Here is a 72,089-nt window from a genome sequence, read left to right on the forward strand (position 1 = left end):
TTCTACAGTTTCAGGAAATTAAAAACTGGGAAATTTTAAGAGGATAGACTTTCCTCGGAGAATTAAAATAGACAAAATTATAGCTTTTTGTTAACGAGCGTTTATTCTTATACGACTATATTTCTAATGGGCGTGGTGTTGAAAAATAAAATTGAGAAAAAAAGTGTTTAGATACTTTTAGACAACAGTGTACCTTCAAAGTCGTGCGTTACACGCTTCTCTAGCATCTCTCATCGTAAAATCGACTTGATTTCAGCGCGGAAATAAATTCGACGCGATTATTCACCGATCGGTCGGAGATAATCATTCAATGAAATGCCAGGCTGCAACTGCGCCGTATCTCGCGAGCCTGATCGCGTAGGATTCCGCTCTCTTAATCCTTCTCGAACATCAGTTAAGCGTGAGCGATCCCATAAAAACGCGCATTAAGCGAAGATTAAACCGGTGGGGAAAAATCTTCCGCCTCTCGGATCGTCCTCCTTCCTTCATATCGATGGATCTTGTAATTTACATTCGACTAAACCAAGCCCGTTTCTTTTCCTTTTCGTTCGTGACGATCGGTGCATTAACGCGCGTTTACAGTTTCAGTATTTAATTCAATTTAAACGTATGATTTCCTCGATCGCATTAAAAGTCCTTGCTCCAAATAAAATCGCTTATTTTTGTAAAATTTCGGGGCAATTTTTCTTTTTTTTTTTTTTTTTTTTTTTTTTTTTAAGTGATGAAAATGAATTGGGAGCTTTTCACAGAAATTTTNTTTTTTTTTTTGTTTAGAATTTATGCTAGTACTTTTCAATCTTCATTTGCAGCTAATTTTTTCCAATGTCTGATTGCGAGACAAAATGTGAGATCAAAGATTTACTCATAAATGCTAATAAAAGATATTTCTCTCGCCGCTTCTTCCACCACCTACAGCGATCCCTGCGAGCTTTATTAAAATTGCCTTCATTGTCTCGAAAATTACGATAAGGTTCGCGACAAGGCTTTTCTTCTGAAATATTCAGCGGACGATAATCGAAGGATTAGCGTGGCCAATCTTCCGCAGAGATGAATGCAAGTAAATTTACATCCAGCCAGCGTTGCGTCGTTTTGTCTTTATGAACTCGTGCAGAATATCGCTGAAACGGCCAATATCTTCCAGCAGCAAACAAGCTACAGTTTAACTTTTTTCCAACTGTTCCATTTTACTGCAGGTACAATTATTCGATTTGAAAAAAAAAAAAAAAAAATATCCCATTGAAGAGGCAGAGAATTCGAGAACTATTTGCACAGACTTTCATTTCGCTGATGCTCGATCTTCCCCTCCTCTGTAGACGTAACACGCGAGAAACGTTGTTTCGACGAGCTGTCCGATCGAACGATTTGTTTTGTCCGTCTTGTTAATGGTTCTCATCATTTACGGGGTATAATCATTCGAGACGATCTGCAGCTAGACCGATGAAACACGTGACAAAATGTGTTTCGCGCCATCGATCACTCCCCTACCGGGCGAAAAAATGGCATCGCGCCGCGTTTCCTGGTCCCAATATGGACATTACGTTTTTACACGAACGGCATCGATCGGTATTTTAAAGGGTGAAAGATTGAAGAGCGCGAACATCGCGTGGAACACCAACGTCGATTAAAAAGGAATATATTGCTCGAGATATACATATATATTTTTTTTGCTGCAAACTTTTACCAACATTCTTTCACACCTCTGTCACTTTTGAAGTGTCGAATGGCTTTCGGACAAATAAAGAGCGTTACAGTATTTTCAAATTCTTTGTCTTTTCAACGTTTCGTCTTTAATTGCAATTCTTGCAATTAATAATCTCTCTTCCTTTATTTCCCATTTTATTCGTGTCCTCTTCCCGGAGCTTGCAATATTTTCCAATATAATTTTAAACATTCGTTTTATTAAACTTTCATGCTTTTAACTGCCTCTCTCTCTCTCTCTCTCTCTTTTTTTCTTCTTTTTTTTCTTCCTCAGAGACAAACGAAGAATATTTTCAAATATATCGTTGTTGAACTTTTTTACGTAAGCTCTTTTTTATCTGTAAACGATACGTCTATCTTTTTAACCATTTTTCCACTCCCACGTTTATTCTTGTCCTTCCCTTTTTTTTTTTTTCGGCTTTTTAGCACTCATCAATTTTACCATGACCAGCGAAGGTTTCTATCAGGCAACAGTTCAATGACTTCGAACGAACAGAAGAAGAATGTGTCTAGTCACTGTTGAGATATCAAATTCGTGCAAGAATAACGGGCATCTGATTCACGCTGTTTCATACCGCGTGGCGACGACGACGATATCAATTTTCACTTTGAATTTCAACCTATGAAATTCCCCCCCGTTAATACCACGATTTTTGCATTTCGCGGTGTTTTGCGCATATTGTCCGAAATCCGCGCCGTGTCGAAAATATTCGCGCGTGATTTGGTTGACCCGCCGATAAGCTTTTATCGCTGTTATCCTTTTCTTTTTTTTTTTTTTTTTTTGTTTTTTGTTTCGTTTCGTTTTTCAGAAATTTTATAATCCTTTAATCCGCCGGGATCGGATTGGACGTTTATTTTTTCGAATCTCGTCTATCGGGCACTGAAATTTAGCATTTTCTTAAATGTCAACAATTTTGAATACAAAAAACAGTTGAAACAAATAACAAAATTACACAAATTCGCCGATCTTCACTTGCACGAAAGTCAACAAACTTCGTCTTCAGATAGTTCGAATGAAAAAAAAAGTAATCTCCCGAACGATAACGCAGAGACATTTTCGTTCACCGCCGATCGATAGCTCGCCGACGAGAACAATGCGCGTCGCCTGAAAGCTCGTAACGACGCGGCGTTAGATGAAATACCGAACGATAATTAAACAACACTTGGACAGAGGCGCCTGGAAAGAGAAAAGAGAAAAAAAAAAGAATACAGGAGGGCGCCCCCAGGTTCCTTTTGTTTCAAAACAGCCGCCGATGCAACGGTGCGTGCACACACGGCGCTAATAAATCACACAGCCGAAGAGTGAAAACATTTATTCGGCCAGTCGCACGCGGCAAATCCGGGAGGGGAGGGGGGGGGGGGGAGGCGAAATCTTTTTATCGGGCTGGCGCTTTTGTCCGATAGTCGGTGGGCCGGAGACATACGCGCGTACACGCCAGCCCGGATTATTCGTGTAATCGCGAGTTCCGCGCGCGCGATAGCATCGTGCTCGCACCCTCGTCGCCACGATGATGAATGAGGGAGCATCTTGGCTACGTTCAATCGATGAACCTGCTAGGTTATTCCCTCATAACCCCCGTCTGTGCTCGTTCGTGCGCCAGATACCTTACCACGCGATATCTTACTATTATTGGAGGATTACAGATATTTATGGAATTTCATATTTTCACCAGGAATTCCAACGTACGTACGTTCGTTCGGCATACTAAACGTTCTGGCGGAGAGAAGGCACTAGCCCAGTAGATAAATAGATAAACTTGTCAGACTTATCCTCGCGTGCGAGTGGAAACGAGATTCGAAAGAACCGCGAGAATACCCGAGAGTCGTGTTTGATTCCCGTAGAAGCAGAATTTCGTACGAGCAGCAACACGACTGCAATTTCGATTCACGATTTAACGTTGCCTGGTGCGTTTCGAAGTTTCGAAACCTGCCCCTCCTCTGCGTTCGCGACAATTTCACTCGCGCGTAATTACTCGCGCGGGCCATTATAAATGCACACCGGCGAGGAAACATTCGCGTGCTAATCAGAAAGTAGGTCGAACCGAATCCCCAGGATAGCTGAACCGAGGCTCCCGCTGCTTATACATACGACGCGATTCGCCCGCGATATGAATAATTTATCGGCATCGGATATCGGATAATAGCCTTTCTAAAATTGACACAGCCTGGAAAGCAGGCATTTAGCGACTATTTGACGGCGATGGCTCGACGTCCCAACCCTTCTTATCGCTTCATCCCCGCCGCAACCGCTCCGCGCAGGTTACGACGCTGAAAATTTAAGGCGTGACCGACATTCACGGCTGACGAGCGATACCGACATTGGCCCAGTGCAACGATCGAATATTTCATAATTAATAACTGTGGGTGGGTGGGTGTGCGCGCGCTCGTGTGTTGACAGAGCGACTAATTTTTAATAAGCACTGTGAAATATGAAATACACATTAACCCTTTGAGTGTTTTATTGACACATTCATCCGAACTGTGGGAGAAGCGTGTAACAAGTCGAAAAGTTCATTCGCCTTTGTCCAACTTCCAACACGCAAGCAAGCTGATTATTTTCTGTATCGTTTCGAACGCTCAAAGGATTGGTGTAAACACGCTTTATTATATTATATTTTGCGCTTTAAAGTGATAATGATTCGCAGTTCTGATTATTACATACTCTCGAAGTTTCCATCGCGTTAATAACGCGTTCGGAAATGTTCGAATTGAAAGACTTAGGCAATAATGTCTGAGTGTAATGGCGAGTGATTAATGGGAGGGAATAATTTTTGTTCGCAGAGGCACGAGCCAGAATAAGCGGCCCGCCGGATATCTACGTGAAAACCGGCAGTCTCCTCACGCTCACTTGTCTCATGTCTCAAGGACCTCACGATTTAGGCACAGTGGCTTGGTTCCGTGGTAGTAAGCCGGTGGTGACGTCTCCACACTCGGAGAACGACGTAAACGGCGAACCACGCATCACCGTCGAAACCGAGTGGAGCGACGCCCTCACGTCAAGGTGCCATTTTTTTATTCACTGGTTTGCATCGATATATATTCGTTAGTGGCGAAAATTATGGGAATGAGGAAGAAGTATCTCCCTTCGTAATTGTTATTATTGTCAGAAGAAGGTACGACCAGTCCATTTTTATTGATTTTCAGCCCGCCAGGAAGAAATAATCGAAAAAAAAAAGAAAAGATTCAAACTCCATATCGGAAATTATACTCCGCAAGACCATCGATCATTATCAGAATATACTGCAGAAATTGAGGATGCAGCTAGTTTCAAAATTAAAACAACATCGATAGGAGAATCAATCCCAATCCCGCCCTCGGAACGGAACGACATTAGTTATTGGTCAACATATTACCTGGTTAAGCGCATAAACCAAGCATGGACAAGCTTTCAATCTCAAAACTAGAACAAAACAACCATACACGCTGCAACGGGCCGAATCCCCCTCGGTACATCTAAATATACTTATCGAAACTACAGACATTATTCAACACGTTACTACACGACACGAGCAAACTAAATCACTTACACCGAAACTTTCAAAAGCGAAACAAGTATATTCATCATGCGAGAGGCAACAACATCCACGTACAATAGCAACTCCGCCATTCTCTCGCGTTACTAACACATTTTCCCTCGTGTGTGTGTTTTTTTAATTGTTCCACGGTTTTTTTTTTTAGTATCTTTTAATTGTTTCGAGATTCGAAGTGTGAAAATCTGAATATCAATTGATATTTTGAGCTGTATATTTCGATCAACCGTAAAAAAACTTGATGAAACATTTCAATTTTCATTATATTCCCATTTAACGGAGATTTCAACACTTTCGTATATAAAGTAATCTTTTTAAGCGAAACTATTCTCACTCAATTGCCAATTTATTGCCATTTCCGAAAAACGAGCTCAACTGGATTTATCCAACAAATACCAATTTTTAATACCGCATCGTTCGCGTCAGAATTCGTAATTCAGATGTAATAGATTAGCTAGATTTCACGTAAACATTATCTTTATTTTTAACTTCGTTCTCCTTTAAAAGGGGCGGCAAAATATCTCACTCTCTTAACCTTTTCACTGCGGCGCACTTTCGGAGCGAACAATCAGCACAGACGGCGCGATATTCTACTGTTAAGTGTTGCGACTGATTGTCCACTGACTACTGACCAAAACAGTATCTGGAGATTTGATACTATTCTCAGAGGTTGAAAAAATACATAATTACAAATAAATTAAAAATATCCAGCATCTGATCTATTTTAAGTGGTTTTCTAAGCTATTTTTAATTTACTTAATTTGCACATTCCTTCAATAATAATTCGTGAACAAAAATGCAAAATTGATAATGAGGAACAAATTTATTTTGACAATTTTAACACAATGAGAACAAAAATAATATAAACGAATAAAGATAGTAGAGACAATTTAATAATTGATTTAATAATGTGTGATATATTCTGAAGCATGGATCAACGCATAAACCTACTTCGCATTCTTTGCATTAGATATCTAATTTCCCGTCAGATTTTATATTTAGTACATACCACACACTTTCGCGCTTGATTCTTTCTTTTCGCAGCCGGATTAAAATATTTAATTGGAAAATGCCTTTCAATAAGACGTAATGGATTATCACTATTCCTTTTCCCTTGATATATATTTGAAGTTTGTAGATACTTTCCAAATACTTGTTGGATCAATTTTAAATGAAATTCCGCGAAAGGTAATTCTTTACTTGATACATATTTATACAAAACATATGAGTTCTAAATACTTACATCTAATAAATGAGAAAAAAATTTTTTGTACCACTTGTAACTTTTTCTTATTGATTCAAGGGTACTAATATGGCGATATCAGTCTTATCGACAATTCCCATGAAACGATTATATTCTTGAACTCTTCACGTCGGTTTTTGTGTCGGTAATTTTGTTCGGTAATTAACCTTCTATGTGTGTCTACCATATCAGTGTAATGCAAGCTGGTCAACATCCAGATTTCTCTCTTATCCTGCCATTTGATGCATAGTATTCCGTGTAGACAATTCTGAACAACAATGAAAACTGCACAATGTGAAGACAACTGACTGAACAGTATTGAAAGAAATATCGGTGTACAGTTGCTATGTTACATAGGTCGATAAATTCCATGTTGAAGCAATTGGTAAAACAGTTACAGTGTTACAGTAAGAAAAACATGAAGGGCGTATATTTACGTATATTCGTATATATTGATAGACGTGTGAGGGCGTATATATACACCCTTTAGCAGTGAAAGGGTTAAGCGCTGTATTTCCACATCTACCGTCCCAAACTTTCGATTCTTTCGCCGAGAGATCTCGAAAACGTGCGGTCGAGAGTCGAACGAGAGCAGATATCCGCGCGATGCCGAGATTTGTCTCGAGAGACAAATCAAGTAAGTGGTAAGAGGGGTCGAGCACGCAACTAGGAAGAAGCCACTGGGGAATGAATTTCTCGTTCTTGAGAAATTAGGCTGCGAGAGGCCTCTGGGGAGGGGCGGGCGGTGGTGCTCGTAAATTTGTCGACGTGAAACGCCGGCCTGACAATCGTCAATCACGTCCAAAAACAGACGCAGCCCATTTGCAGGCTGCAATATTCCCGCGACATAGAAACGCCAGCCGAGGCTGACAAGGGCCAGCTAGAAATGCAGAGCATGCCCGATGCGTCTTCACGGTGCACGGGCTGCCTGACAAAGGAGTACCCTGTTTCCTATCCTATTCGAGGACCGGCTGAATATCATACAACGTGCCAAGGCACGGTCTGAATATGCGATCGGAGAAAAGGTTATGATTAGTGATGGCAGTCCGGGTTCGATATACACTTACACGGCGATACCTGTCGCGGAAATATTTCGTGCTCCTCCAATTTTATTTGACCCGCGTTTAACGCCACATCTGACCAATTTATTTATTTATTCACGGACGTAAGAAATTTCGACGATTTCTCGCACAAAAATTTTTCTCGCGCAAAGTTTTTCCCATTTTTTACCATTTTCTTTCATTACATTTTACTGTTGTATATACTTTACTTGCAAATATGTAAATATATTTACTTGCAAGTATGTTTTATTATTACATTTACTATTTTCCGTTATTATTCATTATTTTTTTACTATTTTATAAGATGGTGTAAAAATAGTATATATTTACTATTTTTTTTTTTTTTTTTTGCTATTTTCTTATCTGATCGTCGATATTTGTAGTGTTAAACGATCGACATTGTTTCTAAAATCCCTCTCTTACGGACAAAGTTTCAAAATTCTCAATGATGATGGTATATTTCCAAGTAAGTATATTAATTTAGTATAGTTGGCTTCTTATTGAAAAGAATTTGGGAATTTGCGTTACGTAAAAAGAATTAAAAAGTGAAATTTAACTTGGATGTCACTCGTATGATATTTGCGTAAATTCGTAAATTTAAGAAATGGTATTTTGAACCGTTTCACGTATAATCCGAGTATTTTTACAAGAACGAACATTATTTCGCGCTTGCCTCTTTAATTTTTCCCTCTTGAAAAGTTTACGGCAGTCGTAATCCCTTTACACCCCTCATTTTTTAAACGAGGGATCGTAATTTCCGCCTGGCCCTTGGTTGTTAAACTATTCCAAGCCGAAAGCTGCAATTTTAACGAACGCGTTAATGACTGAACAGTCGAGTGCCGTTTTTATTTTCGTAACACGTTCAAGCTAAATGTCACGAGCCAATTTTCAAGTTCAATCCTTCCACGCATCTTCAACGAGCACGAGCGCAGATAATTTCAAGATTCAATCTTCAATCTTAACATTTGTTTCCCTTTCTGCCCATTGTAATTAATCAATTACCACTTGTGCACGTTTCTAGAGCGATTTCTAGTATAAAGTCAACTGTTAACCAAATGCATATGTGTCAAAAATATCGAGGGAATAATATTGCGAAAGTGTTTCGACAAACAGATTTTACATACACGCACATAACGAGTAATAATAGATTAGATTATCTCTCGCCACGTAAGTTCGATCAAACTATCCAATAAACTTTTCACTGAAAACTTCCTCTTTTTCTCTTCCTCTCTTTTTCACTCTCTCGCTCTCTCTCTCTCCATTTCCCTATCTTTTACCGTACTCGATGCAGACATTTCTAGGCGACATTCCTAGGAGACACTCAGACACGTTTGCCCAAACCCCCCGATGGCCATGCGCTCTTCATTCACACCATGACTTCAGGCACTCTCATATCTGTAACACCCTGAACTACATATTTCTTTACTCGCACGTCCATCCAGCCTCGGACACGTTTCGCTCGTTTAACAAAAGTTCCATCAATTATCCGATATCGACCAATGAATCACACACGCGACACGGCGGCGCGCAAAGAAAATTTCCACACGCGGCAATGTTCAAAAAAGAAATCGTGAGAATTCGACGACGAAGTTTAATTTTTAATATTTAATTTTCGTTAAATTGTATAGAATTTTTTATTAATTTTATCATATATACATATTTAATACAAATATATAATAAATTATAAATAATAATATATTATTAATTATATTATATTAAATACATATATATTATTAAAAATATTATATAATAAATTATAAATAATAATATATGAAATATAATAATATATAACATATGTTATATATAATAATATATAAAATATTAATTTAATTAATTATTTAACCACAATTATATTCTATTTATATTATTAATGTTAATAATTCATTTAGAATCAAAATATAACATGCAAATATTACTTTTTTTATTTTATATGATATAATAAAATTGTATTATACGTATATATAATGTAATTAATACACGTTACATTTATAATTCGTTTCCATTACCCGGGAGGCGGCGGGGAGGCGGGAGGGAAGTTGATTAAGACTCGGGCACACACAGTCGAGAGCATTAAAATAATTATTTCTCAAGGCGTGTTCAGTCGTAGCAACGGCTGCAACTGGGACACTGTTACGTAAACTCTTAAACGATCGTTATTAGCCATCCGGGTGCGATACGTTCGTACGCTACGCTAACACGAAGCTAAGTAGTAAAATACAACTTACCGCGGGCAAATGATCAATCAATAATCTATTGGGAGCGAATTGCCGGAATTTCTTTGCCGAGTCCCACTGTCCTGCTACGACACTAGCCAGTGCATCTGACACGGAGTTATTTCCTGTCGTTTCCCGCTCCACCGATTCAGATTGTTCGGAAAAACGATCCTCGCTTTGTCGCAAACTCCATTAGATTACGTTTCGCAGCGCGAAAGTTTCGCCCTCAGATTTCAGGCTTGAGACAGACGTGTATTTTTGAATCGTAATTTGAAAAGAAATTTCATTTCGTTTGATGATTTTTTTGTTCTCACAAGTTTCGCGCGTTGATTTCACTTTCAAATATTATCGTTCCTAGGTATCGACTGATCGCTTAAATCACTCGTGTGATTTTAATATCATCGTTTTGATGAGATTCATTTGCGCGTGGAATTAATTATTCGCAAATTCGCGTTCAAATAATTGATCGACGTTCGTTTTAACTTCGGCAAATATTGGCTATAACAACACGCGTTGTTAAAATAACGATAATGAAGACAGAGGATAGAATGTCCGGGGGTAAATTTTTCTAGCGTGAATTATAGGAGATCCTCCGATATCCAACGAAAAATGAAATAAATTCTTGATCGAGTTCGACAGGTATTAATTAAATCACGATTCGTCAGACACGACACGTTGCTCTACCAGTTGCCTTGTTCGATCAAAGTTTGCAGATAATTTTTTTAACAAAACACTCACGCAGAGTTAGCTTTTATCAACTCGACGACTAATAAATTATTCTGAACAATTTCACGACGTTTGTCGTCGGTCAAATGTTACCAACAGTTGATAACACTTTCCGACCTATCCGCGACGGAAGTTATCAATGGCTATTAGCCGCAGCTAGATACAAAAATACGAAAGTACACTTTCCGTGACTGAGCTACAATATTCCTCCCAAAAGGACGATTTATTTTACTTAGAACCGGCGCGCAGCTCCCTTAACGTCAATGTGTACCAGGCATTATGTTGCGTCCTAGGAGGGAAGTATTTGGCGGCCATTATTACGGGGCTGAGAAGAATGATGTACAACGCTGCCACCGGGATAATACGCTTTAGGCGAACAGGATCGTTGGATTTATTTTACGGCGTTTGTCTATGACACGTGACACATCCGCTGTGTCTGACAACGATGTATCCGACGATGTTTATTTTTATTGTTGCCTGCTCGCGCCAAATCCAAACTTCGTACCTAGTCAGCTGAATCCTCTTGCTGCCATTCGTTTATTGTCTCGCGTTTACATTCGTACCTCGATCGGAGAAAAAAATTCACAAAGAATCGTTCAAATGCAGCCGTGTAAGTCTGAAAACTTGCGACATATCGCGACGTACAACATTTCCACGGACAAGTCAAATAAATTCGTTATTTCGAACTCTCGAAAAATTTAGAAAAAGAACAAGAAAGAAAGAAAACGATCAAAGTGTTCGAAATTATTCACAATAGAAGTCAGAAGCGCCGAGGTTTCTTTTATCATTTAGAAGCAGGAAGGCGCCTGTATTTTATTCAGGATTTATTCGTGGCTCGGCCGGAAACCCGGTACTCAGCCTGTGGCTTTTAACAGTAATTACGGCAGTCGGTATTAATGAATTAAACCGTGAAGTAATTAAAGTTTCAAATGATGAACGGCCGATGGAACTGAATCGCGAAACGCGTGTATTTTTCGTATCGAAGGGAGAGGGGGGGGGGGCGCTCGATCAGAAGTGGGCGGGGGAGATTTCATCGTACCGCAAGCGCTATTAATCGGCAATTAATAGCCGTTAGATCATCGATGCTTCATTGTTAATTTCGTCATGAATTATTTCATGCATTCGCCGGAACCGCGTACCGATAACCACTCGCGAAATTAAAGCCATTTCTATCATTCATATGCGATTGCTCCGTGAAATTTATGCGTCTGACATGTTTTTGCGTGTTAGGGGGGCGTGTGATCGGATTGGACGCGAGTGACAGTCAGATCAAGCGACTGTGCTAATTCACTAATTCGATCTGAATGTGCTTTCAACAGAAATGTTTGCAGAAGTATTTTTCGTTTTCATTTATTCAACGTTTGCAGTTACCAACAGGATTGGCAGATCGGGACCGTCGGGAATAGTACTTTGAAATTAAATGCTTAACTATAATGTTAATTTCATCACTCGATCTGAATGTACCTTTCAACAGAAATGTTGCAGGATATTTTTCGTTCACATTTGTTCAACGTTTATTTTATCTGCGAAAAATTTGAAATTTGAAATTTTCCACTGTTTCCTGCTGCGAAGAAAAAAAATCTGTTGCTACATTGTGACGTATGTATGCGTTGATTGTACAAAAAACGTATATATATATATATATATATATATTTCACTCGCGCGTGGCGAAAGTAACGTGTATCAAGATGAAAACTCGCAACGCGCGAGTCGAAGGAGGAAGCAAAGAGTTTCTGGCAATTAATTTCACAGTGTATCGCACGATTGTAATAAATTAATCCGCAATACGGAGAAGTCGGATAACAAGTAGCAATATTTTGTCTAATGCGAGCGTTCTTTCGTTCTGATCGCAGATTGAGGATCACCCATGCAAAGCTAGGCGACTCTGGGAATTACAGTTGCGTGCCCACTGTAGCGGAGAGGGCCAGTGTCAACGTGCATGTTATTAACGGTGAGTTTCACATATAAATTGCACGGCATGCTGCCCTTTGTGTCGTATATTTTAACAGTTGATACAATTGCAAATGAATCGAAACGCCGGCATTCCGATACACACAATTTGCACTCGTTTAATATTCTCGTCTGTGAGTCTTCATTAAATTGCGATCGTAACTTTTAAATATTTCACCATACGCGTCCGAAAATGGAATTTCTAACGATTTTGGGAAAAGTTGTATTACGTATTGATTGGACGCTCCGTCAATGAAATATAAATAAGAACAAAATGAAAATTCAAATTTAGAAGATAGAGGGAAGAGGGGGACTCTTGATTTTCACTGAAGCTTCGTTCGCTCGAATTTCACGAGCAGCGGTAATGGGTAATTCAAATAAAAAGAATCGATTAGACAGGTTCGTCTAATCCGGTACGAATTCAATCCTGAAATTGAACAGCTCGTAACAGAAACTCAGTTGGATATTTTTATTTTTTTATTTTTTTTTTGTCGGGGAGTATATTCTAAAGGTTCTTCGTACAATCTGTCAATGTTTCAAATAAAAATGGGAAACTCTAACAGCGGCGTCCGACCGTATTCTGTGTGCGTGTATGTATTTATATAATAAAATTTCGAAGCCCGAAATATAATTAAAATCTTTAATCTCGTTACTTTCATACAGCCCGCGGAAATTCGTTTTATCGCCTGTCAATAATAGATTTCATTCATATTTTAATTGGTATTTGTAGAGAGACGGAATGAAATTGAAATTTCATTATTTAAATATTCGATAAATTTTATTATAATTAAATAATGTGATTAAAAATATTATAAACGTGCATAAACGTCGGAACGATTTACGATAAATTACGTGATGATAAACCAACGGATGTGAAATCATGATGTGGAATATTTTTAATAACGAATTCGAACCACCAACCTCGATACTTTTAATTATGATTAAAATGCTCTTAATTACACACTTCGTGCTTCCATTAAAATATTCTCTCTCTCTCTCTCTCTCTCTCTCTCTCTCTCTCTCTCTCTCTCTCTCTCTCTCTCTCTTTTGCATTTTATTTCCACTTTCCGATGTTCATCGGTTATTTCTCGAAACAAAAAAAAAAAACAAAAGAAAAGAAAGTTTCCCTGTAATGTTTCACGCTCGCAGCGCGATCGAGAACTTTCCAACTTCGATCGTGTCTTATTCTTCGAGATTTCACGAGCCAAGAATCGCGCTCACCGCGGAACAAAAGAGTTCGATCGGACGCGAAACGAATTTTCAAAAGATCCCGCTCCAATTCCCGTGTCTGCCGAACAATCGGAACGAAGACTCTCGCCGTCCAATTAGAAATTTTCGATTAACGTAATTACGGTAACGAGACAGTATTAATTAAATCAAGTTGCAAGCGCGGATGAAAATCTACAAAGGCAGCTGCGTTCGAAATGTTAAGAGATCCGCGAGAAAGTTAAAACTTGGAGGAGAGTGTCGGGCAATTTCGTACGATTTCGTCAACGATTTTTCGAAACGTCGCACGGAAAATAACCGATGAAACGATGAATATTAATCGGCCCCATGAATCTGATTCTGCCGGTGCGGGGCGGCACCGTTAAAAGCGTCCCCGCTACGAAAATCGAGGCAACCCTTGTTAACACAGAGTAAATATGGGCATGAACGTTTAATTACTTTATATAAAATTCAAATTCGCGAGGAGTGATTCATCGATTTCCGGGGCCGTCTGCGCCTTGCCGAGTATCAAAGGCGAGGATCTGCAAGCTGATTTGCTCATCAAGACGGTTTCACGCTAGGAAACCTCGTAAATAAATGGAATTAGGTATGAGAGCGAGACGGTGCAACTGCAGAGATTGCAAAGACCCGGAGATATGACGGTGCTTTTAAGCCTCTTGGGAATATTTCCGAATATGAAACGTTCCGAGAGTGCTTTTAATATCTTCCTGAGGGGGGAATGTGTTAGAAAAAAAAAATGGTCCACGCTAATTGCAGTTAGACTAGGAAAAAACGAACATTCTATATTTCATCTCTACGGTGTTAAATCTTTTCTTTCTTTTTTTTTTTTCTTTTTTGCGATCGTGACGAAAGCGCAACTTACAACAGGCGATAAGTGATTTTATTTCTGAATATTTTCGAGTGACGATTTATGAATTAACAATAAACGACAATTAACAAGTTGTAACACCAAGGATTATAACTCACCCACCGGTAATCTCCTCGATAAAGATGATCCTTCAATTTGTGATTCGTGCAAAATCCGATTGACGATGGAATATATTATTGCCCAGTGCAGGAAACATGAACGTGAGTTCATTCCTCTCTGAATGACGACCTAAAGGACAAAGAATCGGTCTTAAAACTAACTGTATCTTCAAAGGACTAAACTTATCAAGAACCTCAGAAAATATAAATTTTTCTTACCTCTGAAAGTCAACTACTAGTTGCTAAATCGAATATCCCGGTCTGCTACTGCGTCCACACGTTTTTCCTTGAAGACTGTAGCCTTAATATGTAAAGTTTATATTCTTTATATTTTCTCTATTTATATTCTTTATATTATATTCTTTCTATTTATATTCTTTATATTATATTTTCTCTATTTCTATTCTTTATATTTTGCACTGATGTAGCTGTAACTAAATGAAGTTTCCAAAGCTTAAATAAAACGAAAAGAAAAAAAACTAACTATATAATCTTGTATAACCTAACTATATAACCTAGACCTACTATACTATACTATATAATCTAACTATATAACCTAGACTTTTATAATAAACTCTAAGATTGATAATAAATCTTTATGGTAAACTGTACGATTTAGTTCCAAGTCGCCAATAATCCAAGTGGTTGATGCGACTTCAAATAATGAAGGAAAAAAGGGAGAAAGATTTATGAATTAAATTTTTTTGCGAGTCGGAATTGCGTACAGTTTTGGTTTCTTGCCATCGCTTTCGAATTACCTATCGAAGGTGTCCGCACGATTCGCGAACGAAGAAACGTTTTTACTGCTTCTCAGGGTTTTTAGTGGCCTGTGAGGGAACCGTGGAACCGTGGAACCGTTTTCCGGAACGATCTTGTAAAATTTGAACGTCTCGTTTCGATGAGCTCGCGTAAAAAAAACACTGAAGCGCTCGGAAAGAAACGACGGACGCTAGTTCAATTCCGAAGAGTTTCCAATTTTTAGCTGAGAAACGCTCGAGCTGATACTTTCCGCGAACAGCATTGCAAAAGCTTCCTCGTACGTGCAAAGAATACACAATCACAGAATTATACACTTGTACAATTCGACGTTTATTCAAAAGCGCTGCAGTTTGTCCGATAGTTCGCAGAATCCACTTGATCTCCGTCTTTACTTTTGACAAATGAGCGTCATTTATGGTCTTCAGGTAGCAGGGATTACAGTTCTCTGGAAGATCCGAGAATCCTTTGCGTTTCATGTTTCCACTTCAATGTGAATTAAATTTACTACTTTCTTTACTACACAGAATAAGACAAGTGGTTAGAAAAAAATTCCTCCCGTCTGCTTATGTGCTCGCTGTTTGCAGAAGCACACAAAATTGCGATGATGCGCGAATGAATGATGAATAAAACATTCATTTTACGAGTAAGTCATTTGTTGGGGTATTGAAACTCCCGAAAGACACGATAGAAAAGAAAGAAGAGAAAAACGAGCAAAATTCAGAAAAATGGTCGAGGGAAAATGCTTAACCGCAGGTCTTGCGCTGGAATGGATGCCACGCACGTCGAGAATCTTCTGTTCCAAAACTTGCAATATTCTCTCAATTTTAATCATACATTTAAACAAATAATACATTTATTGCTTCTCGATCGTTTCTATCCAGCGATACCGTACCGACGGTAGTTCAATGAGAAAGCGACGAATTATTGTATACGATTTTGGTCACTCGTTACGGTCCGCAATCAGTTAACGGCGCCAAGAAGATCGTAAAAGATGAAAGAAGAACGCCTCGCAGATCGACGAGGCAAATTGTATCGTCGTGGTCGGCAACGGGAGGCGCGTTAATTCCGAAAATTGTCAGAGAACGGCGAGAATGGAAAATGATCGTGCTCCGTCGGGCGATTATCTCGTAATTCAACCGCAGCCAATCGTCCGCACCCTCCCGTTTCGTTAATAACCGGCGTTTTCATCCGAATAACAATTTCGCGTCCGTGGGAAGTCTCGCTGGTGGAAATTCGAGCGTGCGTTTTCGAAAACGCGGGAGCTCGCCGACAAAGGCGAGGTTTCGAGAGATCGAGAGCAACAGGCACGCGTCCGGTCGATCGCGCGTATCGATCCGCCGATGCGGCCCACCGCGCTCAACGTCCACACGCCGTTGTCTCGAATTTCGCGGGCCGTTTGTAATTGAAAGGTTCCGCCTGTTGGAACAACGCGAGATTAACAAGCTGCCGAGTTAATTAACTTGGAGCAGGAGCACGTTCTGCCGGTGATCACATTGGATCCATAACCCGGCCCGGAGAAATCCGAGAATTACCTCCCGAATTTTCCTCCGCGTATTTTTCTCTCCCTTTTCCGCTTTCGTTTCATTTTCTCACCGAGCTTCTCTCTCTCGCCGCGCTGAGTATTATTTTCAGATTGAATTGCCGTCAACTTCGAATTAAGACTTACGGGTAATTATATTCTGATGTCTTCTCGAAGACGAATATATAAAGGAAAATTGTATCTCGTCGAGCGAACGAAAGGTAAAACCATTTTATTTTCTTTTTTTTTTAAGTAACAGCTTTGATATGTAACCCAACTGTGACATGATCATGCGATCACTTGAGAATTGTTTCAGAAACGATCAACATCGTAGTGTTCCGTATACAGGATATAGTTAACAATTGCTTCTCGAAGAGTTTCAATATTTCGTGATTTAAATGATTGTTTTCCCAATGTTTTCACATTTGGGAATCTATTCGGATAAATACTATCTGTAATACTTGTAGAGTGTTTTCTAATAACATCTATAGTCTTTGCAGAGTATTATAAATATTCAATGTTTGGTAAACGAATGCATTTGGAGCAGAGCCGAGTATCACTTCGAAGATCTCGTCCAGTGAACGATGACTACTCGTTGAAAATTTTTTTCTCAGCGTTATACAATAACGTTGTAAAAGTTGTAGTTGAATTCTGACTCGCAAGTACAGCCAAACGTCAAAGCATTTTATCGTTTACGTAGCGTTTATCGATGCTTGCCGAAAGTCCCGTGAATCTATCAACGAAAAACGAATCTGTCGTTCGAAACGTACATACATTGGGAAGCCTGTCTCCTCGAAATACGAAAGATACAAAAGATAGATAATCACAGACGAACCCGTTAATTTTCACGAACGAATCCTTTCAGCCCGGTTAAAGACGTATTGTTAAACCGGTCGTAGAATTGTCAAACTATCTCAGTTATCTTTGCTCGCCTTGGACGCCTATACGTCCTGTATACGTAACTTGCACCTTGTCTCGCGGAGACAACGATGTAAACTGCGTTCATATCGCCTCGCGTATATTGTATATACATTTTACCACACGCCAGTTGAATGTCGATGATAAGCGAGTGTATAAACTGCCAAGTCGCGAGATGTAAACACGTGAAACTTTGCCGGGCGAGCGAGTCAGCCCGAGAGGAGGAATATTGCAAATATGTCGAGAAACGATATTCTAAAATTGTAGAAAATATATTCCTTTTCTCTCCAACGGATTCACAAATAATTTTTTACTAATTATTCGACAGATACAATTTTCAGACTTCTGTAGGACAACACTACACACCGGAATTACCGAAACGATCAAAAATTGTTGATTCTGTGTACGAAAAGTAGAAATTTTACATTCGCAACGACGCACTTTTGGAGATTTAAGTAATTTCTTGTAAAATGGTATTGCAAAGTTCTCTTAGTGTTGAGCGAGTGTTTAATTACGCGAGCATGAATACGCGAGATGTTAACGCATTAAACTTTGCAAAAATGGGTGAAAAAGCGCTGCGAAAATGTCAAGTAAACGTGTAGAAACAATATTGATGCCTTAAAGTTACAAATATATTTCTTTTCTCTCCAACAGATTCACAAACAACTTTTTACTAAATATTCGACAGATACAATTTTGAGACTTCTGTATGCCAACACAAGAATTACCGAAATGATGGAAATTGTTAATTTTGTACATTCGCACTTTTGGAGATTTAAGTAATTTCTCGTAAAATTGTATTATAAACTTTCTCCTAGTGTCGAGCGAGCGTTTAATCACGCGAGATGTTAACGCATTAAACTTTGCAAAAATGAGCGAAAAAGCGCTATGAAAATGTCAAGTAAACGTGTAGAAACAATATTGATGCCTTAAAGTTACAAATATATTTCTTTTCTCTCCAACAGATTCACAAACAACTTTTTACTAAATATTCGACAGATACAATTTTGAAATTTCTGTAGGATAAAACTAGACACCAGAATTACCGAAATGATCGAAAATTGTTAATTTTGTATATGGAAAGTAGAAATTTTGTACATTCGCACTTTTGGAGATTTAAGTAATTTCTCGTAAAATTGTATTATAAACTTTCTCCTGTCGAGCGAGCGTTTAATCACGCGAGATGTTAACGCATTAAACTTTGCAAAAATGAGCAAAAAAAGCGCTATGAAAATGTCAAGTAAACGTGTAGAAACAATCTTGATGCCCTAAAGTTACGAATATATTCCATTTTTCTTCAGTTAGAGTCACAAATAATTTCTTACTCGTTATTTAACAGAGACTTCTGTAGGACAACGCTAGACACCAGAATTACCGAAATGATCGAAATTGTTAATTTTGTGCACGAAAATAGAAATACTGCACATTCGCAACGACACGTTTTTGAAGATTTATGTGATTTCTCGTGAAAATTCCACTGTAAACTTTAACTTCGCTGTTTCAAGTTTTACATTTCGTTCGCCAATAGTTTCATGGAAAGGTTCATTGTTAAATCAACAATATTATCAATTGATCGGTTCGTTCGTTCGTAGAAACGTCGTAGAAGCGTGGCATTAAACTCAGCTAACGTGTTTTTCTCAGATCGATTTTAGTACGCTTCGCGTCACGTGTCTTTTGGGCAAACGGCTATGCAAATTCGAATTAACGTCGGGAACCACATGGAAATTAAACCGGGAGGGGACTAATGGGATTTACTCTTCCAGGGAAACGGATTCTACGCGATTCGTCGTGGATCTCGGCGCGGATGAAGATTAGAACATCGATTTTAATCGCAATATCTCTGGCAGACTTTGCCGACGTTGATTAAAAACACGATATCGCTGCAAAACTTAATATTCAATTGCATTACACGATAATTAACTTGAAATTATTAGGTAGTGCCATGAGTAATGTTTTATTTTTCAAAATTTAATAAACATTTATTTAATATTTTGCTTCTAGATCACCCTCATTTTATAAAAAGGGAGTAGAAAGTTTGTTCCTAGAGGAGATTGTCAATAACGATGGAGATTATACTACAGATTAAACCAGTATTAGCTCTTGAATAAAATAAAATTTGTATACAGTCTGTCTTCTCAATAATTTTCTCAACACACACGCCACACTCTAATTTTAGTTTGCAATTCCTCAACTCTGCTCTGTTTCGTCTTTTCCTTTTTTAAGAAAAATTATTAATTAACGAGAGAGAAAAATTCACCGGTTCAATTTTATGACGATTCGATCGTGCGATAACAGGCTCGGGATGTAGAACGAATCTCGCGACAATCGAAGCAGCCGTAATTTATATCAGTCGAGGGGGCATGAAACGATGCACGGTGTCGCCTATTTATTTAACGAACACTCGCCGAGTGGATTGCGTATCGATCAAATATTCACCAATGTTTCGCGCGCGGGCAGCATTTTATTGAGAAATGGACGCGAATTATACAGTTTCTTTTCCCCATTATAACGAAACATAATGGATTCCATTCAAACGTCGTCCAATGAGGATTTTCAGTCACTCGTGACACGTAAACTCGAATCGTTTTAGTATCAGTCCTTAAATAGCGCTATTCACAGCGACAGATTTCTCGCTTTTGCACGACACACCGGCGACATTCTGAAGGATTTTAATTAACACTATGCAAATAGAACTACGTTAAAAATATTCCATTATCATAGGATGGGAAATGAAGATTTAATTGTTGATTCAACGAACGGGCAGTTAATCAACATTATATTACCAACTGAGTTCGTTTTGTCATAAATAATTTTATTCGAGGCGCACGCGCGTATATCGTTATTTACATTCGATTTCGTACTAAAAATAAATTACTTTCAATGTTGCTTTTACTTGTCGATATTCGGACGAAAATTCGGACGTGCCTATGTTCGCGATATTTGCTTCATAATATTTCATGTCTGAAAAACATATATATTAAAAAAAAAAAAAAAGAGTCAGACAGGTAGCAACAAACGTGATTTTGTGGAAACAGTTTGAAAAATTTTACAACTAAGATAAAGAAGAAAGTTACTCTTATTTATTTTACGAAATTGTAAATAAATATTTTGAACAAATTTTTAAGAAATATTGACTTTCCCTAAATAGCGAGGATAAAGAATAAATAAAAACCTGGTTTCAAAATTGCAATTCTGCTAGAGAGACAATCGCCGCTTATATTTATGTGAAATTCTTCAAAGAAAATAACAGTATCATGGAACATAAAAGTATCCTTCCGTAAAATTAACTTCAAATGATCCGAATCTTCATTCTCCGGCAATCTCCTCTTCAAGTCATTTTTATCTGAATTAATTGAATGATTTAGTTACGTTGAAACAAAGTAATTAAATCGACGTAAAATTCAAACGCTGTGAGAAGATCAATCGATCTGGAGCTTGATACTTGTATAAAATATTCGGAAATCGATCGTTTAATTGATGTAATGACTAGAAATTGCTGCGTGTTCTTTTTTTGTTTTTTTTTTTATCTTTTCATTTCGATCAAAATTTCCGCGAAATTAAGCGTCGCGGTACAAAATACTCTGTAAAAACTGTTTACTTCTCATTTCCCTCGAATTTGCGCTGTGCCGAGAGCTTCGTCATGTATAATGCACGCGGTTCTCATCGGATCACTTAAGTTAAGCTGCGTTGGGCACAGTTGGTGCTTAAGTGAATGTCGATCTAGGAACCGTGTGACGGTGGCATCGATGATTCAGAGATTACCTCGAAGTTCGTCTACGCTTGATAGGCGTGTGGTAGTACTCGGAAAGTAATTAATATAAAGCAGGAAACTAGAAACTAGAACTTTGAGTGATCCAGAAGATCGGCAGGATCTTGGAAGTACGGCAGGATCAGGCGATTTTCAGCGATTGTAAAGTTTCGATCTTCGAAGGAATGGCACTTTTCCATAAAAAAAATGGCCGCCTTTTCTCCAACAGAGAAATTCACAGAGTTCGTCCATCTTCCAAAGACTAACGAAACTTGCCTCCGACGAAAATTAACATGATACATCAGGCCAACGCTAGAACTAGCTCGAACTAACCGACTCGTAGTTTCCCGTAGAAATTTATAAACGATGCACTTTTCACAGACTCGTAAAGTGTAGAGATCATACTCTGCAGTTTTACACCTTAATTTCAATTAATTTTATTGTCAAAGCGAGAGAGAAGCACGATTTTCGTCGATTTCCATTGCTTTTAAACAAGCAAAGGAAAAACAAGCAAAGGAAAAACGCGAATATTGTCAAAAAAAAAGAAAAAAAAAAGAAAATCGTTTCTCGACAGAACGAGACATGTTTTCTTTGGGTATTTTCCTGCCTGGCCTTGGAAACGTCTCGACGCCATCGATGGTACGTTACCGCGGAGATTTGACAAGCTCTTTGACGTTTCTACGATCCCCGAGGTCCGATACGATCGGCTGTGTTTGACAGATTAATTAGACTACAAGCATTTTAGAATGACGTGAGTACAGGACGTTGAGATTCCGATGGAAAAAAGGAAAAGATCGCAAGGAATCGAGCGTTTCTCCCCCCCCCCCCCTCCTCTCTCTCTTTCTTCTTTTTCCTGTTTTTATTCCCTTTATATTAGCTTTACATCATAGCGTTTTATAATCCTCTTTCGACCTGTTTCGCTCGATTTCAAGATAGGCCGTAAGATTCGTTTGTTTTTACGCGATGATCGACCGAGCGTGGCTCATCATGAATAGCTGATGGATTTCTGATTGAAGGCTGCCACGTTGCGTTCCCTCGATTGCAGTTCCTTGCTTGCTTTTTCTCTCTTTCTCTCTTTTTTTTTTCTCTTTTTCCAGCTCTAGTGTACCGCGAGACTTTCATACAGATTGATCATGAATGGTACTTCGCGTCTCATCGAGGCACTCTCGTTGACGTTTATTAATAAAGTTCTTGTAAAGGAGTTGGTTAGAATTTCGTTAAACGAAAAGTCAAGCGACCGAGGCAATTGTCTGGCAAAACTCTCGAGAGAATTACGAAAAATTTTTGACTGCCCCGTTGCAAACGAAGTTGCTATTACGCCACTATTAGGAAAGAGATCTCTCCTGGCAGCGATGAAAACTTTCCTTCGATTGAAAAATTTCTCCGCTTCTACTCGAGAGAACGAAAAATTTCAGTTGATCGTCTGAAACCACCCCTCATCTTTCTTCTCGAATGATCGTAAAGATTTTTCACGCGATCGTAAACTGGTAATGTCGCGGAGGACTTGGAAAATACTCCGGATAATCGCACAGTCGCGGGATCAGATTCGGAACGAAGCAAACGATCAAGAGAATAAAGACGAACGCGTACGTCGAATCGACTGAGCAGCCAATCGGACCAAAGGGAAATTATCGTGGCGGTAATTCGACGAGTTGGCTGGCTGGCTGGCTGGCTGGTTCGATGAGTGAGTGGAAAACAAGAGGAGAGGCGAGGAAATGTGAACGGCCTGAAGGGTTAACAAGATTAGCAACGATCGCTATGGTTGCTACCTTGCTCGTCATTCACACATCCGGCTGGTAGCCTTTAACGCTCTCTCTGCTATCAGCTAAAACCGCCGCCACTTCCTTGCCGCCATCCTCTCTTCACTCGCAAGCCACTTCCGGTGACGTTCGAGCTGATTTCGCGAGCAGCATCCGTCTACTTGTGCCTCACACACACACACACACACACACACACACATGCGCGCGCGCGTGATTAAACCTACCCGGGGATGATCTTCATCTTCATCTTTGATCTCCACCGCGCCGATCTTATAACGTCGTTGCTGGTTTGAAAGAATTTCTCAATTGAAAAATGAGTCGAGCAACTTTGTAGATACGAGAAATATCCTGAACTTTCTTTCAAGATTTCAAGATTGATTACGCTATCTCGAAGTTTGAATTGAATTGAATTTCGATCGAATTTGAATCGCTCCCAGTAGATGAAAATGATGGGATAAAACTTTATCTACGTGGAAAGAAATTTGTGTCTTTATATTGGATATTCTTGGATAACGTGATATAGGGATAATTTTATTGTACGAAATTTTGGAATATTCTTGAAGAATTGAATTGAATTAATTAATAAATCTGAAAATATTCTTGAAGAACAAAAATATAAATATAAGAATAGAAGAGTAGAATAAAAATAAAGAATAAATATAAATATAAGAATAGAAGAATAGAATAAAAATAAAGAATAAATATAAATATAAGAATAGAAGAATAGAATAAAAATAAAGAATAAATATAAATATAAGAATAGAAGAATAGAATAAAAATAAAGAATAAATATAAATATAAGAATAGAAGAATAGAATAAAAATAAAGAATAAATATAAATATAAGAATAGAAGAATAGAATAAAAATAAAGAATAAATATAAATATAAGAATAAAAATTAAATATTCACAATATTTAATATTAAATATAAACAATAAATTCTTAAAATATTCTTACAAGAACTGGAATTGACACACATTGATCGTGTGTTACATGTTGTAATGAAAAACATAATACTGAAGTCAAACGAAAATAGTCTTTTGACCAAGAAATTGCTCGTACAAAGTAAGAAATTTACGACATTCATTGTTAATAAAAATTTACTTCTTTGCTTTGAACTAATGCAATGGACTATGTAACTGAATAATAATCGTGCCGTGGCAGCTTTCGCGAAATCAACGATCGAGAAAAGATCCTTTTCAATCCTACCTGGGTAGGTTGGTCGGCGGGACGCAGGAAACAAACGAAATAATAAATGTAAATTTATTCAGCGGGCATTATGCGCGATTCAGGTGCGTTTCTAAAGGATGCACACGTTGGCGTTGGATGCACGCGATTTTCAAGCGCGTATTTCTATGGTAATCGAAGAGGGCACAGTCGACGGTACTTTCTGAGAAGCCTTCGAAAATACTTGGCAATTCGATACGTTGCGTATGTATGAAAGTTGCAAGTATCCAGTATCATACGGTGTGTGTGGTACCGATACCTGAGACGTGCCGCAGCTTTTGCATTCATGGAAACTATCAGCATAACTTCAAACAGCACCTCCAGAATTGAAACTGTACGGTTCGTTGCGCGGAAGGGGAACAGCCAATGATGTTAATGGAGAAATAATGAAAGTTATGGCAACGCGCGGCAACGGGGGGGAGGAGGGATTTTGCTAGCTTTGAGAACATTTCAAAGACAGGACACAGGTACGGTAGAAATTTTCGTCAATTCCTCGATTATGCGAGCTCTGACTTCAACTTGAATTTCGAACGAAAAATTACTGCATACTAAAGAATCGGTTCTTGTTACACGACTGTTTAATTAATAATTTTTTCAATTTGTTTGTTATTGTAGGATCAGATTGTCGGGTTTTTCAATCTGACGAAAGAGATTGTCAAAATTAAAATATTCAGGCACCGTATTTTAATTAATTTTGCCTGCGTCGCTTTGATTTTTATATCCTGCGCGTGAATACATTAGTTGTGCATCGATTCTCTTCTGTTTCATTTTTCCGTATACTTCTCAGATCTGAAATGTCCTTTTATCTCGGAAAATTATTCTTCCCACTCGCACAAATTGAAATTTCTTTTATTTTTATATCGTGCTTGATTTCGTAGATTAAACTGATCGATCACCCTACATTACCTTCCCATTTGCAATAATTGGAAAAATCAGGTTCGACGTCTCAACCCAGGTTTCCATACCGTGGAAAATTTAAAGTCAGTAACAACCAGGCGCGGTAATCTGTAATTGAATCTCTCAGAAAGAAATATCCATTTCCCTCGCTCTCTGCCTGCATTTTTCATAATGAAATCGTGAATTTTATTGCGTTGTCGGACACGACATTATCAGGGACGTTTCAATCGTTTCGTTTCAATCGTTCGCTCGGTAGAAATCGGCTCGATTCGTTCGTGGAATATTAAAATAACGGCCGGCGTTGCGAGAGTTTCTCGCTGGTTACAACCAGCTGGACAGTGTGTAAAACAAGATGGATGGTGGGTATTTTATTGCACGGCAGTAAAACGCAACGGATTACTGTCACGAAGTGACCTATCAAAACTGACACAAAACGGTGAACGCCGACACCGTAACGATTCCGTATCCATCAAAGTCCTGGAACCTCCGCCGGAAGTTTGACTCAGACTGATATATTCCTTACTTCTCCGAGTCTCCACACCTCGAGCCAATAATTTTCAAAATTGAGAACACGTCGAGATTTCACTTTATCACGTTTCGCGACTTTGTATCGCTCGTGAAACATCAATCACGGAACAATATAGAAAATTTTATTGGCACGATATTGTTTGAGAAGTTGGTTCGCGAATTTCTTTTCCATTTCGTTTCGTTTCGTTGTTCAGAATCGCGCCGAAGAAATTAATAAAAAAAAAAAAAAAAAAAAGAGGACTGACAAAGGAGGAGACATTTGCGCGTTACTACGATCTGTAAACTCTGTAATGGAATTCGTGCGTGTGTCAGAATACCCCTCGAGTATTTCTCGTGATTGATCCCATAGATTGAAATGACACCCCCGCGGGAAATCGGCGAAACGTTCGTCGAAGTGAAATAAATAACTCGAAATATCTCAGACGAAATGAAAGCGAAATTAATGTACACTGGCGCCAACAAATGGAACGATCAACTTTTTTCGCGGGAAAATGTCTCCTGCAGAGACGTTCGAAACACAAGTGACGCGGTTAAATATTTTAAATGTGTCGTCGCTCTCCGATATTGTAACAATTTCCGAAATTGGAACAGAAATGCGTAGTAGTAATTGGCGAATAATATTCCAATCGTTTGCCAGCAATATATATCGCCCCGTGATGTTAAACGAGATGCCGATCATTTTTGAAAACAGCCGTGTCACGCTGAATATTCGTTCGATTAAAAAACATTCCATTGTTTATTTCGGACGCGAGTGAAAAAACAATTCCGATGGTATTCTACGTTACACGCCGGTAATAGTGGTTTAACTGCCGTAATTGTCGCCCAACGTGTCTGCGGTAATGTGATTCAGTAGTACAGCTCAATGGAAACGCAGCCAACTGATACGGCAGTATCGAAACGACGCAACCGTGTAACGCGTTTAATATTGGAGCTTGATCATTCAATTTCCACACTTCTGACTCGCTCGGAATTGGCTGAATTTGTATTATTAAAAAAGATGGATAAAATAAAAATGAATATGAAATATACGTTTCAAATATATGAAATTCTAATTGAACCGTTTCACTCACAAAGGTATCCTCGACAGTTGACAAACTGCACGAGCAAAGCTGCACGAATATGTGAGAAACTAATATCACAGGCTGCTTAGAAGAGAAGAGAAGAGAGAGATTCCGATATTCGATCAGGCGATTCCGCCGAGACACGCAGAGGGCGCAAAGAAAGCTTTCGTAATTCGAAGACCAGCCGGGGGGGGGGTGGGGAACTTCTCCCCATGGCTGATTCACCGCGGCGAGGAAACACGCTGGATTCCCGCGGGAACGCGGCTGGATATCGAAATCAAATCAGGACCAAGTAGACAAGCAACAAGCCGAGCACGTAGCTGCCGGCGAGTAACGTAAAACGCGTGCCGCCTCGCACTTCCGTGGCTACGGTACGTACAGTCCGACTCGTTGCCCTCGAATTTCGATCGCATTAAGCCAAGAAAGAGAGAGAGAGAGAGAGAGAGATTCCCGAGCGAGTGAATCCTCGGCTTCCTTTCATCAATCGGCAGTATCAGCTCCTTTTCTACCGGCTTGTTAGAAATTTCCTTCGGTCGCGACTAGAGAGGAGATTCCGATGTGGCCGGATGTTTCTACTTCTTCACTGCCTCTCTCCAGTTGTTCCAGCTTCCTCTGTTTCTTTTGTTTTCCTTTTTTTCGTCTCTACTTCGTCGATTACGCAGCCGGGTAACGCGGCTCTGTTTGGCTCGTGGGATGCCCGGCTGGCTTTATTTGCCTCTCATTGAATTCGATACGGAGAACTGATTACTTGCTCGAGGCTTGTTTCAGCTTTTTTTCTCGCGGACGGAGTTTTGGATTGATTTGCTTGACGAATGGATGTGACTGCTGTATTCTTGGAACTCGTGGAATTTCTAAGATTTCGAAATTCATCATCACTCTGCGAATTTCACGTTGATAACGTCACTCCAGTTGCGCGTGCAGAATATTTTTCCATTGGCCAGTTTCAGACATTCCTCTTCATATTCGACAACCATACAGTTACGCGGTGTGAAAAATTTTGTTTCACCAAGTCCCAAAGTTACATCGACTACAGAATTCCTTCGAATTAATTTCCAAAACGTTGCACCTGCAATTATAACACATTTCATTTACCTTCTCGTAACTAACGCGACACAGCGCGACGTAAAGGAGAACCGAAGGGAAATCGGAGGTTGAAGGAGAGGCACGGGTAAAAATTGACATAACCGCAAAATGGGTGGAAAGAAGAATATGCGAGGGGAGGGAAAGCGAAGTGGGAGAAAATTGCACAAAGCTGCAGCTAAGAGATTATACGTGTGCAGTGGCACGGCGGAAAGCTCCTCTTTCTGTTGTGTTCTTACCACTTGGCTTTTAAAAGTTCCTCAGTCGACGGTAGGTGGGGATGGAGGCGAGTTAAGGGTAACTATGTACGTTGCCGCGATAATGAACGATCGATTCTTTGCGAAGAAACACGTATGTTCGTTTACAGAGAGAACGGAGCTTTTCAGGTAATTGAGAATTTCATTTAACGAGGGAACGTTGCGAAAAGAACTTGCAGCGCCGTTAATTGGAGAAGTAAATGGAGCTAAAAGAGGAAAAAAATTATATAAATATATATTATAAATGTGATAAATGAACGAGTTATAGCACTACAATACGACGTGGCGTTTGCTTCGACAACATTTTAATCAGAATTTTAATCAGCCTTCAAAAGAGAGAAAGAAACGATTTAAACGTATCGTGGAAAACGACGCGAGCCTTTGTTAACAGCGGCGCTGCTAACGTGCGCGTCGAACCGAAGAATTCAATTCTGATCCGTCCCCGTATGTATCGAGAATTCTTTCTCGAAAGCGAAACCTACCCAAGAATATAATTACACTCTCGAGAGAAGATTGCTCGCCTGCTGGATTAATTTAAAAAAAAAAGAAACTTTATAAAAATATAAAATTAAAAATATTTTAATTAAAGAAAAGAGTGAAGAAAAAGAAAGAATGAAAGGGATAAAGCTTACGTGACGTGAATATTAAGCGCGATCGCAAAATTTCGCAGAATCGCGCGGCGAGTTGCCGAGGGTGTCGTGAAACGCATAATTAACCGAAGACGTGTTAATTGGACGAGCGAGCAGAAAGCAAGGGACATTGAAATATCGCGGAAGCGTCGATACGAGATTAATTGGCGAAAAAGTGAGAGGAGAGAATGGCCGTTGCAGCATGTGCGCGCACGCACGCGAACGACCGTCGGCATTAATTAAAAAGCTGCGAGGACCGTTCTATTTCAATTTCAAATACGACGGATCGCTCTAGCTCTAGGACCTGCGATCGTGAAACGATCATTCTCTCTCTCTCTCTCTCTCTCTCTTTCTTCTCACTTGGTTACCGCGACCGATCGTACGCATTTGCATAATTCGTTGGCCAACTTAATTTCCGGCGTACCTCAAGACGTTGCAGAGACATTGTCTTCGCCTCGTTCGACGAGAGCCTCCGATAGCTGCAACATGACGATTTTATCGAGCTACATTTCGCGGAAGCAATGGAGTTTGATTAACAAATCGACGTTCTTTTCTAAGCGTATAAAGTATACGTTTCGAAACGTGATAAATTTCTGCCTCGAACGCAACTTAATTCGACAATTACACAGCGAAGAAGACGGTACTGAAATCCATTGGACGTTCCAGCGAGAGTGAGACGAGAACTGTGATTTCCAAGGTTTCAACTTGTGAAAGTTTCGAATCTTGCGAACATCAGAAGCTGTTTTAGAATTCAGAAGCAGCTTCTACGAAACAAATACATACTACGTCGCAAGTGTACTACTCGCCATTGAAACATTTTTGCTTTCGAGTGGCATTCGAGAGCTTAAAAATCGAAACTTAAAATGTACGTATGTCGAATGTTTGTCTACTTGTGGACGTTTGAGAAGTAAAGATGCGTAGAAAATATAATCTGTGACATTTTATAGAAAATAACAGTAAAATAACAATAAATGGAGAATAAATATATAAAATACCAATCTTAGTTCCACGATAAAGAATTTTTTTTTTCCAGCCTCTGTTCTCTGTTCGTGTAATTCTCACTTGACTTTGCCATTCTTTTCGCAACTTTGATTCCACCACGCTTGCACGATTCTCCGCGAAGCACGTTCTTTTTGTTTCGTTCACTCTGCAGACATTCACCGAGAACGTTCAGTCACGTCCATACAAAACCTTCGATACATTCCCACACTCTTTCTTCCTACTGCAACCTCAGGCAAAATCCTCTTTAAACTGTCGATATTTCAAAAGCTCGCGAGTGGGTTAGTTTCCCTCGTAGAAAGGAAGTTCGAAGCTGTCTAACTTCCAAAAATCATTCTTCGCAGTCCAGCGAAACAAGCGTTACATCTCGCTCGAGCAAAGATTCCTTCTTGAGTCGTTTCTTGATTTTCAGTTGAACAATCGAACCTTTGAAAATTGAAGCTCGAGAGATGATTCAGTCTCGAGGTACATGCTTCCTTCGTCCAGGCGCATACGAGAGTGAAAAGTACCAATTTGTCAAAAATTCTGAAACAAGCCACATCGTGTACTTGCTCGTGAAACGTACGCCTGGTAAGTAAACGATCCATCGAGGCTGAAAGTTGAGAATCTAGCGTTCGTCGTCGATCGAAATAACGTACGAGCAGATTTTGCAAGAAACTCCAGGAAGAAGAAGAAGAAGAAGAATAAGAAGAAGAAGAATAAGAAGAAGAAGAAGAAGAACCATTACGTTGAAGATGGCGAGAGTCTCGAGTTCGAACGACGCTTGCCAAGGTGTCCGAATCGATACGGTGTCTCCGATTTCTCTCGGTCTTCCACCATTGCCAAAGCGGCGTTTAACCAGCCGAGCTAAATCCATAAATTACAGTGCTGTTGCCGGTGCGCCGCTTCTGCCGACAGGCCGATTTTCTATAAACGCGTCGTCGCGTATTTATACGAGCGCGTTTGTGCCGGTGCAGTTGGTATTTCCGCGGGTTAATTCGGTCATAAATATACGGCGACATCTTTACAACGATAATCGTGGCCACGGATACGTGTGTACAGGGTGTCGCGTGGCGAACGGAGAAATATCGCGGCTAGAAGCTCGGTCTCTCCGTTTCTTTCGTTTTCGTCTCAGAGCCAACACGAAAAACGTCTCTCGCGAGTTAATAGCGAAATGATACTGACGAGAAATAATAACTTGTAACTATAAAATTAACTTTCAATATTGTAATATTCAATATTTATATATATATATAATATAATATTCAATATTTATATATATAATATAATATTCAATATTTATATATATTATGTTTTTGAAGTAATTTAATATTATTTATTTTTCTGTTTTTTTTTTTTTTTTATTTAATTTAATTTAACTTTTTCTTGAATTTAGTATTCTCTATATCTTGGAATTTTTACGTGTCAAGATGTATCGAAGACATCCGCTCCTCCTCCTCCTCCAAAAAAAAAAAGAAAATAAATCGTCTTCTTGACTGAAGAAGAATGACAAAGAAATTAATTCGAGCAAAAACATCTCATTTCACAAAGATTGTGCTCAAGATACGGAACAAAATGAAGTTTCCGCGAGTTTTAGCCGTTTGATTTTGTACAAATCAGATTTTCAACAAACGTCACGTTCGTAGACTTTAATTACATTTATTATTCCGTGGGCGATTGCTCGATCGTACGATTGGCAGTCGCGTCGCGTTTCAATTAATTGTCAGCTTCTATCTGGCTCGTGCGAAAAGGGGACACTCGAGGAAAGACGAGGATCGATCGTTGAACTTTGTTTACAAGTTTCTGAATTCTGAATCTCCCCGTGGAGACATTATTAGCCTGCCTCTCGGATGTAACGCAATTCCGATTTAATCCGGCAGTTCAGCATTCGGAATGGCAAATGAAAAAGTTAATCTTGCCGACCGGCGCGTCGTCGAAAGCCACGAGATGTGAAATAATACAATTTTCTCGGTTATTTCGCGGCAATTAAATTTTACGCCGCCGTTTTGCAAAGTTTAATACCGTTGGACGTTAAAAACGCGATTGCCACGGTTTGGAACGTCCTGGCCAATTATTCCGGGGCAGCAACAACACCGCCGCAACAGCGTACAATTTTTTTTTTTAACGCTAAAATACACGCGTCTCGACATATTTTACACAGCCGAGAGCTGAAACCAGTTATTTTCTTAGTTTTCGCCCGCGAAAAACTGCGACACGTGCAATGATTCAATTTGTAACATAGATATCTTTCGTGTGTCACTGCGTTATTTAAAAATGTCTACGAAACGATAAAAACACGACAATTAATGTGATTTCCTATTAATTTATCTTATCATATCCCAACGCTTATAAATTGACTGATACCAGCAGAATAACTGCAAAAATGTTTATCACGTTTAATTAAATCAATTATCGATGCTTTCTTGACGTCATACTACTAGACAACAATGACACGTAGAGTCTGATAGAAAAGACAATAATAAAAGAAATGACAAGGAAAATTAATTTTCTCCAATTTCAACGAGTTACAGTAAAAAAAAAAGGGGGGGGGAAAGAAATCTGAGAAGTACGCGACTCTCAGCCACCACGAATTCTTCCTAGCCTCCATTACTCTCTCGACGATCCATCCTTCGGGGGATCTATCAAACTTCCGAACTTTTCCCACGATAGCGTACGTTTGACGGACACCGAGTGCGTGGCAGGGAAATCGGGCCGGAAACGCGTATGATACCCCGACGATAGCGAGCAGAGATCCATCACGCGTGTCCACGTACGTACGTACAGGTGACCTACACGAATTCTAATCCCGCGTATTACCATTTTGAAATGAAACGAAAATTGCTGCGGCAACCGGCGGCACGCGTTTGCCCCCGATTGAACCCGCGGTTTCGATGAATCAAATCGCGATTACGCCACGTCCCTAAGTAGCAACATTGTCCCGTTGATTGCCGTGATAACCTATTAAGCCGCCTAAACAGAACTATTGGCCCCAGTCCGGGTTCTGCAAAAGAACGGGGCGGGGGGAGGTAGTGGGTTGTTCGTGCTGGCGAGAGATTGCCAAACTGGGAAGAAATGGGCGACAGTGATTGATGCGTCGGATGAATTAGGTAATTTGACGCAGTTACTATCAGAGTTCAGGCGCTGTTGTCACGCCCCCAACTTCCACGGGCACAATATTAGCTGAATTTCAACCGAGATTAGCCATTTGCCAATCCGTGTTGCACGAGTGTCTTCTTCTGTAACGCGGCGAGCACAGCGGAAGCTTTCGTTGAGATTTTATTATGCAAATAGGAGAGTGTACATGTACGGTACACGTTCGAAATTTCGCTAAACTTGGATCACTTTACACCGTAGATACATCGTCTCGAGAGAGAGAGAGAGAGATTTATAGATTAGGCTCCTATATTTTCGCATCGCGACAATGCACGGCGTTCGAAACGAAAATTTCATCCGAGGTTTAAAATTCGATTTACAGCCGCAAATTTGATATTAACGTGGCCTCGATTAAATCTGTGTGAAACTGAACGTTTGAAATTTCTCGACGACTGTTCTCGATATCGAGAATCGATCACGCAAATCCCCGCCACATACGTGCATACGTACATCGTCCGGTGTACCGTACAATCAATTCTTATCACGCAGTCTTTGCAAATGATTCTTTCGAACGAATATTTCCCTCCTCGATCAATTTCCTCGCGATTCGTTGCATCCGGCTGGACGGTTTGCTTCCTCCGGGTGAACAGGGCCTGTCTCACCAGCCATCGATGCAAGAAACTCGCGCGAGACGATGACTGGAAAATAGATCGAAGAGCAAACGGTCGAGAAACGTCGTTAACGAGACAACACGAAGAAGAGGGAAGAGCTAATTCAGGCGGCTGTTCCTCAACGAAGAAACTAATATCCAGCATTATCGAGCGCGTTTATTTATTATTTCACCTCGCCCTGGGAAACTGATTACTTTTCCGATATTTATTTCAGCTGTCGTCGATTAATCGCGAGCAAAGAGAGAGAGAGAGAGAGAGACTTCCTTCTCCTGCTGTTCCGCAGGATTTTCATTGCATCGATAAACGAATCTCGTTTCCGACGTGTGAATATACTTTCGAACGGCATCGATATCGAGCAGATCTGAAATACATGATCTATAATAAGGCTTGGAAGATGCGGCTTGCTCCTCGTTGCTGGGAGGGGATCTATTTATAATTTTGTAGCTCAATGATTTGAAAAAAATCATGGAAATTCCCTTGGAATTATTTCTTCTTGAAGTAATTTGAATCGGACCTGGCGAATTGTTGCTTGTTTTATTACTAAAATTTATCAGAATAATTAATCTTTTATCAATTTTTATTAATTGCAATAGTAAAAAGACAGCTGGCAGGAAAATTCTTGGCTCTGAATACAACTTAGAGAACATGGAAGAAAAATAATAGTATAATATTCTGAAATGAATAAATAACTTATAAAGCTAAAACGCTCGGTAAAAAAATCAAATATAATAATATATTTGCTTCCAGCGATATAAAAATAAAAATATACCATTAAATGAAAAATCTGAGCTAGCCAGATAATTTAAATCAAATGTATTTATATATTCATATAATCTGATTCATTTTTATGAATAGTGACAAGTAAGTGGGAAAAATCTGAATCGCTAATTTTCAACCTAGGGGTGATTCGAACAAGGAAGGTGAATAAATAATTTATAAGGTTAAAATGCTCGGTAGAAAAAATTTAATTACATTACGTTATAGTAAGAATATATTTGCTACGTAAAAAAGGAAAATATAAAGCTACTATTGTACAAAATGTAAAGCTACGTAAAAGGAAAATAAATAAGGAAAATATACTATTAAATCAAAACTCTGATCTAACCAGATAATTTAAATCAAACGTATTATTGCTTCTTTTATAATTCTAATTCATCAGAACAAATAATAGATTGGAATAATCAACCTTCTACCCTCTGATTGATTTTTATTAATAGTGACAAGTAAGTGGGAAAAATCTGAATCGCTAATTTTCAATCTAGGGGTGATTCGAACAAGGAAGGTGAATAAATAATTTATAAGGTTAAAATGCTCGGTAGAAAAAATTTAATTACATTACGTTATAGTAAGAATATATTTGCTACGTAAAAATGGAAAATATAAAGCTACTATTATACAAAATATAATGAAGCTACTATTGTACAAAATATAAAGCCACGTAAAAGGAAAATATACTATTAAATCAAAACTCTGACCTAGCCAGTCTGCATGCGAGTATAAAATTATCCCCCGTGAAGAGTTGACATGTACCGAAAGATAAATACATATATATATACACTAACTGAAAGATACTCAACTCTTTTCACAGTAAAATATTTTGTTTCTCGTTTGTTTCGATTCCTCTTTCCTGTTGAGCTACAGATTCGTTTTTATTTGACTTAGATGGCAATGGCGTAGAGATCGAGTTCGTTATTTCTTCCGTCTGTTCCTTTGTTTCCGTATCACGGGCCGGGTGCATTGCAGTTTTCATAAATTATGTGGACCCAGTTGTTGAAATTGAACGTGCTGATTGAATACGCTCGGGCGCTTCTTTTGTGCTCTCTACGTTCCATTTCATCGTTCTTTCTCTCTTTCTATTTCTTCGTTTTCGTTTTTTTTTTTCTCTCTCCCTTTTCTTTCCTTTTTTCGTTTCCTGGTATCTCGAACGGAATTGAACGTAGTTCGTTCGATGAATCTTTCACTTCACTGAGGATCTTCCTTTTCTAGTTTAAGTGCGAGAAATGAATTCCAATTTATTTTGTGCTTTTCGCCTTGCCTCGCGAAGCTTATTCGCTTGGCAAATAACGTCTGTTTCTACTTTTTGAACGATGATTCGGTCGTTTAGTTTTCGAAACAATCCGATTTGAAGAAGATCGTTCGTTTCTATATGATTCAACTAACTAAAGGACAAATCTTTCTCTTCTATTTTACATACATTTATATACATATATAACATTTACATACATATATATACATTTGAAACTATTCAAGAAAGCAGACGTAAGACCTCTCTCAAGAATTCAGATTTCAAATAAAAATGGTCGTCAAATTTCGCCAAATCTTCTCTACCACCCTGGCGCCACTCCGCTTCAGTTTTCTCAATTCTCAGAGCTATATAAGTTTCTAATCTACTTTCCCCGCGTTCAATCGCTTACGAATTCGTCAATTCGATTTAGCGAAGTGAATCCCTACTTGATTGAGAACTCGAAATCCAACTATCGCCGAGATGAAACTTTGAGGAACCTGCGAAAAATTCCAAGTAAGACCGACTTGTCACTCTCTCTCTCTCTCTCTCTCTCTCTCTCTCTCTCTCTCTCTCTCTCTCTCTCTCTCTCTCTCTCTCTCTCTCCCGCTGTCCGGAAACAAATTACGAGGACAAACGAGCGAGATTTTTCTTAAAGATTTTTTCATTAAAGATCAATCAGCGTGCAACATTACACAGCGACAGCTGACAATTTGAAAATTGCGTTTCACAATTTTCTAGCAGAAGCGCTAAAAGCGATTTGTTCGTTAAACGGAGAGGCAAGCGTTCGAGCGAAACGACAAAGAACGGCCTGATTAAACGCGCGTTCCGTGCCTGCTGCTCATCTTCGTCGTCGGAATATTTGTCGCGCCTATTCGTTTCGCGGGCTGTTTGCTTGTTCAGCCGTCGGTAGTTCGGCGCGAATGAAACAATTTTCATAAGGCATTGTTGATTCGAGCGAATCGCGTAGGCGCGAACCCGATGCACACACGTTCGCCCAATATTTGCGAAAAGTGTGCCGACGCGAGTGTGCAAACAGCAACCGGAACGTGTTCGCCGCCTATGGAAGCGTTATAATATTTAATTCGTTGTTTCGGAGTTTGTGCTTCGACGTTCGATTGATCACAAACTCGTACTCGTCCGGGGAGAAAGAAAATTTCTTTAGAGACAGAGAAAGAGAGAGAAATCCTCTGTCCGATGACTCCTTCACGAAGAAGTCAGTATGTTGGCAATAAAGTTACAGGTTCTCATTCCAAATTGAGCCTCTTACAGATCGCGTTCACCCTTTTTGCACTGTAAATTAATTCCTTTTCAGATCGTATTCGTTTTGCTAATCAGATACATCAAAAGTGAAGTAATTTACACTTTTTTTATTATTATTTATTATTGCTTTTTATTATTTCTAACAACCGTTAGCGCACTTTATTATTATTATTATTTCTAATAACTTGATTATTTCTACCACTGTACTCTCCATTTTCAAAAATAAATAAATCCTCCACGAGAAATATTTTGGCTGATTGGCTTCAAAAATTAAACATTTCTTCATCGGACGCACAATTTAAAAGTTATTTCAAGTGTGCAGGGTACATGATGAATTACAGATGAATCTACATACGTGTATATAAATACTTTTAGTATTTATTATTACTATTATTATTATTATTATTATTAATATTATTAGTATTATATTATGTTACATTAATTTATATCATTTCATGTCACTTTCTGTTCACATACGTGCAATAAAACTTCTGTTCTGGATTAATAAATTTACATCGCAGTAACAACATTTACATAATAACTTTACAGAGAAACTTGATTTGCAAAACTATGTGAATATGATCTGCAAAGGAAAGTTAATATAAAGTGCAAAATCTGCAGTTCTTGACAGTATTTTTTTTCTTTTTCTTTTTTTTTTTTTTTTGTTTCTTCCAATATTATTTGAGTAGTGATTCGAAAGTAGTAACAATTTCAAGCAAGAATTTTCACCATTTCCCTCTGCCTTGTTTTTGATTTTTGACTCGAGACACTGGCCGTTATCTCAAGGAAACTTTTCGACCGTAAGAAAATGACAAAGGGACTGCTTCGCTACAGCTTCTTCTCCAGGAAACGCGTTACGCGCACGGAACGAGTTGGAAAGATAAGAGACGAGGGAAAGGGGGAAAAGTTTCGGTTTCGCGTCATTTCGCGAAAGTTGCCTGGCGATGGACACAAACAGTTGTACAAACAGTTTCGTTGATTAAAAAAGCTAGAGATTTATCATTCGCCTCCTCTCGGAGACTGTTAGATGCAGGAGATAGAAAAAAATATTCGAGTATACTCGTCTATCTGAAACTTAGGGCCGCTTGTTATTCAACACCTGTCACGTTGACAACGATAGTCAGCCTCATCATTTCTCGAGCGATCGCAAAGAATCTGTTCCTATAAATGCTTCTATTTTTCACGTTTTTGTGATGGTTTCTTTTTAGCATCGATTCCAGAAACCGTTTGACCCTTTGCACTTGACTGTCCCTTTTGACAAAATGTCGTATTTGATTCTAGCCAACAGTTTCTCTTTTTATAATTTGCTGACAACTATAACGAACGTATACATTTGGTGTTCTACACAGTATAATACCTGAACCTATGACGCCTAGAGTGAAAGCTATAATACAACGACGTTAGAAGAAGAAAAGAATTTCAGAAAGAGAAATTTCTGAAGACAGGCCTGACAATGAGTCAATCGACTCTCAATAATTCACATAAACTAGACTTCTTGTTGCTTCTCGCGAAAGCAAAGTTGAAGAGAATGGTGGAGGATATTATTTTTCCAGAGATTGGAACCACGTGTCCTAACTCTTGTATGTTATACTTGTTTTATCGACGCACGTTAACGATTACTTTGTCAATTTAAACAATGTTACAGGTTAGGAAGATACGATCGACAAAATTTCGTGTCAAATCGCCATTTGAATGATTATTTCCAAATTATTTTATTTGAAGTGACGACGCTTGGTGAATAAATTTGCTGACGTGAGGTAGATGATACAAAAGAAAGTTTGGCAAGGGCAAAAGGTTGATAATAGAAGAAATGTTCTCGCTGCGTTTAATTAGAAAAATTGTTGTCTCAGATACGTGCAAACCGCGGTTTCCGTCTTGAAGTCGAGTGAAAATGCAACAGCGCTCGAAAAAAAAAGGTTGAACAGCCATACCTTGGCCCAGTTACAAAGGACGCCCTGGCAACGAGGCAAATTAAAAAGCTCGCGCACTCCCGAAGAAGATCACAATGGAGTGTTTCGCTCATCCGACATCAAAAGAAACCGTCGGTCGGCGTCCATCAGCAGAATCTGAAGCCACGCGAAACCGCCAAAGACGCGGAGCCCTGGAAATGCATGGTTCTCGTCCGTTTGTTTAACGAAATTAGCCTCTCGACCGTGAAATGTCCGACAAAAGTTGCGCTGCCGCGCAGAGAAGAAAGCTTTCGCGCGAAACCTTGTGAACGTTGGCCTGGCTGGTCTGAAGCAACGTAGCGAGGCCAGCTTTTCGCTCGAATGAAAAGTGAGAGAATGGGAAAAACGTCCGCGCCCGTCAGCTCGTCTCCACTCGCTTTTGCCGATCTCGCGAGGATAGCAAACGTCCTCGTAAAATATGCAAAGGACACCGGTACACCTTTCCCTTTGATTGTCGCCGTGACAGGACGATGCGACCGGCGAGGAATAAAAATGAAGACAATAACGGAGGGGGGCTTAAGAAATCTCGTCTCTCAAAGGAAATCACGCCGGCCTCTCCAGCCAACACTGGCTTTCTTTCAGCCGCGTGTCGCCGAGGCCGTGCGCTGACCGCCTGCTTCCCTCCTCTTTCCATTCTTCATATCCTCCCTCGTCCCGTTTTTCTTCCAAGGATATTAAAGTCCGGGGAATTAAACGAAGCTGATTTCTGATGGAAAGCGGAGTGGCCTGGCGGTTTTCGAATTTTTTCTCAGACAAAGTTTAGCGAGCGTCCAGGCGGGATTTTCAGTAAGTGGCTTTCGTTTTCCTCGATTTTTCGGTCTTGTTTGAAAAGAAAAAGGAAAGAGGCGAAGCCAATGTCCCGAGATAATTCATTTTCATAATCGAAAGCTGAAAGGAGGCGATCGACTTCAATTTCAAACGGTCGAAAAAACGAGGAACGAGAGAGACAGAGAGAGAGAGAGAGAGAGAGAGAGAGAGAGAGGTGAAACACACCGACGAGGAGAACAAATTTATCCTCGCGATGAAGTATATTTTTCTTGCATTAACGTGATTAAGTTAAGTTCATTTTAAAAGCGGCTACGCGGTGTTTGCGCTCGATGGCGATGCATTTTGTCGGCAATTGAAACGATTAAAGTGGAAGCGTAGAGGGAGGCGGGGAGGGGAGTTGATTTAAAATGATCGATTTGCGTTTAAAACGCGAGAGGTAATTTAATTTCGGCGAGAATGTTTAACACAATAAATCGAGGGAAAAGAGAGGGGATTCGTTGCTAAATTAAACGTATCGAATAAAATTCCCACGTTTCGGATCTCGTCCGAAATTAAACTGTAAACCGACGAACGAACAAAAATACTCCAAGAGGGGAGAAAATGGTACCTTTTATTCTTATTCTTATCAACATGCCTCGCCGTTTGTTAACTTTCTTACGTTTCAACGCAGCGTTATCTCTTTAGTTTTTAAATTGAAAAGATTAAATAATCTTTTGAAGAAAAGAAGTTAATTAAAGTCTGACTGAATATTTCAATTTACTAAAAATATATCCACAATTCATGATCGAAAATGTATTTAACATCTATCTTTATAGCTAAATCTGTCTAACTACAATACGCGCCATAGTTGAATGCTACGCATTTACACGAGCATTCAAGACAAATACCGTACAATTTCTCCGAGCGTACGTAATATTTTGACCGCGCAATTTAAGCTTCCCGGCTTTCAATTCAAATTTCCGAGAGCACATTAATTTACTCTCCCAAGTTCCCCCAAGGGCTATTAAAGATAACACTCGACGTGTGTTTCAATACGAAACTAACACGGTGCATCAGCGAAGTTTTCAGACTGATAAACAATGGAATTCACGATCGAATTACTTAAATTCAGGTTTCCCATCGTGATTAAATTTTGCGAAAGCTCAGAAATTAAATTCTCCACGCTGACGTATCACAACAGTTCTCTCTCCATCTCTCTCTCTCTCTCTCCCTCTCTCTCTTTCCTTCTGTTAATTAAAACAATTACAAGTAACCTTGTGTATTTATAAAATTCCGCAACAACGAACAATTAAATTAAATTAACTAAATTAACGAACGTTCGTAATTATTTCAACTTCGATGAGTTACACTTTGCCTCGTTCGGCCGGTCAAATTTCGATTTGCAGACGAAACGTACATACGCCTGGAGGTGCTGGTTATTGTATCAAAAGCGTGTATTGTATCTAAACCCCCGGTATAGCCAGGAGGCGTAGGTTTGCAAACAGAAACGACTCGGCGAATTCGCGGATTTCAATTCGCCGGCTGCTCCTAAAATGTTGAACCTCACGGTAGCGAACTTGCTGGCTCGCGTGCACCGCGCGGTAATTGCGCGCCGTTCCGCGCGGAGTTTCGCCTTCTTACAAACCGTTTAAGCGTCGTTCCGTTCGCAACTGGGAAACTTTCGGGGAAAAGGGCCGCCGTCACGACGTTTTGCCCCGCCAGAATTATCAACCAAACTGTACCTCTCAGCGTAGCCACCCTTCGCCGAACTGCCGAGAAAATGATCGCGCGTTTTACGACTCGACCTTCGAGGGTTTTCGTCCCGACACCGCGCATTATTTAAACACGAAGAAAAGGATCTAAAGTGCTCAATTGTCTCGATTAAGAGGGTATTCTAGTGTAAAGTACGTGTTTTCTTTAACTCTGTTAGGAAATTTTTTTGCAAAGAAACTATTATACTTTTTGCAGTCAAATTGACAAGGTTTATTTGTACGTATTTCAATCTTTTGGGACAAAAAAAGTTGAAATTAGTTGGCATATTCTTAAACATAGTCGCCTTTTAAAAAAGCTCGTCTCACGGTGTCCATGATTCCGGCCATTCTGCTTGTCGGAAATGAAAAAACGTAAATGTTTCTTAATTAGTATGAGTTTGGCTACCAGCAGGTACCAAAACAAAAGAAAAAAGTCGGTAATTAAAAAAGTGGCGATACTTTGAAGTTCGATTATCGATTTTTGCATGTTTTTGTTAAACTTTGGAAGCCTAAAAAAATATAAAAAGTAAAATTTTGGCTGATTCTGGCTATAGTCACACGTGTACTAAACTTCGAGTCAATTGGTCAAGTAGATTTTGAGATATCATGGACACCGTTCTGAAAAACATAGTTTCCAGAAAAATGCATTTAAAGTTTAGCTGGTCGTTGCGTCCTTCAAACAACCATAACTTCGTTAATTTTAGGAGTTCGCATGTAAGGTTACAGAGATTTATTTTCGAAACTATGTCTTTTAAGAATGTGCAAAAAAAAAAAATGGATTGTTTTCAAAAGTTCACACTAGAATACCTCCTTAAAGCTAAATGCGCTGACAACTGATTGCGGACCATAACGAGTGACCGAACCGTATACAATAATTTGTCACTTTCTTTTTCTTTTGAACTTTGTCGGTATGATGTCACAGGATAGAAATTACTAAGAGGTAATAAACTTATCATTTGTTTTGCCTGGGTTACATTTAAATACACTTAAAACTGAGGAAATGTTGCAGTTTGGTAGAAAAAATTCTCGACGTTAATGGATAGTAGTTGTTTTCCAAATTTTTCTGCGTAGAGTTTTCTCGGCTCTTCGTAACCACTGTCGATGGCAAAAGTTCTTCTCGATTATTGGCAACAATCTAGTATCGATTACCGGCGAAAAATTTTTTTTTGGTGATTATTAAATGTCAATAATTTTAATGGAAATTAATGAAATTATATTGTTCCAACATTAGTAGCAAATTTCTTCTTCCATAGTGGAAGATATCTGACGCAACTTCTAGGATATATGGTACTTGCCGAAACATGAGAAAAGGTCCTAATAAACATGGGTCGTGAAATTAATAAATCGTTTGAAAGTTACAAACGATTGTTTGTTTCGGTTGAGAAGTTGGAACACGTCCGAGAATCTCTGAAACAGTACGTAATCCTTTAATACAAAGATATGGAGCATAGAAACGGAGGGAGAACACGTAATCAAAAAAAAAAAAAAGGAAAAAATTATAAGATAACAAAGATACGATAGCTTCAATTCGAAACAACAAATGGCTCGAGAACTTTGAAACTATCAAGCTTCTGGCTCGTGTTTATTATTTCGGCGAGAAGTTACGAATCCTTTTTTCCATCCATCCTGTAGAATATCCTGGTTGAATCGAAAATTCAAAAAGATAGAAAACATTTCACATGCACAAACTTGCAATATAACTGCTCGAAATACTCGAGTCTCGGTACAGTCGACTAAAAAGACCGGCGTTAAGACACCGCGAAACAGTTGCGCGAGGGATATCATTTACCAACCTACTATACCCGCAACGAGCGAAAATTCCCATCAACGCTCATTAACAACTTGCCGTAGTGCAAGAAATGCCGTCTCGAGACAGTGGTCGGTAATTACACTTGCAAATGTCATTTGCCGGCTGTAAACTGTCGTTAAATCGTGAATCGTGAATCGCGCGAACTGGGAAACAGGATCTCTCGCGAGCCAAATGTTCCCGAAACGACGAGTTTTTCTTCCCGAGTCAGCAACCGAGCCGAGGTGGCTCGTTCCGGGAAGGCTCGTTCACTCGAGATGGGGAGGGGAGGGAACCGCGGGAATTCAGGAACGTTCCGAAATTCCCGAAAGTTCGTTCGAAACGCCGGCGAAACGCTGTATCGAAGAGCTGCGTGTAATCTTGCGATGCGCCGCTGTAATTAACGTGGCTCGATCGACCGAAAAACAGCCGGATTATCCGGCTTGTTGCTTGCCAGCCGAGATCGACGAGAAATTCAGCCATCGGCGATGCGTTTCAGCGGCGATGTTCAGCTATTGCTTCCGATTGATTGATTTATGAAGATAAAATGCCCGCTACACGCCGGCCAGTGATACTGCGCAACTTCCTGTGTAATTCCGGCAATAGCCGGTTTCGTTTTAATCACCCAGGGAAACTTCCTTCCCTTCTCGGAAAGGGGAAATTTTCCCAGCTTGCTGGATAGAGTTCTGTCGATATTCTGGCTCGAAGCTTGCGGTATATTAGTTTCTCGGAATTTATCGATTTATTGATTAATTAGCACGTGCTCGACTTCGTACCACGAATACTTTACGAACGTCAAATTTAAATTAACGCGCGACGATCATATTAATATACAGCAGAGAGGATGGAACGCTCCTTGTTAATCAACACTCGCTGAATTATTCAATTTTTAACACGCTACACGGAGGGCTGTTTAAACATGTAAATTTCTCGTCAAGGGCCATTTTTACCCGCCGTTATCGTTAATGTAATCAGCGATCTGTAATTCATCGCGAGCGATTCAAAACACAGAATTATCCACGTCCCTCTATCCATCACTCTCGAATTAATCACGCTTGATCAGCAGCGTGTATAATACAAGGTAGAATTACATTAAAACAATCTGTAATTGCCACGAGATGATCTCGGAGAGACTGTGCCGGGTGAAAATTTACGCAATTATTGCTGCAGAGGCGTTTCTCTAATGAAATTAGCTTCGTAGAATGCAGAGAAGCCTCCCCTTTCGAACATTTCTCGTCGTCTCAAGGCAAGAACTAATTTTTTTATATTTTACTATTTTTTTTTCTTAAGTCATAGTTTCTCCCTCTTTCTCAATTACTAACCTACTCGCAACGTCTATCGACGTTCTTCTACCACTCCTGCTAAATGGTCTGTGTTTTTAAAAATTTATGAAAACGTAGGTCCAATATCTGCGATTTGCAACAAGCACTCTCTTCCATCTTTCCAACATGTTGTTCCCAAAAAATGATTGCAACTGCGCAAACAACGCACAGCGTGATGGTATGTGTAATCGTTACAGACTGTTATGTATATTTTTTTTTTTTTTTTATTATTTTCGAAATGTGGAATTTCGAGAGTTCGACGCGCCCGTGTAATTTCGGAATATTACGTTTCGACTGTTGCACTCCAAGAATTAATTCTGCGTAAATCTACGATCAAATACGATGTTAAATTGATTTCAAATTGTTATTTTAATAGGGAAATTTAGCGATGCGCGTAACGTGCAAAATATACAAAATCTAGTGTTCAATTTCGCACCAAATTCACAAATCACGCGTGCGAATATTCGCATAGTCTACTTATTAATTTACCACGGTACAGTGTTCCCGAATAACCTCGTACTCTTCTTACCCTCGGAACGAAAATTCATAACAATTTCCGATTTCGAAATTGCTACGAGGGGGGGGGGGGGAAGAATGAAAGAAACGATCAAAAATGGATCATTCTCTCAAACGAAAAATTCTTTACGAACGAGAAAAGTCAGCGACGCGTGTGATTGTCCAAAATTCTGAGCGAAACGTTAATTCATCTTAATCGGTAATTCATTCGATATCCTAAGCGAAACGTGTACAAACGTTCCACGTTGGAGCTAGCAATGGAAATCGTCCGATCAGCAGTTCCCAGCGATTTTCACGAGTCAGCAACTTTTTGAAAAGTCAGCCTGTCATACATCCGTGAGGGGCGAGAGGGTGGATGGGAGGTTGGCCCTTTTAGAACAGTCCTATTGAGTCGTAGGAGCAACCCCGGCGGTTCTTTGACCCGACATTGATTTCGTAGCAGCCGATCAAAGGCGCAAAGGTCCCTTCCCCCCGCGAAAAAGGGGAGCACAGGCTTTGGGTTTATCGCGCGTCGTTGAATCCCGAAAAAAGCCTGCCGATTTCCACCGTCTCGCCGGGTGCCTTCCAACTATCAGCCAACCGGCGCGAATTTGCCCACGTCGCTCTTTCATTTCCATCTCTTCTCTTTCCCCTCGTGATACCAAATCCACGCGTGATTATCGAGTCGAATCACGGAGCAATTTTACGAATGTCGGTATATACTTGAATATCGAGTTGAATATTTTAATTCTACCATCTATGTACAATCTGATGTGACTTTTCGCTCTTGCGGAGTGACGTGTCACGCACGTTGAAAATACTCGGATTGCCCAAGATTACAATGTCTCCTCAGTTTTAAGCAAGTTTTGTATTGAAACATAACCCAGGCGAAACAAATAATAAATTTGTTACTTCTTAGTCATTTCTGTCCAGTGACATGCCGATGAATTGAAAAAGAAGACGAATTATTGCATATTGCATTTGGTCACTCGTTATGGTCCGTGGATCAGTTACTAGCGCAAGACGTTCAATTAAAATTGTAGAAATACAGTGTCTCCATAGAAATTTTCTGCAATCATAGAATACATATTTTCTATTACTCCGGTATTTACTTTACTTTTTTCTGTTACCTTGGTACTTGGAAATTTGTTTAACAATAAACATTTAAAAAGTGGAATAAGCGAGTTAGAACCATCAAAGTGATGAAAATATGACAAATTTGTAATTTCATCTATAAAAGCAGCATGCCCTTCGAGATTTAAACAATTTTTCGCAAAAATGCGTGAATGAAAACTTCTACACTTGTGTTGTTTCCAAGTATCGAATAACTTCAAAAATTATATCGTCTTCGAAGCGACCGATCCGATCGGAAGTGCTTTGTTTCTGGTTTCTGGTTTCCCTCCTGGTGCCCGGGCGACTGACCTTGGACAGGAAGCTTGCCTGATCTTGCTAGAATTAATTTAGTCGTGGAACGTGACGGCTTTGATGCATCCGCGGAAATAATACAGCCAGTCACCGGCTTCAAAGGCTCCGTGGCTCGTACGCGCCGCGTGTAATTAATGAAGACGAATCGGTTCGTGGCTCTCTTCTCCGTTTCGAGGCGAAAGATTCGTCCTCCTACAAACTGTGCATGCTTCCTGATGAATCACGCTTAATTAAGGTGAATAACGAGCCCCGGGATCGCCGCTCCTCTGTGTATCCTCACTTCGTGGGAATCCTTCCTCCATGTTTCTTTTTTACTTCTTATGAATTTCTCCTCTCTCGCTCGGTTGCGTCATTAGCAATTCAACAAATATTCCCCCAGATGTTCTAAAGGGTTCTCTCTTTTTCAAATCTCGTAGTCGATCCGTCTTTTGTCACCGGGCTTGTTGCTTGTTACATGCAACTTGACTCGCCGTGTCAATAGCAATTAGTTTACGTCAGAGATCCATCAAGAGCTGCACTCTGTTGCAACTCGGCAGCAAGAAACTGCCACTGAAATCTATCTTGTTGTTACAATACGACTATGTATACACCCTGTCTTTTCAGATCCAGCGCGCATGATGGATATCCATATTAATCATGTTACATTCATGTTCGTTTATAACGTTATTCCAACGTGCGAGAGTTCGCTGAGAGAGCTCTCCGATTTCAAGGAAATATCACGCCGCGATTCAGTTTGAGCGTGATACGCGTAAAATTATCAACTTCGGCAATCTCGCCCGCTGCCGAAGTTAGCCAGAGTAGAGCAATTTTACAAGTTTTGAGAATTTTACAAGTAAGAAAAATACGATCAAACGATCAAATCGTACTTTCAGCGCGTTTTAATTTTAACTCGCTTGATTTTAACCCGCGAAAAGAAGTATGTCAAATCGAATGGAAAGGAAAGATCGAAGCTACAAACGATGAAGCAGATTCTACCAGTTACACGTCGGGCAACTATTAATCAGCTTTTAAGCAGAGCAACGGATATAAAGGGATACCACCGTAAGTCATGGACAATTTTCTTTCCCATAAGTGGCTTTCCCTTATCGCTTGTTACTCCCTATATATCATCCGCTCTCGTTCTTTTGTTCTCTCATTCTGTCTACGTACCTGCAGCTTATCAGTGTACTTGACTCTCTCTCTCTCTCTCTCTCTCTCTCTCTTTCTCTCCGCTCGGCGGCCGACTATTTTTCTCGGCCCTCGACCCTTTATCTTTTGGCCTTTTTCCGCTCGAAAACGCGGCTAGAAAAGTGGCCAGAGGGCAGAGAAAGAGAGATAATTATCTTCGGCGAATTGCTGGTAATTGTACTTGTTAAAGGGGTATTTGAATTCATTTAATTCGAGCCATTAGCGAGAGAAAAATTAGAGAGAGCCGGTAATTAGAGAGAATTAGGTTTCACAGATACGGCTTGCAGATAAAGTCACGCAATCGCGCGACATTTCGTAAATAAAACGCTCGTCGCCGGTCCAGGTGAAATTTTTCGAATTTGCTCGGCTATTGAGAATTTTATTCATTTTATACATAGGGTGTCCTATGTGAAGACAATCGTGCAATTTTCTCTTAAACTATTCGCTATAGAGAGAAAAGGTTTGTGACCTTGCAACACAAACGTTTATGTAGGTATCTCTGAATTCGTCTTGACTACAAGGACTCAAAAATATACAGTTGTATTGATTTTATTTAAAGAAAAGAAAAAGATGAACAACAAAGTGAGTTTTGTTTGAAAGATTGTTCTCTGTAGCAAATAGTTCAAAAGGACTATTGATCGGGTCACTCTGTGTATAAAAATTCGGATTGTTATTAGAATTAGCATCGCAATATTATCGTGAAAAACGTTCAGTCTCTCCCCCGAAGCATTCTTCTTTGCGAATACCAATACTGGCAATTTCCATTGGTTTCAAATTTCACCAATTAGCAGTCACATGCTAATGAAGTTTGAAAATGTTTTACGCAACGCAAGTTTAACGTGCGTGCAAATACTGCTCTCTCGTGGCTCAACGTACGTACGTAAGTTATTCTAACGACGTCTGACAAGACGCGAGACAAGAAAACAAAGGATTGATTTACATCGGAAATGGAAGCTAATATGCAAACTCCGCAAAGACGGATCAGCCGCGATCTTTCACCATCAAAAGCCGCGTTTCTTGCCACTTGAGTCCGGCGCAAACGAGCTGCGGAGTTCGTTTCGAACCGCAATTACCTCGAGCAAAGTGCACGAATTCGTCTCTCGTCCCGTGGTTGATGAACCGCGTTCGCCGCGGCGGCAAGATAAATATCCCAATTTACATGTTTCCCCTTCGAATTTTCACCCGTTCGTTGATCGACACCGGCGACGATTCGTAAAAAAGTTAATTGTTTGCCGAGAGAGGGAAATGAAAGCAGCGGTGAAAATAGCTGCGACGGCGAGCGTGGAATGGAAACGAGGGAGTCTTGCCATATGCCGATGAAACTTTTGTTCCTGATTTCAGAAATAGTTGGGCGAAATTCTCGGCGAGTAATGAGATGTAAATTGGATAGAAGAACAACCGCGTGCAATATCTGGCGCGGTGTGGAGATAATAAGGTGAACCGTAGCGCGAAAAAAATTTCGACGTTCACGAAATTTGGAATATTTTCGATCGGTGGTCCTTCTCCAGTGCAGAATTGAGACACGATTCATCAATAAATGAAATCTACGTCAAACAGCGACAGCTGTTTGTACTTGGTAATGTCGTCTTTTTTTTTTCATGCTGTGCAAAATTTTATTTCATTTAAGAGTTAGTATAATGCAACTTTAATCTATAATATATAATCTCCATCGTTGACAATCTTCGTTCATCTCTCTGACAAACTTTCTATTCTATTTCTGTAAAATGAGGGTGACTTTAAAGTAGAAACAAACAGTCTTTCAGATTTGATTGAAAAGAAACAGTTCGCAAATTTTTGAAACCAACGCTGACACGTTCTCATAGCCAAGGCGTGATTATGCTTTCAAAGCTCACGAAGCATCAAATGTCTAATATGAAATTTATCCAAACTTTGCTCTCCCATTCTTATAGGATTCGCTCGAAATTTAACAAGAACACTACATTTCCATATATATGTTTAACTAGAGTACAGGTTATGCTAATAAGTTAAATCATCGCCACTAGATGGCAATGTACATTAAATTTGAGAAAGAAAAACGTCATTACTTTTGGCTGCCCCGTAAGTCTCAAACTCTCAAAAAAGAACCTCGCCAACTTGAAACGCCAACTTCTCCACTCTCATTTTTTTCAGAGAGAAATAGATGATTTTCTCGACAAAAATTTCGAAAAAATCTCTCATGATTTCTTTCCAAGCGTTGCTTCAATCTGTTATTTAACAAGGGTTCGTGATTTATTTTTTTATGAGGAGGCGCTTCATTTTTTCCGGCGCTCCTCCTCCACGGTTCCACGTGTCGCGCAGAAATAAAATTGCCATGTATTTTCGGCGCAGAGCCAGGGGGGACTTGCTTTCGCTACTAATTTCAACCCGTCATACACCTTACTTGTAGTTGCACATCACGCGCAATACGATTTACGTGACGTGGCCAGCCTCGTGACGAGCTTCCCCAGTGTTCCGTAACAAGCTGCATCCCCTTACCTGGTAATTTCCAGCGAAAATATCGCGCCACCGACACTACTACTTATATTCGACTCTACACTTATATTCGAATAGTCGCGCGAATTGAAATCAAAATAAATAAATAAATAAATAAATAAACAAAATGTATCGACGTATCGCGGCGATATAATTTACTTGTAAATAGAAACGCATCGATACGTTTCGCATCGTACGAAATACAGTTGGATACTGTGTCGTTCGCAGGCAGAGTTCACACTGTCGCAGTTTTAAATAGACCTCTCGATCTAACGGCGGATTTTCACGTTATGACGGTGCATACGAATATATATATATATATATATGTGTGTCAATGTCATCTCGTAAATCGTGTTTTTTCGTTTTGTCAAAGTAATCGGAAAATACCTTATCGCTAGTTTTAAAGTTCTTTTTCTTCCATTCCAAGGTTATTTCTGAAATTTGTTTCGCTAATGTATTATACAAATTAACGCTGTTTAAGCAGGCTGGTCAGTTAAGCACTTAATCTACTAAACAGAGCTCTGATGATTTTGATTCGTTCGAGAAAGCTGCGGTTGAAAGGAAACGCGTTAAGCATGTTATTCTGGATTTTTTATCTTATCTCGCGGTAGAGTCTACGAATTTAATTCTGGAAATTATTACGCCGTATTTGAGCACTGTCGACTTTGTTAGTAAAAACTTTTCTAAAAAATTTAGTAACGTTGTGTTAACGTCCGACGTGGAATATTTTCAAATTTCGTCAGTAACGTTCCCTTTCCTCGAGCCGAGAAAGGACGCAAAGGAGCAAACAAACTATTTTTGATTTTGCTTTAATCAACGTTTTATTTTATTCCCATTCCCTTGACCAAATGGTGTCGCAATTAGCAGTTCTAGTAATACGCAAAATAGTTAGCTTCGATAGAAATTTGCAATAATTAATCTAAGCAATTCACAGAATTTGGACACCGTGTCAATCTTCGGAATTAATCACTTTCCCTTTTTCTCCAAAAAAAAAAAAAAAAAAAAAGGAAAGAAAATAATTTGTAAACTTGAAAATAATTCTCAGCCTCTCGAAAAAAAACATCTGACTTTTGTTTCACCTTTTGATTGATTTACTGAAACTCTTTCTCTTTCGATCGAACCTGTTCGGAAATGCCACTGAAATTAAAAAAAAAAAAAAAAAAACATAGTCCAACTCTCAGTTTACTATAGTTGTACTTGATCGGTTTACTCTCATGAAAGCAAGTCGTTGTGAGTCTGAATCGATAAAATCCATAAATTGAGGGAAAGTGAGGTCGATCGATTTGCCTTTTAAAAAGATGAACTTTCGAACTGTAACGTAAATTAAAATAGCCTAAAAATAATCATAGTTCCAAGCTTGAGTCTTCGTTTCTGCAATCACGTGAGATCGATGGATATATCGCCAGCCACGTCGACGATCAGCAAGGTGAATCCCCCTTTCTCTCAGCGGGAATTAAGACACGGAACGTTAATCGGGCGGGTCGTCAATTTCGCAGGGGCAACGGAGGGTCCCTTTAAACCGTCACGACAGAACAGGAATTAGAGCATCGATTAGGATTAGACGGTCAATTATGGAATTGCGTCCGGCAGAGACATCATACGAGTAATTCGACGCTTCCAGCCGGGATACTCGTGCCGGGAATGTGGATCGTTACCCTTCCAGCCACGACGCGTACAACACCCGCGCTCGAAATATAATTAGTTAACGTCGATAATTAAAAGCATTCGGTACGAGGCTCACGTAGTTTCCGACGCGATTTCGACCGGCCTGTCGGAATGATTAAATATTCTATTATCAGTGACGCGCGCAGACCTCGCTTGGGTTAGAGAGAGGTTTTTGGCGTCCATTAGAATAGATCGACGACAGACTATGGTCGGCTGCCGCCAATTGCCAACCGACAAATCCTCGAGCTTCTCTCTCCCCGTGTAATCTGCTTTCCTCTGGGACAATCGGGTGTCCTTTCAGATCACTTCCTGAGATCACTTTTCTTTTTTTATCAATTCGGTGTAACCTACATTATTAACGAAGGATATTGAAACTGAACTTTTACAGTGAAACAATACAATTGATTGGAAGAATATATTAATTATATATTAATTATATATTAATTAAATATATTTACATTAATGAATTATATATTAATTATATATTAATTAAATATATTTACATTAATGAATTATATATTAATTAAATATATTTACACATTAATGAATTATATATTAATTAAATATATTTACACTAATGAATCATATATTAATTAAATAAAAATTTACATTAATGAATTATATATTGATTAAATATATTTACATTAATGAATTATATATTAATCAAATAAATAATATATTTATATTAATGAAGGAAATATGAAAATTTTTGATGAGAACACTGAGCTTGTTCGTCAATGTCTGGTTTCAAGGGTGTTTTCAAGTTGCTCGTCTATCTAAAAATTTTTCTTCTTATTTTATTTCTCCTGTGCTTCGTATGAGGAAAAAAATATCTGCTCCCCAAAATGGACATGACGGACGTTCGTGGTGAAAATTGTTCAAATAATAAAATCATTCCAATTTTGGTTGCGTGGCGCGGATCAGCGTGAAAATGGGTCTAAAGGCCGCTTTCGATCGTCGATTATACCCCCGTAAAAATTTGTAATCGGGAAACAAAACAATTCCGGTCATCACGAGAAATTGGGAGTCAATTTGAAATTATCTAGCGAAATTAATTTGCGAAAGAACGTTTTACGATTGAAATTGAAATTCACATAAGTGGAATTTGTATCGGAGATTGAAATTCAGTGAATCGAGTTGGCGAATGATCACTGTCCGCTAAATTACAGATTCACGCACGAGGGACGAAACGATGGTAGCAAACGAAGCGAAAGAAACGTGAAACACTGTAGCAAACTAAACTATAAATCGGAACTAACGTTTAATTTACTATGTCAGCCGAGCCAATCAATAATTCCACTTCCATTCAATAAGTCAGTGGGTGCTGCGTTCATTTATAGAAGTGAAATTTACAGTCTAAACATCAGTAACGCAATGTGTAAACGACAACTGGAACGCGTGATGTATGTGTAACGCGATATAATGATCGAAATATGGTTGATTTGTTATTTCGGGTTTCGCGTAACGTATCGACTTTGCACTTGTTAATTGCTACTATTCTCTGAAACGCATAGCGTTCTGTGGCTTGTAAACAGATCTGTTTGTTAAAATCTCGCTCGGTGAAAGCTTTCGAATTCCTAACTTTCAAAATTCAAACGATCGTGATCGCATCCGCATTCTGCAAAACGGAATCATCGTTCTCAACGTGTTTAAAAAAACTTTCACATTTTACTCCAATTCACATTTGCTCTCCTCAATTAAAAGAACAATGGCTCTCTCGACAGAGATTCAAAGACAAGAGTCAAAGATTCCGACTCTGAATCAGTTTCAACTTTACTCTCCCCTCGCGCTGACCAAACAACAAATCCATAGTGAAAATTGCCGCGAGCAGTTTTTCGCGAGCTAATCGTGAGAAAATAAAAAAAGAAAATTGTGAACGCGGCCAACAAAGAGAAACGACGACAATATACCATAGACGATGTATCGAACGAACGGTGCCAGGGAAGTTGAATAACTGAAAGTTCTCGTAATCGAGAAACAGCCGGCTTTTGTTACGCGTTGCTCGATTTATCTACAACACGGTGAGACCTGCTACGCGCAATTACTATCTAATTGCCTATACGAAATGGACATCTAATCTGGTATACATCGCTGGTGCTCCTGCAGCCGATAGCAGTAATTCTCTGGTTTATCCCGTCAACGAACGGAACTAGAGGAACTTGCTGCAATTAGCGAGAAATCAATCAAGAATGGGGATTCCACTTGAGCGGACAAACTCGCTTTCCTCTGTTTCAACACGGTTTCTCGGACTGCGACGTGAATTTATTTTCAAAAAGACATTTTTTGCATGCCGATTGTAAACTGAGCTTGACTTCATCGGACGACGATAATTATTATTAAACGAAGAAATATTTATTGAGAATAGTATTCGATGAGTACCAAGTATTATAAATGAAATACCTAAGTATTTAAAACCTATATATATAGAATTGACAATTAAATCAATACAGCTTTGAAAAAATGAAATAAACGTACGTGAGCATTATTACCACTTCGGTGCAACGTACAGTTATCACACCTGAAAATTATATGCACTGTCGGCGAAACTCCGACAATTAATATGAAAAGTGCGCGGCAGCAAAGAGCAAAGGTTGAAAATTGAGAAGTAAGGTCGCTTTTCACGATGTTAATGTTTTTTTGCACGCCTGACGCGTGCGGTTCGAAACGACACGGCGATGCCTCAAAAATTAAGCCACTCGTGGACTCTATGTCTCCGCGAATTTCGTTCTCGTTTCAAGTATGTCTCTGCGCTCTCTTCGAAACTTTGTCCATTTAAGCCAGAGGCAAGATGTTTATGTTTCATGAGTTTTACGACTCTCGAGACTATTTGGAAAGAGCAGGCCGAGCGTTTTTTGTCCTATACCTCCGAGCTTCCACTATCTAACTATGACCCATTTAATGAGAGCGGTCATCTCATTCTTGCCGGACGGAAGTTCTTCCGACTGTCAGAAAACAGTGACTCGAGAGACTTCAATCTTCAACGTTGTGAATGCGAATACAAATCTCCAACTCGAGGTAAAAATGGAGTGGGAATCGTGGAGTACAGAACAATTTAAATCATAACAGATTGCTTTCACGGCGATTAACATACTCGTGTCGAAGTCTTGAATCCAACAACAGAAATATTGAATATTTCATGCGATAAGAAACCTAAGTGATGATATATAGCTAATCTAATTTTATCACGAGCGAGGCTCGTATCGAGATCAATAGCAAAATAATTTTACGTAAAAGTAAAATTCTGCTGTAAAAGGTCTCCATCTCGACGTCAGAACGGCAAATATTGCACACTGCTCCGTTAACCTCTTGCCACGGACGTCGAGAATTTTTCTACCCCAAATTGCAACATTTCCTCAGTTTTAAGTACATTTAAATGTAACCCAGGCAAAACAAATAACAAGTTTATTACTTCTCGATAATTTCTATCCAGCGATATCACACCGACGTGTGATTCAAAGGAGAGAGAAAGCGACGATTGTATTGTACACGGTTCGGTCACTCGTTATGGTCCGCGAACCAGTTGCCAGCGCAACGGGTTTAAACACTCGTTGACCCGTTCCATCTCTCTTAAAATGTACACCCAAATCTCTATAAAATCCCCGCGTTGGTCGCCTCATAATCTCTCCGAGTACGTAATACTTAACCTTAAAACCGAAAAAAAGAATGGAATAAAAAGGCGGCTTTAAGAAAGAGAGAAAAAGAGCAGAGAAGATGCGAACGCCCCTCCCCCCCCCCCTTCCCAGGAGAAAGAAAGTAGCAGCAGAAAAACGTATAAAACCCACGTCCCACCCAGTTTTCTCTGTCCCCTGCAAGCCGGTGGGGAAAGAGGGAAAAAGAAAGAAAGGAAAAAACAGAGAAAAGAAGCGAGCGTTCCGGTTGGAACCGGAAGTGCAGGGCAGACACAGACTAATCCAGCGTTCGTTGTTCTTGTTCCAGGGGAGCATCCAGCTGCAATGCAGCACGGGAACACGGCAGCAGGCTCGCCAACATCGAAGACGGTCCTCGTAATGCTCGCCTTCTTTTTGGGTCAATTGAGATAATGTGTGTTCTCGTACGTGTACGTGCGTGTGTCACCGACCTGTCTGCCCCTGCGTGTGCACTTTCCGCATGTATGTAGTTGCGTGCGTGCGCGAATGAAAGAGAGAAAGAGAGAGAAAGTGAGAATGAGAAAGCGCGTGTAAATCGAAGCGTGCGAGTGTCATTATAACGCGAGCATTAAGTGAAACTCGATGGATCGTCGTTGGACACAATAAGACGTAGCCACCTTCTCCCCCTCCCCCATCAAGTATCCTGTTTGTACCTTGATCGAAATTTAAGTCGAGACGACCGAGCACGCAACCGGAACGATCATCGACGAAGAAGCTTTCTTGCATGCAAGGTGATAAAGTAAAAAAAAGGGAAGTTGACCGGTGAGAAAGTTTTCTTTTTTTTCATCGTATGACGTATCGATACAGGTAATTTTAATTTCTTTCTTATCGAGTCTGAGGAACAAAAATTTCTTGATCACCTCGTGATAGTTGGTGTTTGATATTTTTACACTTGAAAATTCTGTTCGAAGCATAACGGATAACATTCGATGTTACGACATTTTATGAAACGACAAAGTATTATATAATGTACTATAGAAAAGTCGGATAAATACGTAATAACAAGGTATCCGGTATCGAAAAGTGCGAATGGATTAAAATGGAATCGTTTCGAAATCTCCATTAGAAGTTCCGCAAACAAGTTTAGTTTTCCGGAGACGCGGGATTTAATGCTGTTCTCATATTCGTACGTGCGTATACCGTGATACGTCGAGGGAAGCTGTTCTGTTCATCGTATTTCGTTATTTTCATCTGCAATTTTTTTTTTTTTTTTTTTTCTTTTTGAAAGAAAGTTTCGTAAAGGGAAGAGCTGAGAAAACAAGAAAGAAACGCGTGTATTGTCAGACGTACGTACGTATAATTCCACGGAATTATTACCATTCCCTTGCGGCTCTGCACTGTATTTTTTTACAACGTTATTTTTAAAATAAATTATCATACCGTATCCTGTTGCACACACGCGTGCTTAATACATGCACGTTGTAGTAAAAGCACGTTGCAATTTAACGTAATTAATTATTATGCAAAATATTGGAAACCGAAGAGGTAACAATATAATTATGTGATATTGCGTATCAGTTTATAATCAACAAGTCATACTTAATTAGGGGCGCAGCAAATAATTGAAACGGTTTGAAGTGAATTATTTGACGACGGCTGCAAATTGCGAATTGTACGGACAATACGGACATGACTGAAAAAAAAAAAAAAATTGCAGATGTAAATAATGCAGAACATCGTGACGTTGAACGAAGTTTACGAAGAGTTTTCAATTCGCAAACATTGTGAAACTTTTCGACTCAGAATTTTTTTATGAAACCGTGGAACCGAATTCTTCATCTTTCCCCGACAGGAAGTACAATAGCAAAATATAATAATAACGCGTAACGTATTATACATAAGTAACGATGCTCAAACCTATACAAATAAGAGTGTTACAAATGAACAAACGTACTGAACTGCCGCTAGTTGAAACGATTTGTATAAAAATTACCGTTCCGAGTACACGTAAATTTTTAATACGATTTTTTGGTCAACTCGAAGAATTCACCTGAAGAAAAAAAAAAAAAAAACAGTCATTGAAGATTAACTCTCTGTCTACGACTTCTCGACATCGAAAGTCGATCGAGATTTGTTTTCGGTGTATTCGTCGATCGATCGTTGCTCGACGAATTGTTACGATCAAATGAAATTTTCACGAGAGGGAAGAAAGCTTCTTCGAAATTCACTTCTGCGGAGAATTCAGTTTACAGAGATTTCCCTGCCGGCGCGTTTTAAAAAATTCAGTTCAGTCAGTGGAAGAGAAACATCGATGAAGGAACTCTGTTGGCGGCCGGTCTCGCATTCCGTGAAATCGCGAATTTCCCGCGAACCAATAGGTGAGGAACACTAATCGAAGCGAAAAAAAAAAAAAAAAGAAAAAGAAAAAAAAAACGTCGTCGTAGTATCCCAGGTTCGATATGTGTAATAACTTGCAAATTACTACTGCGTTACTAGTGTCGTCGAAAAGTAAGGAAAACCAAAGTATTCCGAAGTAACGTTGTGTAAACATGGTGTAACCGTGAGTGACGATGTGCAATGAAAAAGAAAAAAAAAAAGAAAACTGTAAGAGCAAGAGGAGAGAGAAAAATTGTAAACGTGTAACTAACGCGGCGTGAACGTGGTGCCCCGAAATAATGGTAATTCGATGTGTATGTTCGCGACTTACTACATACGTAGGGACGATTATGTACATTGTAATTGTTACAAGATGAAAAAGCGATCGTTCCAGCAACTACAGCGAGTTCGTTCGTTCTTGGCAAACCAAGTTTCCCGACGGATGCATCTCTTAATTGTCCGGCGAATCATTCTGCGAGATGCGAGAGCACGTTTTACCGAAGAGAATTTCCTACTTTGACAATTGTTCAGATTTTTATTAATGTATATATCGAATTGTTAAAAATTCTACTACATGTTGAACGTTCAATTTCCTATTATGTATTCTACGTTTCCCGATCATTTCTCTAGTTTTACAAATTGTTGCAGGCCAGTTTCACGTTTCATTTACACTAATAAACTCTATAAACAAACTGATAAAACGTTGACTTTGTCGACCATATTTGAAAAAACAACTGAAACTTGGCACAATTAACGTTTCAAAAGCACCTGGATTTTTCTCGCAAGGGGACAGAGAGGACTCTTCTTTCGAACGCTTTTCTTTCGGCGACTCGGATACGACTTTTGGCCATTGAAATATCGTCTGTCGTCCGAAGGGTTACCACTTCATATATTTTATTTCTTCTGTCCTGGTTACACTTTCGAGCACCCCCTCCCTCGCTGACCTACCCCAGAAGACCGCTGTTGACCAACAACTGTCAACGTCCTTCTGCCCACAACTGCTGCAGCGACATTTTCGAGAAAAAAGAAGAAAAAAAAAAGAGGGAGAAAATGTAGGTCAATTCTCTCGTTCGCATTTCGCGGCCTTTGAAGCGCCGTATCTCAGAATTCAATTGCCATATCGATTTGCATCGTCAAAGAAACTGCTCCCTCCTACCTCGTACGGTCGTATTGTTCGCAAAAGAATTTACAGAAACTTACGTAGTGTTACAAAAATGTTAGAAAAAAAAGACACAGTTTCGTGCTATTTCACGTTTTAGAATAATATCGCGTATCGTCTAATTCAAAGCGAGAGACGGATATGCGATTTTGTTTTTTTTTTTTTTTTTTTTTTTCTACGTTTCTAATATTTTATCTGATGTATCTGTCCGATTTTCTCGAAACTGGAGATTCTTTCAGTTCTCCACTTCCTTCACGTTCATCCATTTCCTTCGGTCATTTAGATATTAAAAAAAAAGAAAAAAAAATAGCCCACTGGACACGCGGGAGCTACGTTGAGAAATTTAATTAGCCCTCTCTCGAATTTTTCCGATACGTCTGATATTTTTTTCTTTTTGGATAAATCGAAAACATGAAGGACAGGAGCAAAGGAGAGAGGATATCGTACGAGCGCGCGTGTGTTTCGCTCGCTTTTGTCCAAGTATGAAGCTTTCAGCTTCAACAAAGGAGACGCGTTGGCATTATTTTGTAACGGGGGCCAATATTGACAGGGGATTCTTTCTCTTTCTATCTCTATCTTTCTCTTTCCTCCTCCTCCTCTTCCTCTCTTTTTCTCTCTTTCTGTCGCGGATGCCTGTAGTTTCAACGGAAAGAAATTCTGATATTACAACGTAGCAGGATGGCGAGCGTTTTCGGAAGGAAGCTCGTAGATTCTCCCATATCTTCCCCGGCATATCGAGTTTTACGCTTCGTTTTCTGTGTTTCTTGAATGAGACGTGCATTATCCGGTTCGAAATGCATGATGGAGGAATTCCTTCCTCGTCGAAATCCGAGGGGGAAACTCGAAAGGAATGCGTGGCAAGTTTAGCGACTCCCAGCGTACAATGATCATCCTATTATTCTTATTCTATTTTATATGTACGAAAATATTTCGCGAATTTCGGGAAAATACGCGAGGTAAAAGTCAGGAAGTTTCGCGACCTCGTCAAATTTACGAATTCCTCTGATCGACGATTTTTATTAGTTTTATTAGCTTTCGGTGCTTGCGAGATATTCTTTCTTCCAAGCGCTTCTAAATTTAAGACTAAATTCAAATTCATTTACAATCCCTTCGTTTAGATATTCCTTGCAACGGAGTTTCCTTTTAAAGAAAAAAAATTCGAGAGATTTTCGAATAGAATATAAAGAAAGTTCGTAATCTTCCCCAAAAGTATCAAACTCACGTTTCCAGCCACTATCTTTCCAATTTTGTCCATTTAGTTGAATACTAACGAGACTACGCGCCCTTTCTGACAAATTTCTTTTTCCCATTCCTTTACCTTTCAATAGTCTCTTGACTAAGTATCCAGTTTTCATCAATTTTCAACCCGGTAAAAAAATAAAGCTCCTCGATTCTTAAAAACAAAAGGAAAGAAAGGGAAGGACCATCGACGAGTTTACGTGGGGAGGGGAAAAAAGATTCAAGTGACTTTCGAATAGAATATAGAGAAAGTTCGTAATCTTCCCCAAAAGTACCAAACTCACGTTTCCAGCGACTATCTTTCCAATTTTGTCCATTTAGTTGAATACTAACGAGACTACGCGCCCTTTCTGACAAATTTCTTTTTCCCATTCCTTTACCTTTCAATAGCCTCTTGACTAAGTATCCAGTTTTCATCAATTTTCAACCCGGTAAAAAAATAAAGCTCCTCGATTCTTAAAAATTAAATGAAAGAAAAGAAAGGATCATCGAGAAGTTTGCGTGGGGAGGGGAAAAAAAATTAGAGGATGTCATGCGACAGAAAGGAAGTCGAAGAAGGAGAGAAGACCGTCTTACGACAGACACACGCAGCAATAGCGTGGATTGTGAATTTTATTCGCGAAAGCTTTCGGAAACGTTCGACCGTTTACCTACGCGAGTAAATCCGCGCGAACTGTCTTTGTGGTACAAAGACAGTTTGTTTGATTGTTCTCCGGTGAAATAACTCGATCTCGATCTGAAGCTAGAAGAAAGGACGGCTCCTCGGAACGGAGAAAACAATGCGGGCATTAACGCTCGAATTCAAGTCGACCGGATTCTTTAACGTTTAGCACGGTTCCTCTTCCCTCTTCTTCCTTTCTCTTCTTTTCTCTTTCGAATTTTTATTCGCTGGACGATTATTTGGAACATTAACAGAGGAATGGTAATTACGTTGCCGTTGGCAATTCATTCATCATCGAACTCGTCTCACGAGTTTTATCGTGCTTTTGTTGTTCAATGTTCCCGTTGAAAGGGAACAAATTTCTCAGCAGATCGAAAGACGCGGGACTTACAGCTTAAGGAAAATTAAAATTAAACGAAAATGATGAACGTTGATTTTCGAGTTCCGGCCTCTTGCGCTGGAATGACGTGCCACGCACGCCGAGAATCTATTTCTCAGTTTTAAGTATATTTCAGTACAGCCCAGGGAAAACGAATAATGAATTTGTTACTTCTCAATCATTTTTCTCCAGTGGTATCATACCAACGAGTTCAACAGAAAGATTTCATTGTAACGATTTTATTGTATACGGTTCGGTCACTCGTTATGGTCCGCGAATCAAATTGCCAGCGCAAAGGATTTAATTTGAACAACTGCGTTCGAAAGAGAAATAGGAATTTGGTTGTTGAAGTGTCTCGCAGAGGCGTAAAAAAAAAAAATTCTTCTACGTTTTGCTCGCGTAATGTGTAACGTGTCACGAACGAACGAACTCACTCCCCCCCCCCCCCCCCCCCCCCCCGTCGATTGTCAAAGCAGTCTTCCAGTCGTCAATTACCAAAGACTATTTGACAATCCCACCTAGAGAGAGAAAGTGGCGGATGTGGTCGTGGATGTGACTCGCTGTCAGACTCAACGCATATATTTAATCGAGATGGAAGGATTTTATAATAATTTGTCGATCGTCATCTGTGTTATCTTTATCGTTAGATCAGCTCAACGGCTTGTATCTTAAGTAATCAAACGCTATCAATCGCTATCTCTCACCGTCGATATTTTTACACAAGTCGCTGTATCCCAAGAACGCTCAAAACGACTTCGAAATCACCATCGAACGCAAAAGCTGGCAAACAATCTGCAACTTTCGACAAATGGAACCCGTACACACACACGCGCGCGCGCGCGCGCGCACGTGCGAGCAACAAGCAAGTAATCACACAATACGCGTACGATGATAGATATTAATTGCGAACGAGACGGATCTCCGCTCGATTAACGAAACAAACGACGTTTCTTGTACAACGTGCGCGATTTTCGTTGGGAAAGAGAAGAAAGAGGGTGCGTTGTGACGTAACACGTACTAACACCAGGATCCTGAATTCGCGCGTGATAACGGAGAACCGGTCCTCTGAAGGCTCAAACAGAATCTCACCTTTCTCGTCCGCGTATCAATTATTCTTTCCTATCGTCCGGGTTTGAATCCTAAAGGATCATCGCGTGTTCAGGCTCGTTCTTGATCGAATCGACGGAAACGATAGCTCTCGAACAAAGAAAGAAAGTTTCGTACGTATCGCTTTCGAAGAGGCGCGGCGTCAGAGTCGAGACGATTATCAGACGTGTATTTTATTCGGTAAATTACATTCTAGATTATTCGTATATGTCCCTAGCCTTGCTACGTATATATCAATTTCGTTTCCACGGAATCGAGTGAAGAAAACTTTCATCCATTGCGAAACAGGACACGCATTTCCCGAATCGCGTAATAATCGTCTCGTCGAATTTCGTTCGACAGACACCGCGTGATAACAAGGAGACCGCGGATTTTCACGTGAATTTAACCTCCCTCGCAAATATAATTAACGTAACGAGTGTATAATTAAATGGAAACTCTGCGAAGTGAAGATTCGTTTCATCCATTGATGCAGCACTTTGTATATTTATATCTCGCGTCTTTCGTGGAGGGAACGGTCTAAAAATCCGCGGTCCGATAACGAGCGCGTAAATAAATAAATGAAAGAAACGAATGCAGGACAGGATGAAAGAAACCGGGGAGTGTTAATTAGACGAGGGACGTGTGAACATTTCGTGAAGGAGAGCAAAGAACTAGAAGGAAAAGAGATGAAGAAAAATGTTTACCTAAGCATTAACGAAATACTTTCCACCGCGGAGTGTGAGTGTTGATATAAACGGGGGGGGGGGGAAGAGGAGAAAATAGAAAAAAGGAGAAAGAAAAATAAAGACAGGGAGAAAGAGGGGATTCGGATTGCCCAGGACTGCCACTTGCGAACGAGCTCTCGACGAAGCGAGGCAAGAGTGAAATTTTTCAAAGTGTCGCCTCGCTGCGAATTTCATACCCCCCCCCTCCCCCCCCTCCGTGCAAATATTCATCAGCCCTCCGTCACGATTTTAACGATCCTTCCCCACCGCCGGTTTTTAATGGCTCTTCAGAACGCAAGCCCCGATCGAGCAACGCTGGAAGATCGTTACGCTCGTTTCTTTGCAGTTTCCTTTCGATGGATCCTGTTTATTGGTTCTGTCGGATCTATTGAAATTCGACGGTGCCGCGGAACACCGTTGACCCAGTTTCGTTAACGCGAAGCGAACTCGGTTTCGATCTTCTTTTTTTTTTTTCTTCTTTTGGTGCGTAGCATTTGGGTGTAACATTTGAGAAACCATCAACGGGACGTTGTTTCATGTCTTGAGAACTGAAGTCGCGCGAGTTTGAACTTAATCGTCGAGACTGAGACGAGACACTGCTGTGCGTTTCTTCGATCGATGAAATCTCGTTTTTTTTTTTTTTGTTGGAAATTGTAACGTCCAATTCTCGTGAAAAACGGGGGCAACGAAGAAAGTAAGAAGAAGCTGTTTATGACTTTATCGTTGCGATGTGTTACGTTACGATAGAGAACCATAATCATAATTTAACATCGATCAGTAACATCGTAATTAATATTTACTCTCCGTTGTTTACTCAACCGAAACTGAAATAATTGATTTCAAATAACAACAAGGGTGTTACCATTGACCTAAATTATTTAACATGTTAATTTTCGAGCAATAACGTCCCAGTGAATCGTACGAATATAGTAACTTGTCACGACTCGTTTTCTATCAACGCTTCTTCGTCAAACGTCGAAACGTATGTAGATTGTTTTTTATCGAAAACGAAACTATTCTAAGCTGGCCATCGTCGTCAGAGATCAGACACCTTCGGGATCTCAATTTCGGGATCGATTTCGTAAAGAAGACAGCAGCCTCGGTCGAAACGGAACGTTCAACTTGCACGTTTCGAAAGATTTATTTCCAGCGTGAAGAAGGCGAAGAAGAAGTTCGACATTCCCGTCTTTTTTTTTTTTCTCTTTCTTTCTCCGGCTCCTCTAACGAACGATACACGAACAATTAATCATTCTCTCTTTCTTGTATTACGCGTGTGGCTCCTCCGGGCTCGGAGTCGTAACGCTCTGAGGATGATCTCGAAGCACGGTGGAATATTCGAGAGGGGAAAAAAAAAAACAGTTGGCAGTTCAGGGTTTGCGAGAACGAATCGTAGAAAAAAGCGAAACGTGCGAACGAAACAAGACGTGAGAGGAAAAAGAGATCTGTACGTGTGAGTATGTGCGCGTATGCGTGTGTGTGCGTGTGCGTGCGTGCTTGCGTGTGTGTGTGTGTGTGTGTGTGTGTGTGTGTGTGTGTGTGTGTGTGTGTGTGTGTGTGTACCACCTGTATAATTTCTTAAAACGTGAAACTAAACGCAAGTTGAAGGAAAATGGAAAAAGAAAAAGAAAAAAAGAAAAAAGGAAGAGAAATAACGAATGAAACTGTGTTCCCTTTCCACGTCTCAGCATGTATTTGTTTTCACACGATTCTCGACGCATTCTTGTACATAATGTTTTACTCTTGTAAATAAATTATCCATATGATCCAAACGAGTCGATTTTTCTTTTCTTCCACTGTTCGATTAATCATTTGCCGCTCGAAAGTCTCGAACGAACAAATACTAGATGTAGTTCCAAAATTGGAGATGTCAAACTAGAGAGAATTTCCATTGTAAGATTGTGTTAAAAAAAAAGAATCTGTATTATAAAATCGTGGAGTCGAAAGATTTGATTACCTAGAATGTTAAGAATAGAAAATGTTTGAAGTTCCGTATCTGCCCTCAACAATTGTCGAAAACAAAGAAATACCGACAAGTGGGATTTCCTTGTATCTCCGATGCAACACAGTCAAATCAACAAATGAGAATCGTACCTGTGACGTGTTCGAGTTTTTTCAATTCTCTGACGTGTGTATATATAAAATAAAAAAAAAAAAAAGACACTCTCTATCATTGTTCAACAATTTTATCCAAGAAACTGAGATTTTTCATTTCTGCATTAGCTCGAAGAACGTCGTGGCTTTGGTATGTATTATACGATACAGAGCCACCAGTGAACGCCAATTGGAAATATTTGTTCTCGAAGGCGGCTTTCCGACTTTAAAGGCAGCTCCGAGGTGGACTGATTGTGATTCGAAGGTAATAGGAACTAGAGCGAAGGATCGATAGGTCTGACCCCGATACCCTTCAACTTTTCTTGCTCCTCGGGATATTTAACCCTTTGACTAGCGTTGGCGTCGCTTGGAAAATTTGCGATTGCGATACTGTGTAGGCGTCTGAAAAAAATTGCTCTTACGATAGCGAGGCGCTTAATCTACTTTGATCACGGGCTTAACGTTAATGTCAAATTTTTAATATGTGCTTAGTTTTCAACGTTAATGTCGAATTTTTAATATGTGTTTAGTTATTAACGAATAAGTAAGCAATACTGGTAGTGGAATTCAGTGTTCTGATTAGTTTAATATACACTTTCTCCGAAATGCACGCCTAACGAAACGTTTCGAAAAGGTACGTCTCAAAGTCTACCGTAGCCAAGGAGTTAAGGATGCGAGAATCGCGGGGATTCTCTTCTCGGCCCAGTGGCCATTCGATCGCGAAACAACGACGATCGAGCGGACCAATTTCGATCGCCGGCGTAAATCAGTCGCGTCCGAAAACAACTACCGAAAACTAACGAAAAATAACGGCGATCGAATCGAGGTTAATTAGTCTCGAATCGCTCGTGAACTATCGCACGCGCGCGTGATTTAGTAAAAACTAACATAAAATCTAACTCGTGCGGCTGCTCGCAGTTAATTTGTCGGAAACGGTACGATCATTCTCTCGGTTACGTTTGGGTATTCTTTCGCCCCGTTTGTTCAATTAGCGAGACACTAAGGTTTAATTGGTAACTCGAACGGAGAGATCTCGTAACGTGAAAGAACGTTGGACAAAGAAGTTGGAAATTAAACGCAGTTTAGGGACATTTAAATTAGCTACGGTTCGATGGTGAAAGTAAAAAAAAAGCAAGGGGAGGGGGAGGAATATAATTTGCAGAGATTGTTGCACGACGAACGAAACGATCAGTGATCGGCTGAAACGAATCGTTTGAAAAACTAGCTCCACTTCGGCGTGTAATCGAGCTTGAACTTTTAATTACTGTCTTCAAAAGGGGTGTAACGTCGTCAAGTTCGTTAATGGATGCTCGCCTGAAACAGGCGAAGTGTCGCCTCACCTGGTAATGAAATATTTCAATTTCAAACGCGCACCATTGAAATTTGTCAATTCGCCCCGAGGTAATTAAATCTGCGTCTTTTGATAAAACGTCGTCTGACTTTGTCCCTGTTTCGTCGCCGAAAGAAGGAGAAAGAAGAAACATCGATTTTAATCCTTCGCAAAAGAGAAGGAAATGTTTCGGGCTTATTTTCAAATTCTACGTTTCTGTTTCTCCAACGTTCATGGTGTTCAGACATTTCAGAACAAAAGTTTTAAGAAAATTCGGGGACTTGTTCCAAATAAAATTTCAATATCACCAAAAAAGAAAAAAAAATGAAAAATAAAAAAATAAAAGAAGATGAGAATAACAAAAATTTCGAAAAACTTATAAAACGAATATTAAACTATAAGTTGGAACAAAAGTCGTTGTTCGACTTTCGAAGAGAAACGAGCGGCTACTTTCTGTCGTATTTGAAAAATTCTACACTGTTTTTCTGCGAAGTCAGAAAATCTAGACGAATCGGTTCGTCGATGAAGAGTAGGTGCACGCTGCCACGTTCTCGTCGAGAAAAACACGCGGAGAAGCGGAAAAAAAAGAAAAAGAAAAAAAGAAAAGAAAAGGGGAGAAACAGAAGGGCGGAGAAACGCGAAGCAGGGTACGGAGCAGCCGGCAATGAAATATTCTTGCACTCACAATGAGTCGCCTTAATTATTCCAGGCCGCGATGAATGCTAATTCAACATTTTCCGCGAGCTCGCGAAATGGCAGACGCAGAGACGCGCGGCGCTGATTAACCGACACTCGTGCCACAGCCGGTATCCTAAATTCGACGGTGTAAGCCGGCCAGCTATTGTTTGCCGGCCGAACTTAATTAACAATGTTAATCAGGCCACTTCACTTTCACCCCGGCCGACGAAAAAAAAAAAAAGGACGCGCCCGACTTCGATGCAACGATGCTCGAGGCCGCGGTGAGAATTTTTTCGCTCTTCTTCTCTCGTCCGTGCTGATACACGCCGGATTTTTGTTTTTTTTTTCTCCCCTCCCACTAACGAGAAAATTGTACGAGAGAGTTGATTATCCTGGTTACAGAGATTACTTAACTACACTTTAAAGCTGACACGTTGAGTACAATAATTTGTATCATTCGCCGTCTTTAGGGACGTTTTTTTCGGATTTTCATGAATATTACGTTCACGTGAACTTTGAACGGAACTGAAAAGGTGCAAACGAAGGAAGAGCTTGTCCCGTTCTTCAAACATCTAGCGGAGTTCCGTTTCTACGGGGGTCTGTTTAATCGAGAGAAATGTTAGTCAATGTCTGATTAACTCTTTACTCACGACTAGTTAAACCTGAACTCCCTCTGGTCGATGTCTTTCGCTCGTCTCTCGTACACAGAAATTTCAAGAACATCTGTTTAAACAGCAAAATAATTGTTCCCTTGTGATCCAAGGAGAGCAGTGACTCTTTAATTATTTAAAATCCTCAAAAAGAAAAAAAAAACTTTCAACTCTGTTTGAACTAAGTGGTTCAACTGACCCTGGCCTGAACTTGTTAATAAAATCTAGTAATTATATTTCTACAAAAGCCAGATTGAAATTAGCGTGGCAACGTGTATCGCCGGTGAAGCTAACGCGGGATCGAGAGAGAGAGAGAGAGAGATTTTGCGTGAAACGGTGCCAACACAAATTCGTTAGCGTTTTCAGGCCGTGCGTTTTAATTGGAAGTAGTGTTGTAACGTGTCGACGTATGTATATGTTCCTTTGCGTGCCAGTTGCGTCAAACGCACCCAAAACGTAGAACGATAATAATTTGTTGAATTTGGCCGGCGGTTCGCGTTTATTGATTTGTAGATTTTTCACCGCCTGTCCAAAAGACCGTGGAAACGATGTTTATTATTGAGCCAATGCCTCGCGGAAATTCTCACGTCTGTTTGTGGTTAAAACGAGCATTGACAGCGTAGTAACGAAAGCTTTCCAGAGAAATTGTTCAACGTAGTAATAAAACTGACGGTAACAATTATTTCATCCAACACATTTTTACGAATTATTGAATGGGAATTCCTATCGATTCATTCTCTGGATCAATCACATTTGCGTCAAAGCAACGCAATAATGCTGAACGTTTAGCACACGGTCCGAAAAGCAAAATTCCGTGGATTGTTGCGCAGCGATCCTAAATTTCAGCCTCACGTTTCATTTAAATCGCACAACGACCGGTAACAATTTTCCAGAGAGTTATCGAACTTCAAATTGTAATCGCAAGCACCATTCGTCCGAATACTTTGACATACAATCGGTCTACTCTCTGCGCAGAACTTGAAGCTAGAGGATAGAATGATCTCTACCTGACCGTAGAGTTGAATAATCTAGCCCAGAATTTAAAGTGTCGTTCAAATTCTAGAACTAACGTTTAACACGAGCTCGAATGAGCTTCTCAAAAATGCCAGATGCTGTCAGCTCGTATCATGAACCCGCCGCAGTCCTCGACAATGGAGATATCAAGAGCGTGGATTGAAAACTTTGGCGGAAAACTGCAAGTTACACTTGCCTCTTTCCACCAAGTTTCCAAGCGAAAGTTCGTCAGCTGCGGCTAGCTGACACCTGGACATTATAAAGCGTCTATTACTCAAAAAGTTGGAAGTTCCTCGATTCTGTAACCCTGAACATTCTGCACTGTCGCTCACATTGCAAAATTACAAGATTGTAAATCTGTTATAAATCATGGTATTACGGGGATTTAAGCGCCTTTAAGCAAATATATTGGATTTAACAAGAAACTATAACAATAACTATTTATTCCGACCGTTTGCTGTAGTTGATTCTTAACAACTGAGAATATAACATGATTTCGGTTATTTTCTTCTTTCTCTATTTGTAATCAACGTCGCTAAACTCGTTTTTAAAAGCACGCGCGTCGCCACAGTACCTAAAACAATGGTACGCTGACGAGTTTCATAATGGACCACAATAAAATGAAGTACGATTCAGTCTATGCACAAAAGACGATTTCTTTCTTTTTTTTTTTTTTCAAGTGAAGTCATTGAAACAAACGATTCAAACGTTTTTCAAAAATCTACAAAACTCGACCAATGGTTTAACTTCGTCCAGAGTTGACCAACGATCTATTTAAAATAGAGAAGAAAAATAGCACAGAGGATGAAAGAGGCAGAACGTTTCAACAAGCCAAGCTTCCTCGGCAAACCTGTTCACGAAATTGCTACAAGCAAACAACAAAAGGTGTGCGAGCCGCTCGATCGGCAACTAATCGAATCATCGGTCGCGGAACTTGCTCGACTCGTCGTCCGAACTCATTCCCGTTCTTCGCTCCCGTTTCGCTCGTTCAACTTTTACGCCCGAATTGCACGAGCCGAAAAGAATAGAGTCCGACTCACGATCAGAGGTCGCGGAAAGATGAAGAGTGCCGCGGCGTATCGCGGCGCGTCGCGACGCCCTCGCGTCTCAAGGGACTCATTCAAAGGGACTCGAAGCGAGAAGGCCACGGTGGCCACGCGTATTTCTGAATCCGCGTGCAGCGCAAACAATGGGGAAGGTGGGAAAGAGCTCTCAAAAGAGCGACGTCGAATGGGCTGAGCCGTGGCCCTTTCAATTTCCGTCCGGGGGATCTTCTTTGCACAGCGAGCGTCTCATTCTCGAGCGTCGTAATATCCTTCGTTCGCTCGACTTCAACCAGAGTCCGCCTCGGCGTTTCTCTCCTCGGCGACGACGTGAATTAACTTTGATCGCGCAGCAAAAAAATCAATCGCGGCTGCGATACGAAGAATCAACGGAAATGCACTCGCATTTGTGTGATTTCTCCCGAAAATATCGGCAAGCAGCAACCGGTTCGTGACAAATGTTCATTATTTTGAGACGTAAATTTCTATCCACAACGGTGTGTTCTTTACCGATATTTTCAAAAGAATTTCTAAATCTTCAGTCAGTCCGTTTGACTGAATCTCGATATTCGTAATAAGCGCGTAGAGTCACGGTAAATGATAAGAAAAATAATGTAATAATATTTAAATTATATCACAATATTCGTGAAAAAAATGCACTCGCATTTGTGTGATTTCTCTTAGAAATATCGGCAACCGGTCGTGACAAATTTTCATTATTTCGAGACGTAAATTTCTATCCACAACGGTGTGTCCTTCACCGATATTTTCAAAATAATTTCTAAAACTTCGTCGGTCCGTTTAACTGAATCTCGATAGTCGTAATAAGCGCGTAGAGTCACGCTGAATGATAAAAAAAATAATGTAATAATATTTAAATTATATCACAATATTCGTGAAAAAAATAATATAATAATTAAATTATATCACAATATTCGTGAAAAAAACTGTATAATAATATTTAAATTATATCACAATATTCGTGAAAAAAACTGTATAATAATATTTAAATTATATCACAATATTCGTGAAAAAAAACTGTATAATAATATTTAAATTATATCACAATATTCGTGAAAAAAATAATATAATAATAATTAAATTATATCACAATATTCGTGAAAAAAATAATATAAAAATAATTAAATTATATCACAATATTCGTAAAAAAAATGCACTCGCATTTGCGTGATTTCTCCCGAAAATACGACAGCAACTGACTGACAAATTTTCATCATTTCGAGACGTAAACTCCCGTCCTTCGCTCAAATTTTCAAAATAATTTCTAAATCTTCGTCGGTTCGTTTGATTGTATCTCTATATTCGCAACAGGCACGTAAAGCCACGGCGAATGATGAAAAAAATAGAAAGAGAGAGAGAGAAGAAGAAAGTAGTACAAAAAATCGGGCATTCAATATGAAACAGCGGCTGGAATATCTCCGCTCTCGAAAACAAGCGGAAAAATATTCGTTCACATTTCACTAAATATTCCTCGAGTAATTTTGCTAACCGTCTCTCCGAACCCCTGTGCACCTGACAAACGAGCAACGTTCGACGAGAACGTGCAGGAAAATGGCGGCAAACAATAAGAAATATACACACGCGCCGGGGAATTTCTGCTGACAGTGTCAAAGCCCGAAACTCGAAATAACCGCGGAAATAATCCCGACTGCAACTATTTCCCAAGGATTTTCACGAGGTCGGAACGCTACCAGGTGAACCGCTACGGAGAATTTATCAGTACGAAAAACGAATCTACCCTTTTAGTTTATCGACTATCGATGGCTAACGACTCGCGTTAACAAGCGACTACGTGTCAATAACTGGGACGCATAATATTTGTGGGAGAAAGACAATGCTGGCAAACACATTTCGATATCGTTGTCCAGGACTTGGAAGGCTGGTGTCGATGAAAAAAAAAAAAAAAAAAGAGAGAGAGAAGATGCCTCGATGCCGAGCGTAACAGACCTCGATTTACTAGCGGAACGTTGCTGAAACACGTTCTTTTTGGTACCCGTGCGTTGTTACGTTCCTATTGGACGATCGTCAATAGTCGAACGATTTTAGTTGACAGCCATGGACAGTCGGAGGCAAGTTTATCGTAACCCGGTTTCTGCCAGAGAAATTCGAGAGCGTGAGTCTGAAAGCCGATTTCGAATTTTCCACAATTCCTCCTTTTTTTTTTTTTTTTTTTTTTGGTAGCGACTCGATTAGTTGAAATAAATATAGAAAAACAAGTTTGTTAAGGGACCAGAGAAACCACCAAGTATCGAGTGAAAGAAATA

General features: G+C 39.7%; 1 protein-coding gene across 1 annotated transcript; it reads left to right on the forward strand.

Moving 5' to 3' along the window:
* Window positions 1-1,496: 1,496 nt before the first annotated feature.
* LOC122531284 lies at window positions 1,497-56,223 on the forward strand. The gene is made up of 5 exons (XM_043659089.1): window positions 1,497-1,603; window positions 2,150-2,154; window positions 4,480-4,699; window positions 12,325-12,422; window positions 55,720-56,223. The coding sequence occupies exons 1-5, from the start codon at window positions 1,497-1,499 to the stop codon at window positions 55,821-55,823; spliced, it is 534 nt and encodes a 177-aa protein (XP_043515024.1). The 3' UTR covers window positions 55,824-56,223.
* The last annotated feature ends 15,866 nt before the right edge of the window (window positions 56,224-72,089 follow it).

Source organism: Frieseomelitta varia, unplaced genomic scaffold (genome assembly GCF_011392965.1).
Source record: "Frieseomelitta varia isolate USP_RPSP 00005682 unplaced genomic scaffold, Fvar_1.2 scaffold_382, whole genome shotgun sequence".
NCBI lineage: Eukaryota > Metazoa > Arthropoda > Insecta > Hymenoptera > Apidae > Frieseomelitta > Frieseomelitta varia.

What these genes read in the sequence shown, in the direction of transcription:
- LOC122531284 (XM_043659089.1), top strand. Translation starts at nt 1,497, where the DNA reads ATGGCATCGCGCCGCGTTTCCTGGTCCCAATATGGACATTACGTTTTT. An exon ending in AGCGACGCCCTCACGTCAAG is followed by an intron (nt 4,700 to 12,324) that starts GTGCCATTTTTT and finishes TTCTGATCGCAG; the next exon opens with ATTGAGGATCACCCATGCAA. An exon ending in CAACGTGCATGTTATTAACG is followed by an intron (nt 12,423 to 55,719) that starts GTGAGTTTCACA and finishes TTCTTGTTCCAG; the next exon opens with GGGAGCATCCAGCTGCAATG.